General features: G+C 39.5%; 1 protein-coding gene across 2 annotated transcripts; it reads left to right on the top strand.

The window, feature by feature from the left end:
- Positions 1 to 25,103: 25,103 nt before the first annotated feature.
- NDUFAF6 (NADH:ubiquinone oxidoreductase complex assembly factor 6) lies at positions 25,104 to 65,734 on the top strand. 2 transcript variants are annotated; one of them, XM_046642228.1, is made up of 9 exons: positions 25,104 to 25,444; positions 31,226 to 31,325; positions 43,866 to 43,988; positions 47,855 to 47,911; positions 51,573 to 51,675; positions 52,969 to 53,102; positions 53,989 to 54,090; positions 56,417 to 56,473; positions 60,742 to 65,734. In XM_046642228.1, exons 1-9 carry the CDS (start codon positions 25,119 to 25,121, stop codon positions 60,868 to 60,870), a joined length of 1,131 nt encoding a protein of 376 aa, XP_046498184.1. In that variant the 5' UTR covers positions 25,104 to 25,118; the 3' UTR covers positions 60,871 to 65,734. The 2 variants fall into 2 exon arrangements, with proteins under 2 accessions (XP_046498184.1, XP_046498185.1); XM_046642229.1 differs by lacking the exon at positions 47,855 to 47,911.
- Positions 65,735 to 72,089: the final 6,355 nt, after the last annotated feature.

Here is a 72,089-nt window from a genome sequence, read left to right as displayed (position 1 = left end):
CCCAGGATTCGAACCAACGAAACACTGGGCCACCTGCAGCGGAGCACGCGAACTTAACCACTCGGCCACGGGGCCAGACCCTGATATTATTTTTTTAATGTGGTAAAACACATATAACATAAAATTTGTGTTTTTGACCATTTTCAAAGTGTATAATTAAGTGGTATTAATTACCTTCATGATGTTGTACAATCGTCACTACTATCTTTTTCCAAAATGTTTTATCACCCCAAACAGAAACTCTGTAACCACTAAGCAATAACTCCTCATCTTTCCCTCCCACAGCTCCTGGTAACTTCAAATCTACTTTTTGTCTCTATGAACTTACCTATTCTAGACACTTTATATACGTGGAATCATACAATATTTGTTCTTTTGTGTCTGGCTCATTTCATTTATCATAATGTTTTCAAGGTTAATCCATGTTGTAGCATGTAACAGAACAGCATTCCTTTTTATGGCTGAATAACATTCCATTGTATGAATATACTACACTGTTGATGGACACTTGGGTTGTTTCTACCTTTTGGCTATCGTGGATAACGCTGCAATGAATACTGGCATACAATTATCTGTTTGCGTTCTTGTTTTCAATTATTTTGCATATATACCTAGGAGTGGAATTGCTGGGTCATATGGTAATTATATGTTTAGCTTTTTGAACAACCCCCATACTGTATTCCACAGTAGCTGCACCATTTTACAATCCCACCAGCAATGTATGAGGGTTCCAATTTCTCCACATCCTCACCAACACTTATCATTTTCCATTTTTAAATTACATTATATCCATTGTATCAGTTTGCTTGGGCTGCCTGCATAACAGAATGCCACAGACTGGGTGGCTTGAACAACAGAAATTTATTTTCTGACAGTTTTGGAGGCTGGAAGTCCAAGATCAAGGTGCCAGCAGATCTGATTAGGCCTCTCCTCCTGGCCTGCAGAAAGCACCTTCTCTCTGTGTCCTCACATGGCCTTTTCTCTGTGTGTGGGTAGAGAGAGATCTCTGGTGTCTCTTCTCTTCTTATAAGGACATCAGTGCTATTGAATTAGGGCCTTATTACTTCATTTAACTTTAATTATCTCCTTAAATTAGGCCCTATCTCCAAATACAGCACAGTGGGGGTTAGGGCTTCAACATATGAATTTGGGGGGGGGGGGGGAACATAAGTCAGTCCCTAACAGCTATCCTAGCAGGTGTGAGATGATATCTCATTGTAGTTTTCTCTAGCCATTTTTCTATCTCCTTTGATGGTTCAACCTCTTTCCCTAGCCTTTAAATGTTGGAGGTGCCAAGACTTGGCCAGAAGCCCTCTCTTCTCATCCCACACATTTTCTCCAGGCCATTGTGTTCTTTCCTGAGGTTTCAATTATACGCCAGTGACTCCCAATTTTAAAATGCAGAACTCTCTTCTGAATTCCAGACTCCCATAACCAACCCTATTCAATACTTGGATGCTTTATGTATTGCCTATGTTTTTTTAAAGATTTTATTTTTCCTTTTTCTCCCAAAGCCCTCTGGTACATAGTTGTGTATTTTCAGTTGTGGGTCCTTCTAGTTTTGGCATGTGGGATGCCGCCTCAGCATGGCTTGATGAGCGGTGCCATGTCTGCGCCCAGGATTTGAACTAGCGAAACCCTGGGCCGCCGAAGCACAGCTTGCAAACTTAACCATTCAGCCACGGGGCTGGCTCCTGTATTGTCTATGTTTAAATAAACTCTTCTATAGTGCTTACTATGTGCCAGGCACTGTTTTAAGTGCTTTACAATCAGCTCATTTGCTCCTCATAACAACCCTATGAGAACGGTAATATTATTCCTAGTTACAGATGAGGCGACTGAGGCTGAAAGATTTATGTTAACTTACATGTGCTCCCACAGCTGGTAAACAGCAGAGCTGGGTTCACACGCAGGCAGATGGCTCCGTAGTTCATGCTTTTAACCACTTTCCTATGCTGCTTCTCAAATAGACCCTTAACCTCAGTTTGTCCAGGGTCAAATTTCTGATTTTCATCCCTATATGAGTTTGCTACGGCTGCTACAACAAAGTACCATAAACTGAGTGGCTTAAACAACGGAAATTTATTGTCTCACAGTTCTGGATGCTAGAAGTCCAAAATCAAGGTGTTGGCAGGGTTGGATCCTTCTGAGGGTGATGAGGAATAATCTGTTCCATGCCTCTCTTCCAGCTTCTGGTAGTCTCAGGTGTTCCTTGACTTATAGACGGTGTTCTCCCTGTGTCTTCACATGATCTTTCCTCTGTGCATGTCTCTGTGTTCAAATTTCCCCTTTTTATGAGGACATCAGTCATTTTGGATTAGGGCCCACCCTAATGACTTCATTTTAACTTGAAGACCTCTGTAAAGACCCTATTTCCAAATAAGGTCACATTCTGAGGTGCTGGGGGTTAGGACTTCAACATATCTTTTTTGAGGGGACACAGTTCAACACATAACAATCCCCAAACCTGATCTACCATGTTTTCCTAGTCAGTGAATACCTTAATCATTTGTTCAAGCCAGAAACCTAGGAGTCACCCTGGCACTTCACTTTCCCCCCTGCCTGGCAGTGCATGTCCAATGCACTGCTGAGTCCTGTTACAGCTCCTAAATCACTCAATTAATATCTTTACTGCCCTCCATCTCCTTTGCCACCATTGTAGGTCATGTTCTCATTCTCTTTCATCTGGACTTCCACAATACCCTAGAGCTGGTCTCTACTGCCTCCAATTCAGTCTCCATGTTGTATCCAGAGTGATCTTCCAAACCAGTTCTGATATCTGCCTGTGTCCACCCATTCTCATTCCCTTCCTGAATTAAAATTCTTTGTTGGCTTCCCACTTGCTGTAGGGATATAAACCCAAATCCTTCAGCTGGCCCACAGAGCCTCTCCTGATCTGCCCTGGCCCCCTCCTGGCTTCCCTAAGGTCACCTGTCCCTGCGGTACGCCCCCTCCTCTACACTGTGCTTCCCTTTGTTCCTTGGATGAGCCTTGCTCCTTCCCATCACTGCGTGCTTTGCCCTTTGGTCCCCATCTGCTTAAATGCTTTCTCCAGTTATTTCTCTCCTCTCTAACTTCCTCCTTCATCTCTCCGCTCCTGTCCTTTTCTTGGGGAAACCTTCCCTGGCTTTCAAAGTTAGTTCCGTTTCCTTCATTATGCTCTTATTGAACTGGGTTCCTTTTCTTCACAGCTCTTCTTTCCGTTTGAATTAGGCTCATTAGTGTTTTGATTTTTCTCCATCGCCTCCACCAAACTGTAACCTCTGTGAAGGAAATATTCATTCTGCTCACTATTGTAGCCACCGTGCCTGTCATGGACTATGCATTCAGTACCTATCTGTTGAGTGAATGATGAGATAGAAAGTTGGTTATTCTCCATTTGCCCCTACTTGATCCATTCCCCGCTTCTCTTCATGGGGAGGCTGACCTCTGCAGATTGCAGACCTGGTTCCCTGGCTGGCCAGCTGGCTTCTGAGTTTGAGCAGAGGGTGGCTCCAGTAGATCAGACGGCAAGAGAAGAGAGATGTTTCCTAGCTGCCTCCTTCCATAACTATAGCTCCTAAGGGGTGGCAGTTCTGGAACACTTTGGTCCTAGGCATGTTTGCGCCTCGCCTCTATTACTAGTTTTCGGATGTCTCCTCATTACTTTTTAAAATTCTTCACACTGCCCACAACTCTGTGAGTAGTTCTCCTGTGACCTTGGCTAATAACAGATAGAGACTAGTTATAAGACTATTGTCCAAGCATCAGGCAGTGAGAACCTGTACCAGGGAGCCACTCAGAAATGAAAGATGGGGATAGATATGGTAAATTAACCTTACAAGGTTTAGTAACTGATTCCACGTATGAACAGTATGCTCTCTGAGGGCAGGAATTGTATTTCATTCATTCTTTAACCCCAATGCCTAGCTCTTACTCAATAAACAGTAGTGGAATGATTGCCTGGAAGGGTCAAAGATGATTCCCAGGTTCAAGCCTGGGTGATTTCCCTTAAAGAAAGGGAAAGTCAGGTTAATTTGCAAGTAGTAGTTAAAGTAACAGTAAGAATGACACAGAATGATACTGTAGAAATAGCATCATTTTGAGGGTCAGATGGATCGAAGGTCCAACTTTCCCACCCAATCTTGGACAAATGACTTGACATCTCTCTTTGAGGTCAGTTTCCTTATCTGTAAAATGGGAGTAAATATCCCCAGCTCATAGTGCTGCTATGCAGAATACTTGAGATTATATATGCAGAGCATATACCCACCTTGAGAGAGACCCTCTCCAAGCTAGACATATTGAGATGTGACACAGAGACCTCAAAGACATCAGGGGCCATTCATAGGGGTTTCCTTAGAAGTATATTTCTTGTCCCCATGAAACAAGCCATTAGTTGCCGGTGTCTGTTATTCTCCTTCCTGGAATCCCACTGCAGATTTTCAAATCGTCCTTCCACCTGCCTTCTGTAGAGTCCTAGAATGTTACAACTTGTGCCATCATTATTCAATAGATTGCATTTTAGCTTTTAGAACTCCGGGCTCCTCAGAGTGAGACTGATGACAGGAGCCTTCCTCCTTTTATTTTGCCTTTATTTCATGCACTCAAGACGATCAGGAATGCATTAACCCTGTAGTAGAGACGGGATTCAGACTCAAACCCTCCTTTCACCTTTGGTGCCCTTTGCATCTTTTTCTCTCCTATTCTTCTCAAAATGCCCTTAGTCAGACCAATTCCTATTATATTTCAAAGATGTAATTTCCCAACCCCAACTGGACAGCTGGCTTCATATTTCAATCTGCTAAGAGTTACCAAAACAGTTGTCTCTAACATGCTGTATTGGATTTGCTAAAATAACCATGAATGCTTCCGCAGGAGACAACGTACTTGTGGGAACTGGGCAGACAAGAGGAAGAAGTTCCCTTTCAAGATATTTCTAATTCAAATAGTCACCTCTGTTGACCTGCTACCCAGAATTAACCTTCCCTTCTAACTCACGAGAGTCGACTTTCCTATTGTTTAGTTGTCACTCCTTTCTCCTTTAAGAGAGCTCTGTAGGACTAGTCTTTCAAAGAATCTCTATATATCAGGTTTTATTTTAGCACTCCAAGCCTCGGGTGTCCGAGAACACTTGTTCACCATGCAGTTTACTCTGGTTGAACATTCACAACTTCATACATATGATACTTCTCTAAGTTTACCAAGGCAGATTAGTGACTTTGCACTGAGAAAGCATGCTTTAAAGGTACAAATATTATATATTTTAAATATGCATTAACATGTTGGAATAGTAAGACTGAAATACTCCTTGACACCCATAAAATCAAATATAGAGGGGAAAAAAAGTATGCATTGAGTTTTCACTTGAAACATACAATTCATTCTTTCCTATAATTTTTTTATTTCTAGATTTCTTAGTCTATAGTTCCTTAAGCTTGTGTGAAAATGTTCCTGCTAATCCATGGAAATATTTGCATTCTAACCAAATAATTTCAAGGCTTCTCAAAGGCTGAGACAGATCCAGACTGCTTCAATTATTTTTGAGGTTCTCAGTATATTAAAGGTTTTTTTTGTGTGAGGAAGATTTGCCCTGAGCTAACATCCGTTGCCAATCCTCTTCGTCTTCTTTTTTTTGCCTGAGGAAGATTAGCCCTGAGCTAACATCTGTGCCAATCTTCCTCTACTTTGTACCTGGGATGCCTCCACAGCATGGCTGATGAGTGGAGTAGGTCCACACCTGGGATCCGAACCTGCAAACCTGGGCCGCTGAACTGGAGGGCGTGGAACTTTAACCACTCAGCCACGGGGCTGGTCCCCTATTAAACTTCTTATAAATGTTAAAATGAAGTTTAAAAAATTGTGGTGTTTTGGAGCCTGCCCGGTGGTATAGTGGTTAAGTTCATGCTCTCTGCTTTGGTGGCAGGGGTTCATGGGTTTGGATCCCAGGCACAGACCTACAAACTGCTCATCAGGCCAAGCTGTGGTGGTGTCCCACATACAAAATGAAGGAAGATGGGCATAGATGTTAGCTCAGCAACAGTCTTCCTCAAGCAAAAAGAGGAGGATTGGCAACAGATGTTAGCTCAGGGCCAATCTTCCTCACCAAAAATAAATAAGTAAAAATTGTGATGTTTTGAATGTTTACTTTTTAACAATCGATGCTTTAACACAAAAAAATTACCACACAAAATTGTTGTGCTAGTCAAAAGATAAATAAACCATTTAATTAAAAAAAGCTGTAGTACACTAAAAGTGATATAGTTTAATCAGGGATCCCAATTTTAAATTTGGATGGAGACATCTTCTTTTTTTTTTTGAGGAAGATTAGCCCTGAGCTAACATCTGCTGCCAGTCCTCCTCTTTTTGCTGAGGAAGACTGGCCCTGACCTAACATCCATGCCTATCTTCCTCTACTTTATATGTGGGACGCCTGCCACAGCATGGCTTGATGAGCGGTGCCATGTCCACACCTGGGATCTGAACTGGCGAACCCCAGGGTGCTGAAGGGGAACAGGCACACTTAACCACTGCGCCACTGCGCCGGTCCCACGTTACTCATTTTCAAAGTCATTTTTTCTTCTTAAAAAAACACAGAATGGCTCTCCCCCCAAAAATACAGTGTGCTGAATTAATAATGACTGCAAATTCCCCAACACACAGACCAGAAAGGCCAACTGGTCTTACGTGTTGCTTTTCTAAAAAGAAAAACATACCGAGTTGTCCTTTTAAGAAATACAATTGGTAAGTTGAAAACAATGAAAAAAAAATATTGAAAAAAATTAGATCTAGGGGCCGGCTCCGTGGCCAAGTGGTTAAGCTGGCATGCTCCACTGCGGCGGCCCAGGGTTCGGATCCTGGGCGCGGACATGGCACTGCTCGTTAGGCTACATTGAGGCGGCGTCCCACATCCCACAACTAGAAGGACCGGCAGCTAAGATATACAACTGTGTACAGCGGGGGGTTGGGGAGATAAAGAAGAAAAAAAGAAAAAAGATTGGCAACAGTTGTTAGCTCAGGTGCCAACCTTTAAAAAAAAAAAAATTAGATCTTAAAGATTGAACTTTATCTTCTACTCTAACTTAAATGCTAGTTTATCTGGGTGGGTGTTACCACTTGGTATTACACTAATTCTGAATAACGCAAACACAAGTTATAATTATTTAGAACGTTAACTGTTTTCACTAACAGAGTTGCAAAGTTGTTTGTTTGTTTGCTTTTGTAATTGGGATCTAGATGACAATGCTCAAGGGCTCTGTGGACAAAGGCTCCGAAGCAAAGTGAGGGGCTTTAATGAGAACAAACTCCGCGGTCCTTTCTTATTCTAAAATTAGGACTTTATTGCTCATAAAAGCTAGAAAGTTTTGCAGCAATATTTGTAGGGTTTTTTCCCCTCAGAATTTCTTTCATTTCTCTTTAACAACAAAAAAGAAAAGGAGGGGCCGGCCCCGTGGCCGAGTGGTTGAGTCGCTCAGCTTGGGCGACCCGGAGTTTCGCTGGTTCAAATCCTGGGTGTGGACATGGCACCGCTCATCAGGCGATGCTGAGGTGGCGTCCCACATACCACAACAGAAGGACCCACAACTAAAATATACAACTATGTACTGGGGGGATTTGGGGAGAAAAAGGAAAAAATAAAATCTTTAAAAAAGAAAAGGAACATGTTCCTGGGGGAATTTGTGATCGTTCGCTCAGACAAAGCCAATCAGCATCTAAAGGTAAACAGTGACTGGTGGCAGAGAACAAACTGGCAATTATTGAGTTTTAATTTCCAAATGTGCAACTAAAATGAGAAAGAGTTCCTTTTGGAGTCTTTAAAAAAAAATCCCACTAGTGTGAAACTTTGGCAGTTGCAAATGAGGAGTCTTCATCTGTGCCCACTGCGGTCTTGAGGGGAGTGCAGTGCTGAGACAGGTAAGAGGTGGGAAAGGTTTCTGGGGGAGCAGAGGCAGCCTCTGACCCGGGCAGACTTTACAGAGGCTTTGCCAAAGCAAGGGGTGCTCAGAGCACAGCTTTTACGGTAAGGAGTCTTTTATCCAGTGGAAATGTCCAGAAACCACCTGCCTCAGTCATTGCTGGGGGCTGCCCTGGAAAGAGAGAGACCTCCCCTCAAAAGCTGTAGTGGATCCTGAAGGAGCTACAAGCTGGAGGCCGTCAGCCAATCACGCTGCTCCCAGCTGGGCTGCCAGATGGTGAGGAAGCATCAGAGAGCCTCGAGGGCCTCCTGTGCTAGCCTTCTTTTTTCATCAGAATAGTAAATGAGCCTCCCCTTTCACTCTCAGAACGCCTCAAATCTCACCCGCTTCCCTGACCCTCACCTTCTCCTTTTCCCTAGGAAAAGTCTAGGTTCTCAGTTTGTTACACAGAGCACTTCAGCATGTTAAAAATAACCCTTCTTTCCTAGCAGGAGGAGTCATCATTTATACTCAAAGAGGACTACCAGGTATTTTCCCTCGATATATATATATAAAATATTAAGCCAATTTCTTAATATGAGAATGTGATTGTGGCAAATTCTTGCTCTAAGTAGCACTTTCCCCTTCTTATTATAAACAGAAACAACTAGGGATGGTGAAAGCAGAGAGTAAAATTTGGGAGCAAAAGCTGAGAATTTTATGGCCCTAGGTGCATGTCCTTTTTTTTTTTTTTTTTAAAGATTTTATTTTTTTCCTTTTTCTTCCCAAAGCCCCCTGGTACATAGTTGTATATTTTTAGTTGTGGGTCCTTCTAGCTGTGGCATGTGGGACGCCACCTTAGCGTGGCTTGATGAGCAGTGCCATGTCCACGTCCAGGATTCGAACGCCGAAACACTGGGCCACCTGCAGCGGAGCGCGCGAACTTAACCACTCGGCTAACGGGCCGGCCCCCATAGGTGCGTGTCCTTTTGACTTCTCACCTTCTAAGCCCACCTTTGAGGCTGAACCGTTTAGTACGTCAGAGACTGGTTCAGGGTGGGAATGGTAGATGCAGAAGTTATTTTCTTAAATATTTATGAATAAACTCCTAACGCAGAATTTTAGGGAATCAGCCCCTAGCTGACATTTGATAAATGTTGATTGTGCTATTTAATTAACAATTCATTCTGTAGAGAGCAGGAATTTTACTCCATCAACTAAGAAGTACAAGAAATATATTCTTGATTTGTTTAAAACCTGTATTGAAATTCCGGAGCCTTACTGACATGTATCATTTTGAGGGCTACCTTTTTTGTAGGACAGATTCCTGAATGTCAAAAGGTCAGTGTATTTTGAATTTGAACATATAGTTCCACATACAGTCCCACACTACAAAGTATGAAAGTGTCTGATTATCCATACCCTAAGCAGCCTGGAAGTTGGCAATCTTTTCAACTTTTGCCAAGCAGATGGGCAAAAATTCAATTTTTTTACTATTATTTTTTACTTTTTATTAACATTATGATAGTTCACAACCTTGTGAAATTTCAGTTGTACATTATTGTCAGTCATGTTGTGGGTGTACCACTTCACCGTTTGTGCCCACCCCCGACCCCCCCTTTCCCCTGGTAACCACCAATCAGTTCTCTTTGTCTACATGTTTAACTTCCACATATGAGTGGAGTCATACAGAGTTCGTCTTTCTCTATCTGGCTTATTTCACTTAACATAATACCCACAAGGTCCAACCATGTTGTTGTGAATGGGACTATTTTATCCTTTTTTATGGCTGAGTAGTATTCCATTGTGTATATATACCATATCTTCTTTATCCAGTCATCACTTGATGGGCACTTAGGTTGATTCTACATCTTGGCTATTGTAAATAATGCTGCAGTGAACATAGGGGTGCATGGGACTTTTGGAATTGCTGACTTCAAGCTCTGTGGATAGATACCCAGTAGTGGGACAGCTGGGCCGTATGGTAGTTCTATTTTTAATTTTTTGAGAAATCTCCATACAGTTTTCCATAGCGGCTGCACTAGTCTGCATTCCCACCAGCAGTGTATGAGGGTTCCTTTTTCTCCACAACCTCTCCAACATTTGTCATTTTTTGTTTTGTTTATTTTTGCCATTCTAAGGTGTAAGGTGGTATCTTAGCGTAGTTTTGATTTGCATTTCCCTGATGATTAGTGATGATGAGCATCTTTTCATGTGTCTATTGGCCATCCATATATCTTCTTTGGAGAAATGTCTGTTCATGTCCCCTGCCCATTTTTTGATCGGGTTCTTTGATTTTTTGTTGTTGAGTTGTGTGAGTTTTTTATATATTATGAAGATTAACCCTTTGTTGGATATATAACTTGTAAATATTTTTCCCAATTAGTGGGTTGTTTTTTTGTTTCAATCCTGTTTTCCCTTGCCTTGAAGAAGCTCTTTAGTCTGATGAAGTCCCATTTGTTTATTCTTTCTATTGTTTCCCTTGTCTGAGAAGACATGGTGTCCAAAAAGATCCTTCTGATACCGATGTCAAAGAGTGTACTGCCTACATTTTCTTCTAGAAGCCTTATGGTTTCAAGTCTCAGCTTTAGGTCAGGGTGACGTTGGTTCATAGAATGTGTTAGGGAGTGCTCCATCTTCCTCAATTTTCTGGAACAGTTTGAGAAGGATAGGTATTAAATCTCCTTTGAATGTTTGGTAGAATTCTCCAGAGAAGGTGCTCCCAATCTAGCAATGTGGGCACAGATCAGAAAACACCTGGGAAGAAGGCAAGTGGGAGTGGGAAAGAGGGAGTGTACATCTCAGACATTGGGATAAAAACACATGTTCAAAGATCATCATTAAATACAAACTGAACTGATCTTGGAACAGCTGTGGATAGCAACCCAATGCAGATGCCAAAAGAGAAAAGAGGAAGAGAAGGAACAGGAGGAGATGAAGAAAGAGGGCAAGACAGAGAAGAAGAAATGACATCACAAGCCCTTGGGCTCCTAACCATTTCCTCCTGCAACCTACACAGTGAGGGTAGAGGTGATATTCACAAATAAGCCATTCCCCGCTGGGCACTTGATTTAAGGGTTGTGGCTTAAGATACAGTATTTGCAGTTTCTGGTACAGTACCATAATTCTCCCCTTCCTTCCCACACTGGAATGACATTATCACAGGGATAACCTGGAATCATCTCTAATACATATTTAAAAAGCAAACTATTTTCAAACTTTGGTTCTTTAATTCTGATTCAAAACAATTTGTGCAGAGGCAACTCTCCATACGCACATGACAACTATGACAAGTCTTGCCTGTGTCTTGTGTATCTTCTTTCTTTATACATATGATTTTGTGCATCAAATCTATGGAACATTTAGCAGTGATATCCCCAGAATGGCTGATGGTCTGTTTGTGGTAGGTGGGTGGGAATAGATAGAGGAAAAGAATTTAAAAACTACAGAAATGACAGCTTCTGCATTGAAAAATTGGCAATATAAGATCACAGTGGAAACCAAAGAGCAAAACTGATAAAACTGCAATTGCACTAACACAGTAACCACTTGCCTCTATTTGTTTCTGACCGAATTGTATGGTAGATGCCCTTTTAGCAAACGAAAAACCAGACACTAAATAGGTATTTGACATTGGCCAATTTTATTACAGTTTCTAGTGCCTAGTCCACATTAAGCATATAAACAGTATTATATGCTCAAAAACCTTTGTTGAATTAATAAATGACTAACTTTATTTCAGGTCTAAAATTGTACAATTGAATATTTTTAAAAAATATTAATTGAGGATAAGTACACTACATTGAAAAGCATGATGCATCCAAGTTCCTCTTACTCATAACTGACAATAAGATCTCTAAAATCAGATAACTGTAAGGCTTAGACTATTAGATGAGTGGTGGAAACTTTTCACAAGGGGAACTATTCCTTTCAAACCTGAATTTTGTCACATTCTGCCATTCTTAAAGTTGCTGCCTCTGATTTGCTCTTGCAGTTGGGAAGACTGAAAGCCTATACAGTGTCTCAGTGCAAATTAGGAGTGCCCCTCTGGGCTCACGCAGTCCTGCCTGCTTGTGGCTCTGGGCAACAAGAAAGGCTCTCCTTCCTTGGGGCAGAGACAGCCCCAAACTACCCTACACCAGTCCTGCTTGCCCCCTTGGCCAGGCATGTTTGTGTAGTGCACAAACTGCACAACCAGGTACCTTGTTTCCAGTGCCAAAAAACATGGCTTTCAGAACAATACACTGAACACCTCCCAATGCCAGGCACTTGGCCAGGCACTGGAAATAAAAGAATGAATAAGACAGAGTCTACCTTTGGAAATCTGGGAAAAGGGCCATGTAAACAGATTACCACAATAGGACCAAGCAAAGTGATCAAAGAGAAACACACACAAATTGCTATAGGATCACAAATGAAGGAACCAGTCATTTCTCTTAGGTGGGGCTCAATTTTCCTTGAGAAAATTTCTCAAGGAAAATTGAGAAAAGAAGAGGCATTGGAATTGGGGTTCACAGCATAAATAGAAATTCAGGAGGTGGCAAAAGGGTATTAGGACTTTTGGTGACAAGGACAAGCTCGAGAGTCTCTTCCTGTACCCCTCACCTCAGGAAAGCCTCAGGTGCAGTTTCATCGCTTTGATCTAGGTCTTGGGTCCAACCATTTTTGTTGGGTTTGTATTTCTACGTGTCTTTTTGCCTTTAAAGTGATCCAGACAAGCTCAGTGGTAGGACTTGTATAAACAGTGTAATAACCAGTGTTCATTTGCCAGGACTGTCCCCCTGTGTAGCTCTCTTGGGAGTCTGTGGAGGCAGTAAGTGGCTGGTCAAAGGCTGGGGATTTGGGAGCGTGGCCAAATGAGCTCCTTGACGATACAGCACACAAGGACATTCCAGGAAGAGGGAGCAGCATTAATCCCATGGTATTCTGTTTGCCAGATGGAAATATCCTTAATGACAAACATTTAATTTGGCTGTAGGTGTGACCTTTGGTTACGAAACAGAATTGTGGATCAGTTAGAATGTAATTTTTCAAAGACCTACACTGTTCGTTTCTCTAGAAGGATCAGTTTTGTCCAGAAAAGCTGTTCCAAGACCACAGACTACATTTCTAACTCTAGTGAACCTTTTCCCTTATTGACAGGTGGTACTGGTTGCTAGAAGAAACAGGAGGGAGCATGTGCATGGCATAGCTCCACACAAGCCATTGTCACTCTCAGAAAAACAACTCAGTGTGTGTCCTTTCGGCAGGAAGTCAGAGCTGTCTTCTCTGGGTCATTAAGGGAGAGCAGTCAAGCATCAGACTGATTGTATGGGGCTGGCCAGTCCGAGGCAATGACCTTTATTTCTCTTTCTATAGCAGGCATTCTCACGTGGCTGTGATGTTCTGAAATGACAGTGTCCTCTGAACCTGTTTGTGGAGTTAAAGGAGGACTAGAAGCTTCACTGGGCACTGTTCTGCACGATATCAACATCAACAAAAACAACAAACCTGCTGTTTTTACCGATTATTTCCGAACTAGCTATTCCAGGCCACACACTCACAAACCAAGTTCTCCTTTGATGACCCCTATGTTGAAACAAAAGGTGGCGGTGAGTTATGCAGCACCAGCCCTCAGGAACTGCCCAAGGGCCCTCATTGCAACAATCTGATAACCACAGAAAGTACAGAGCAGTACCTCCCGGCTGTGTTTATGATCCTCCAGTGCCTGAAACACTCCTTCTGAAGCTCCCACTGACTGGGGAATGGAAAACTCTGGCCCACATTTGTACCCAGGAAGGAGTCATCAAAGAGAACAGGAGACAAACTCAAGAACACTTTGTAAACACAAAAAAAACATTCCTACAAAGTAGCCAGACACATTAAAACATGGTAGATCAAAGAATAAAGACCAAGGGGAGCCAGAGGCAGTCAAGGGATGTCAGCCTGTATTTTAGGATCCTGCTGAAGGGGATCACATGTTGATGAATGTCATCGGGAAAGTAGCATACACCAAAATATCCTCAATCACCCCATAAAGACTTCACATTCCTCAGCTCCGGAATGTTAAAGAGATACCCCCATTCCACCAGTTGCTTATGTCAAAAATCTAGGAACCATCCTTTATTTCTCCCTTTTCTTCACTACCTCTTCCTACTTCCCATCAATCTGTCAGCAAGTCAACCTCCAAATTATATACTGACCTATCCTCTCTTTTTCTCCAGTGTCACACTCCCAGTCCAAGCCACAATAATCTCTGGCCCAAACAACCTCAATAGCCCACCTACTCGTTTTTCCATATTCTCTCTGGCTCCTCTCCACCTTTGAATTCTGTATGCGGGAGGTCTTTCTAAGCATTAACAATAGGAGAAGTTAATAAAGAAAAAGTTCCATGGATTTGACAATCTAAAGGCTTAAAATTTTGAGTAAAAAAAATCACCACACATATCCCTTAGCAGTAAGAATGAGGGGAGTGAAGGAAAGAGAACTTCTGTACTATTTAATTTACTCAGTAATTTTCTAAAATTAAAAAATGACCAAAAAATAACACATTAAAAACAAGTAAAAATAAACCAGAAAAATATTTGACACAAATACGACAAAGACTTAACAGATTTTATAGCCTTAATATATAAAAGCCCATACAGATAAAAAAGGAAAACATTAAGATCATAAGCATTAAAATGGGTAAGGAAAACAATTTTATACTTTGAAATAAACTACTAGGGTTTTAACAAAAAATAATGGGTAAGGATGTTAATAAATCACTGAAAATTAAATACAAATGTGTAGTAAAAAATTCTCTCTCATAATAATCAAATGAATGCAAATTAAAAGTGAGATATAGGGGCTGGCCTGGTGGCGCAGTGGTTAAGTGCGCAAGTTTAGCTTCGGTGGCCGGGGGTTTGCTGGTTCAGATCCCAGGTGTGGACGTGGCACAGCCTGACAAGCCATGCTGTGGTAGGCATCCCACATATAAAGTAGAGGAAGATGGGCATGGATGTTAGCTCAGGGCCAGCCTTCCTCAGCAAAAAGAAGAGGATTGGCAGCAGATGTTAGCTCAGGGCTAATCTTCCTAAAAAAAAAAAAATGAGGTACAAAGCTAATAATTTAAGCACTGGTTGTTAGAGCAAATGATTACAAAAAGCCAAGGTCTACCAGCAGAAGACTGGTGAAATTAACAATACGTAGCTATAAAAACAAGTGAAACTCATAGTGAACTTATATGGAAATATCTATAAGAGAAATTATCAGGAAGGCAAGGTAAAGTGCAGGATAATGTGAACAATATACTATCTTTTATGTAAAAGGTGGGGGAGAGACTAGAATCTATATTCATATTTGCATGTATACGCATAAATAAAGGAAAGCATATTGTATCAGCTATTTATGGCCACATAACTAGTTACCCCAAATCTTAACAGATTAAAACAGCCAACGTTTCTTTGTCTCATATGGTTTCTGAGGGTTAGGAATCTGGGAGTGGCTTTGCTGGGTGGCTCTGGCTCAGGGTCTTTCACGAAGTTGCAGTCAAGTTGTCAGCTGGGGCTGCAGTCATCTGAAGGGGCTAGAATGCCCACTTCTAAGCTCACTCACATGACTGTTGGCAGAAGGCTTCAGTTCTTTGACATATGGGCCTCTCCCTAGGGCTGCTCGCATGACATGGCAGCTGGCTTCCCAAAGAGCAAGTGATAAGAGAGAGAGATTGAGACAGAGAGACAGAAAGAATCCAAGATGGAAGGTGCCTTTTATAGCCTAATCTCAGAAGTGGAGTATCATTACTTATGCTGGGTTCTCTTTGTTAGAAGTGAATCCAGTTCACACTCATGGGAAGGGGACTTAAGCTTAATTTCTTAAGGAAAGAGTATCAAAGAATTTGTGGACATATTTTTAAAACCATCATATTAACTAACGATAATGGTTACCTAGTGGTTGTGGAGGAGTAAAGGGATAGGCAGATGAGCAAGGGGTAGGAGAAATTTTTTCACTTGTATCTTTAATTGTGGTAAAATACAAATAAAAATTTTTACCATCTTGGGACCAGTCCAGTGGTGGAGAGGTTAAATTGGCGCACTCTGCTTCAGCGGCCCAGGGTTCATGGGTTAAGATCCTGGGCACAGGCCTACATATCACTCATCAAGCCAGGCTGTGATGGCCTAGCTTAACAACAGGGATACACCCTGAGAAATGTGTCATTAGGTGATTTTGTTGTTGTGCAAACATCATAGAGTGTACCTACATAAATCTGGATGGTATAGCCTATTACACACTTAGGCTATATGGTACTAATCTTATGGGACCACTGTCGTATATGCGGTCCATTGTTGACTGAAACATTCTTATGCAGCGCATAACTTAACATTCACATTGTGCAACCATCACCACCATCTACCTCCAGAATTCTTTTCACTTTGCAAAACTGAAACTCTGTACCTATTGAACAATAATTCCCCATTCCTCCCTCCTCCTAGCCCGACAACCACCATTCTACTTCTACTTCCATGAATTTGACTATTTTAGGTACCTCATATAAATGGAATCATTCAGTATGTGTCCTTTTGTGACTGGCTTATTTCACTTAGTATTTTCAAGGTTCATCCATGTTGTAGCAAGTGTCAGAATTTCTTTCCTTTTTAAGGCTGAAAAATATTCCACTGTATGTACATACCACACTTTTTTGTCCATTCACCAGTCAGCGAACATGTGGGTTGTTTCTACCCCTTGCTTACTGTGAATAATGCTGCTGTGAACATGGGTATACAAATATCTTTTCGAGTCCTCACTTGTATATCCTTATATTTAAAATCTTTTGCACCATTTAAATTGTATTAGTAATGAATTGCTGCATAACAAACCACCCCAACACTTGATGACTTATACAACACTGATTTATTATTTCTCCTGGTTCTGTGGGTTGGCTGGGTGGTTCTTCTGTTTGTTTACCTGGCCTCAGTCATGTGGTGGCATTCAGCTGAAAGATGTGGTGGGCCCAAAGGTCCAAGTTGGTCTCATTCACATCTGGCAACTGGTCTGGGCTCTTGCTGAGTTCTTCTCTACATGAACTCCTATCCTCCAGTAGGTTAAACAAATTTCCTTACATGGCTGACTCAGAGAAGTGTTCAAGCTAGGGGAACCAGAAGCTGCACGGTTTCTGAGGCATCGGCTCTGGAAGTGGCACAATGTCACTTCTGTTATCTTCTTGTGGTAAAAGCAAATGTCAAAGACAGCTCAGATTCAAGGGGTGGGAAACAGACTCCACCTCCTGATAAGAGTTGTGCAAAGAATTTGTGGCCATAGCCAATCTACCACAGGAATATATTACCTACTCAAAAATATTAAATAAAAATGTTTATAAATAAATCTTAAGGAAAAATGTTATAATATTTTAAAAAGCAGAGAGCAAAATTGTATATGAATTATTATTTATATCTGTATCAGTATTGTTTTCTGGCTGCCTCCTTGATCACTCTGTTTTCAGTGTTTATTCCTGTCTCCACTGGAAATAATGGCTCAACTCAAAATGGCTTAAACGGTAAGGAATACGGATTATTTTACATAACACAAACATTTTCAGGAAGGATAGCTTCAATGGCTAAAAATGCATCTACTGATTAATGTCAGCAGGGACCTAGAGTCAGTCAGCACTTCAGCTTGATCCTCAGCCTAATCTCCCTCATGGCTGCAAGATGGGTGCAGCTGTTACCAGAGTCACATCCCGAAATGACAACATCCAGAGGAAGAAGAGTATGCATCTTCCTTGTGTCTCTCTGCCCTTCTCATCTTTTTATTTTGAAAAAATTTAAACTTACAGCAAAGTTGAGAGTGGTGACTAACTGTATACGCTACACCTCGATTCAACAATTGATAACATTTTGTCACATGCCACAATTGTTTAATCTCTTTCCATCACTCAGTGTGATGTATATATGAATATATGTATTTCTTCCTGTATCATTTGAAAGTAAGTTGCAGACATCATGACACTTTACCCCTAGACAATTCAGCCTATCTTTCCTAAGAATAAAGATGTCTCTTATAGAACATCATCATCATCACACTTAAGAAAAACTAACAGCAATTCTCTAATATCACTTAATATTTAGTCCAAGTTCAAATTTCCTCAGTTGTCCCTAAAATGTGTTTTATAGCTCATCTTTTGCAAACCAGAATCCAATCAAGTTTCATACATTGCATTTGGTTTTATATTTCTTTGGTCCCTTTTAATTTAGAACATTCCCCCCATTTGTTTTCTCATGAAATTGAGTTTTTCTTTTGAATTATTCTGATTTGTTTCCTTATGATATCATTTATCTTGTTCCTCTTCTTTTGTGTTTCTTATAAACTTCAAAACTAGATTTAGGGGCTGGCCCCGTGATTGAGTGGTTAAGTTCACATGCTCCACTTCAGCGGCCTAGGGTTTTGTTGGTTCGGATCCTGGGTGTGGACATGGCACTGCTCATCAAGCCATGCTGAGGGGCCAGCCTGGTGGCTCAGCGGTTAAGTGCACACGTTCCCCTTCGGTGGCCTGGGGTTCGCCAGTTCAGATCCCGGATGCGGACATGGCACCGCTTGGCAAGCCATGCTGTGGCAGGTGTCCCACATATAAAGAAAAAAGTAGGGGCCGGCCCAGTGGTGCAGCGGTTAAGTTTGCACGTTCCACATTCCACTTTGGGGGCCCAGGGTTCACCGGTTCGGATCTCCGGTGCAGACATGGCACCACTTGGCAAGCCATGCTGTGGTAGGCATCCCACATATAAAGCAGGGGAAGAGGGGCACAGATGTTAGCTCAGGGCCAGTCTTCCTCAGCAAAAAGAGGAAGATTGGTAGCAGTTAGCTCTGGGCTAATCTTCCTCAAAAAAAAAAAAGCCATGCTGAGGCAGCATCCCACACGCCACAACTAGAAGGATCCACAACTAAAAATATACAACTATGTACCAGGGGGCTCTGGGGAGAAAAAGGAAAAATAAAATCTTAAAAAAAACCCCAAAAAACAACTAGATTTAGAAGCTTAGATTTATGGTAAACCTTTTTGGTAAGAATATCTCACAAGTGGTGTATTGTACCTTGTATCTCCTTTTATTAGTGAGGCAACTTTCTCAGCAGCCCCATAGTGTACTTTTCCACAAGCGTTGTTGGCCAGAGCAGGAAAATATGCACAGTCCTGGACAAATCACTGCTGATGGGAGTGGAAATACCACGCTGAGGTTCACTAATCGGAAGTACGTCTGTGGGCTGAGGATGGTGCCCGGCTCCTCTAGAGAAGGAGGGCGGATACCTGAACAAAAAGGGTTCTGCCAGGAAGGAGGAAGCAGGCAGCATCTTCTCCCTGACCCCTTCTGTGCAACAGCAAGTTCTGTTGGTACTACCTTTACCACATGTCTGATGTTCACCACTTTTCTCCATCCCCACTACTACACCTCTACAAGTGACCGATAACTCTGACCTGGTCTCCAGCCATAAGCTCCTAAATGGTCTCTCTGCTTCCAATCTCTTCTCCCAATAAACACAAGAGTTGTCCTTTAAAATCGAAGTTCGATTATATCAAACCCCTGCATTAATTCCTCCAATGGTTTCCCAGTGAACTGAAGATAAAATGCTCAAATCTTAACTTAGCCTACAATACATCACACAATTTGATCCCTGCTTACCTCTCCAGTCTCACGTGCTCCAGCCTCCTGTACACTCAGTTAGTGCCAGCTACACAGGCTTTCCCTCTGTTCTGTGAATGTGCTGAAAACTTGACTGACTCAGGGCTTTTGCACATGCAGTTCCCTCTTGTAGAACACTATGCTCCCCCTCAACTCTTTTCCAGGCAGTAGAATATAGTAGTCGTTATGGGCTGAACTTTGCTCCCCTCCATTCATATACTGAAGTCCTAACCCCTGCACCTCAGAATGTGACTGTATTTAGAGAGAGGGTCTTTACAGAGGTGGTTAAGGTAAAATGAGGCCATCAGGAGGGGCCTTAATCCAGTATGACTGGTGTCCTTATGAAAGATGAGATTAGGACACAGACACAGAGGGAAGACGATGTGAGGACACAGGGAGAGGGCGGCCATCTACAAGCTAAGGAGAGAGGCCTCAGAGGTGACAACCCTGCTTGAACAGCTAGCCTCCAGAATTCTAAGAAAATAAATTTCTGTTGTTTAAGCCACTCAGTCTGTAGTACTTAGTTATGGTTTCTCTAGCAAACTAATACAGTAGTTAAGCAGGTGGATTCCTAGGTGTAAATCCTGCCTCTGCCAATTACTAGCTGTGTAATTTTGGGCAAATTACTTAACCTTTTCATGCCTTGTTTTTCTCTTCTGTACAATGGGGATGATAACAACAGTACCAACAGAGTGACAACCATCCGGTTTGTCCCAGACTGAGAGGCTTCCTGGGATACAGGACTTTGAGTGCTAAAACCTAAACAGTCACCCTAACCCAAAGGTGGTTGTTGTGAGATTGAATGAATACCCATAACATAATAGAAGAATACCTAGCACATAGTAAGCACTCAATAAGCAACAGGTATTATTACTATTATTATTAATTATATTTCAGATCTCAGCTTAACTATCACTTTCTCAACTACTTTTCCTGACTCCATAATCTAAATCAAGCTCTTTCATAACATCTGGTTCTTTTCTGTTAGTTGTTCCCCAACATCCATTCTCCTCATTTTCAATAATAATAGGACCCCCGACTTTTAACTGGGCACACGGATACCTGGAACAAAGACTATTTCCCAGCCTTCCTTGTAGAAGACTAAGTTCTGACCTATGGGATGTGAGCAGATGCAATACGTGCACATTCTGGGTGGTGCCCTTAAAGTAGGAGGTTCTTAACCTGAGAAGCCTGTGGATACAATTCAGGTGATCTGTGAATGTGAATGGGAAAAAAAAATTACACCTGCATTTTTACTAACTGCTAACTGAAATTTAGCACTTGCTTTAATTATGAATATAGACAACAAAGCACAAAACTATTAGCAGTAACTGTGATCTTGTTGCCAAATGAACTCACATTTCACATCACATAATAGTACTGCAGATATCTAATATATTGTTATGTTCATCATCACTATGAAATTTGAAATTAGACTCAGTGCTAGATCTTATTATTTAATGTTTAAAGAAGTACACATATTGCTATATGCCATGGAACAAAAATGGTTAGGACTCCTGTCTTAAAGAAAAGGGCCATGTCTTGCCTCTTACCCTCCACTCTTGCTGCTAGCTGGCAAGTGGAACTAACAGTGGGCCATCGTGGATATGAGTGCTATATTCTTCACATGATGGAACTACCAAACTGAAGGAGTCTGGGTTCCTGGGACCTGGGAGTCTCCAGGAAACTCTAAATTACCCAGGTAGCTTACACCAAACTGCTACTCAAAAGAGGAATAAATGTCTACTTTGTTTACATCACTGTTATTTTGTGTCTTTATTTGAGCAGCTGAACCTATATTCTTATTAATATAATAGCAGTTATCACATTTTTGTAATTATATATTTATTTGTGATGATTTTTGTTTAAGTATCTTTACTACTAAAGAATAAGCTCTTTGAGGACACGGAGTATATCTATTTGATCACTCTGGAATCCTAGCAACTGGTACAGTGTATGCAGAGTAGACTTTCAATAAATCTTTTAAAATGAATGAAATAATAGCATAAGAAAATGTTTATATCATGCTAGGCTAATCACATAATATTGTACAGGCAATATGTAAAAACAATCAAAAAGCCTATGCCTATAAAAAGGATGGAAGAAAACACCAAAATGTGAACAGTATCTATTTGAATTATAGGTTTTAGCATGATTTTTTCCTACATTTGCTTATATTTTCCAGATTTCCTTTAATTAGATTTAAAGTAGATTTTAGTACTCAATAGCATGCATATAATGAAAAACATGTAATGAAACAAAATGGACCAAGGAGAAGTCAGTTGATCCTTGAGGGCCTTGGAGAAGGAGGAAGAGGTATGTGGAGTATCTTGTCCAGGGAGGTTTAATAAGTTGTGGTCTGGTGTAGACCCTCTCAGACCCCTTAGATATTCAAGGTGTCATATAAAGCCAACAGGCCAGCCTGACTCTTAACATAAGGAATGAAAACTCGCTTTTTTTTTTTTTTTTAAAGATTGGCACCTGAGCTAACAACTGTTGCCAATCTTCTTTTTCTTTTTCCTTCTTCTTCTCCCCAAAGCTGCCCCCTCAGTACATAGTTGTATATTCTAGTTGTGAGTGCCCCTGGTTGTGCTAGGAGGGACGGCGCCTCAGCATGGCCTGATAGGTGGTACCATGTCAGCGCCCAGGATCTGAACCGGCAAAACCCTGGGCTGCCGAAGCAGAGTGCGCAAACTTAACCACTCGGCCCTGGGGCTGGCCCCTGAAACTCACTTCTTTTTTCTCCCCAAAGCCCCCCGGTACATAGTTGTATCTTCTTTGTTGTAGGTCCTTCTAGTAGTGGCATGTGGGACGCTGCCTCAGCGTGGTTTGATGAGCAGTGCCATGTCCGCGCCCAGGATTTGAACCAATGAAACACTGGGTCGCCTGCAGCGGAGCGTGCGAACTTAACCACTCGGCCACGGGGCCAGCCCCCTGAAACTCACTTCTTAACAGAGGCGATGAAAAAAATAAGAGGTGGAACAATATTCTGGAACATTTTAAGGCATAACTCCTTAAAACGTAGCAATCAACCAAAGGACAGTTTTTATTCGGCTAAAGCTTGGAAAGGAATCTTATTATATTTCATCCACAATTACACAGATGGATCAGTTATAATCATCATGGAGAGAGTCATATACTCAAAGAAGACAGTAAGCAAATGCCACAGCTAAAGGCCAAGTTAACAAGTCATGCTTCTGTGGTCATTTATTTCTTACTGTTAATTTTTTGGTTAAGTGCTGAGCTTCTGCCTTGTCTATAACCCTGGTTGAATAAAAGTGTATGCATATTTCAAATATATTGGTTTTGATATTCATGTGCTCATAGTTCTAAAAAAAGACAGCAGTAGTATCTATAAAAAAATTAATTTCAAGATTAGCAAATAATAGATGTTTAAATAATGTTAGTCGGTGACGGTGTTATCCATAGCATAATTTTAAAAGTTCTTAATTTTTCCTTTATTGCTATTAATTGGAATTCTGCCTTCAGGTTTATGTATCTATAGGCTCATAACACCTTTATAATGCATTTGTGATAACTAGAAATGGCTGTATTTTTCTTTTTCTTTTTTTAAAGATTTTATTTTTCCTTTTTCTCCCAAAGCCCCCTGGTACAAAGTTGTGTATTTTTAGTTGTGATCCTTCTAGTTGTGCATGTGGGATGCCACCTCAGCATGGCTTGATGAGCGGTGCCATGTCTGTGCCCAGGATTCAAACTGGCAAAACCCTGGGCCGCTGAAGCAGAGCACATGAACTTAACCACTGGGCCACAGGGCCAGCCCCTGTATTTTTCAATACAGATTGAGTGGCCTGGAGACAAGAACAAATGAAATAGGTCCATCAGAAAGATGTCAACCTGGGTACTGGAAATACAATGGAAGAGAAGTTATAACAGCTAATGGTAGCCATTAAAAATAATTTTTAACAAAACCGTATAATCACGACACTCATACAGATATAAAATGAACACATGTCAAAAACTTCACTTAATTCATTAATTGAGAGAACCAGGAAGATGCTACAACCAGTTTGAAGGAGGATTCAAAGTACCAGACATATACAGGCAGTCAGGAATGCTTAAGTAAAACTGCTTAATAGATCCCAAACTGGCAAAACTGGTCGATATCCAAAGAACAATAATCAACTGAATCTCCTATGGACACAATTCACATATTTAGAACAAGAATCATCTGCATTACTGTCAATATTCTGTAACTTACAGAATTGTAAAATAGCTCAAAGACAATGAAAGGCACAGAGACCTCATAGAATCAGATAACCTGGACAATGTCTAGCTTTCCACTGAGACAACAGCAATGTTTTTGGTCCTTTTAAAAAGTCTTCCTTAAAGTTTCCCCTATATAGATGACTTGTGTTGAGCACTTATTATGGGCCAGATACTGCCCCAAGTGCCTTTAACGTATTAATTCATTTAATTCTCACAAGAACCTTCGTAAGTAGGTTCTATTATTATTTCCATTTTATAGGCAAGGAATCTGCAGCACAAAAAAAGGTAAGTCTGTCACCCAAGGTCACAAAGATAGTAGGAGCTGGTGCCAGGATCTGAATCCACGTAGTTTTGCACCAGCTATGCTGCCATGGATTTGAGTATGTGAAGGAAAAAGAATTGATAGGACCAGCCCAGTTAGATATATTAGATATAGAAGAGAAAAGAGGTAAGGATGACTCCTAAGTGTTTCGCCCGGTTGACTGTGAGAAGGAGGACACTGTTCAGATAAATAAAGAGACTAAGAAGAGGAGCTAGTTTGGTTTGGTTTTTAGACATGTGGACTTTGAAGTAGTGGCAAGATGTCTACATGGAAAAGTCCAGCTGTGCAGGAGATCAGAACCGGAGATGTAGATGAGTGATTTCTTTTTCCTTTTTTTTTTTTTTTTTTTAACACATCAGGTTTAAACTGTGGTATCGAAAACACCAGTGTGTGTCTGTCATAGCTGAAGGATAGAAGCCCACAGGAAAGAGAGGATATTATGCAGGTGGGACTGAGGTCCTGCTACTGCATAGGCCAAAGAGAGGCAGTCTCAGGGAGGAAAACCAAAGCAGGGTGAATCGGCTACAGTTCTTTAGTCCAGACAACAGGGCACTCTCCCTTGGGTTAAGGAGAAACATTAAACTGGAGTCACAAATGCAAATGGCCAGAGTTGAGGCTGAAAAGTAAATAGAGGCCATTATCAGGGAGAAGCATTATCCAATACTGCGCAGGAAAAGTTGTCAAAGCAGGAAAGGGTCATGATCAGATGTACATTTTCGAAAGAACCCAGTCTGGCTGCAGCATGAACATTTTGGGCAAATCTGGGCAGGAAGTGTCACTGGGATCCAGATATAGGCAGCTGTTGGCTTAGACCAGGTGGTGGCAACAAGACCCAACTCTAATATTTGACGGGTCTGAGGGTAAGAGTACTAAAAGAGGCTCACATACTGTGAGAACAAATATTTAAAAGTTATAAATCAATCTAGTAAACTGTCAAAATTTACCCTCCTACCTTGATAAATACATCTTCATAAGGATCTGGAAGGGAGGGGGAGAGCCTGGCGGGATCGACTGAATTTAGGCGGGGCTTTCCTGGAACCGAGGGGGAAAAGCACGGCGGCGGCCCAGATGCACAGGGCCACAGCGACACCTGCCTCTTCTCCAAGCGGCGTCCGGAGCCTGCCTCCCGCAGCCGAGAAGCGCGCGGCGGGACCTGCCGGGGGCGTGGCGAGGCGTGCTTGCGCACCGCAGGCGCGGGGTCGGAGGGCATGCGGCGTCCGTGTCATGGCGGTCTCCGCTCCGGGTTCGGCGTGTGGCCCCCTGCGGCTCGGCGTTCCGGGCCTGTGGGCGCGCGGGCGGCGGGTCCCAGGTCTCGCGGGCCCTGGACGGAACGTGGCGGCAGCCAGCGGACTGGGCGCCTCGGGCACTGACGCCTACTGCATGGAGCTGCTGCGGTGAGCGAGCCGGGCCTGCTCCCGACGGGAGGTCGGGGAGCAGCCGGAAGGGGCCCGCGTGGGCGCGGCGGGGCTCGCGGCCGGCCGGGGCTCGCGGACCGGCGCCTTGCTGGCAGCCCTCTGCGTGTGCGCTCAGGTGGGCTCCGGGCGGGGGGCAGTGAGGCAGCAGGAACTTTCACACGGGTCACAAAATAGTGGTAAGACTCCTTGTCTGTCACCTTGCCTGAACCTTAATTTTTACCTAATTAAACGTTTTGCATGCATAGCTTTTTTAAATTTGAAAGACGAGTAGTAATTAGTTTTAATTACAACAGTAGGTCACTTTGAGTCCTTCCTGTTTGTCAGGCATTATACAAAGTAGTTTACAAGTCATTTGCTTAATCTTCCTTGCCAATTGTGATGGGCAAAGGTAGACTTGCGATTTAGAGTCACGTGGATTAAAGCATTTAGAACCATGTGTGGCACAAAGCAAGGGCACAGTGAGTACAGTATAAGCCACAGTATCTCATTTAATAAACGAGGAAATGGAAGTTTAGAGAGATCAGGGAATTTGCCTGAGGTTCAGTGGAATAGCCTCATAAAGTCAGGGGCTTGAGGACGGTTTTGTTCGCCCTGGTGACACTGGAAAGGCCTGGCACATGGGAGTCGCTGTTAATCGTTTGTGGAATCGAGTTGGATGGATCCGGTCCCCCGGCACATCTGGGCAGGGGCCTGCCTTGGAATCCAGGCCTGACTGCGGAGACATGACTCAGCCCTCGCTGCCCTTTTGCTGCCCTTGCTTCATAACTGTGGTAGAAAGGCTCCAAGTACTCGGTCTCCAGGACTTCGGAGAAGTGCTAGAATAAAGTACCTTGGATTTGATTGGGCTAGTAAATCCAATGAATTCCATTGTAGCATAACAATGTAAAATTCCCATGCATTTCAGTGTTTTGTTTTGTTTTTAATCTCTCTTTCATGGTGTTCCTCCCCCACCTTGTTTTTGATTATAGCAGTAGTAGAAATCAGGGCATTAAGAATTGTAAAAGCCCAAACTGCTAAAAGGTTGTAGTCATTTTTATATATTTTAAAGTTTTTTTATGATAAAAAATTGAAGTTACCAAAATGTATACCCCTCATACCCACTTTTCGAGAGCAATTTTTCTCTGACACCAGTAGTATCCTGACTTTCCTATCCAGAGGTGAATAATCAGAATAATCACTCTTATAAATTTCTTATGTATTCCTCCACTACTATTGTATGGATATCACATGACAACTTTTATCAAATATATGTATTCACACATGGCCAGATACTTTTTGTTTGTTTGTTTTTTGAGGAAGATTAGCCCTGAGCTAACTGCTGCTTATCCTCCTCTTTTTGCTGAGGAAGACTGGCCCTGAGCTAACATCCATGCCCATCTTCCTCTACTTTATATGTGGGACGCCTACCACTGCATGGCTTTTGCCAAGTGGTGCCATGTCTGCACCCGGGATCTGAACCGGTGAACCCCCAGCCACCGAAGAGGAACGTGCAAACTTAACCACTGTGCCACTGGCTGGCCTCATGGCCAGATACTTAATCTGTCCATGTTGGTATTTGAGTGGAGTGGAAGCTATTGATTTTAGAGGTTTATTAAAAAGCCTGGATTTTGCAGGCAGACTTGATCTGAGTTTTTCCTCCCAGCTCTGTCACTTGGAAGAGTTACTTACTTTAAGATTTGGCTGTTTCCTCATTTGTGAATTTCTACTGCTTTATAGCCTAGTTGTCAGGATTAAATGTGCGATGGTGTATATGAAAATGCTGGCACATAACAATTGCTCAGTGAGTAGTTTTAAAATAAAAACAAAATGAAATTTGAAAGGAAGATTAAAACTTTTAGCTTCTAACTGTCCATTGATCTTTGCACGCTTTGGCCTCTGAAATCATTTGTGCAGAATTGTTTTGGACATATTACACAAAGCCTCCAAATATCAGCACAGATACCAGGCCATAACTTCAGGTTAGCCAGCCAGAGCTATCCTAGGAATCTAGGTTCCTGGGAAAATCGCACACATAATCTCTCACATAGGCTCGTTGGAGTTTGGTTTTCAGGAACACTGCCTCAGGCTTTGGGATTAGTGCTATAATAAGGAGGTGAGGAGATGCTGGTGGTCATATCTGGAAGTGCAGTTGTTTTCCGTCTTCCTCCAGCTCCACTGGGGAACCACTTGTTTCTTTGCGCCTTGATGCCACAGGTCTGTGGAACTAGCACAGTTCTAACACCAAATATGCTTATTTCTCATGTCTGTCTCTCCCTACTAGACTGAAGTCTATACCTGTCTTCAGTGTCTAGCACAGTGCCTGGCACATAGTAGGCACTGAATAAATGTTAGAATTAATGAATGAAGGTTACTGGCCCCATTGCTATATAAAGTCATAATATGGCATTTCTTACTATCTGGAGCAGTTCTCAGGTAACTGGACCTTGGTTAGCCACTTACATATCCTTGTATACCAATACACAGTGATCCTGAGTGATGAAGAAATGGTTAAATGATCAGTATATCCCATTTAATGTAAAGAAATGGGTAATATTGTTGAGAAAAATTTCCAACCAAAAATTTTTAAAAATTGTTCACAGGACAACTCTTAGCTGTATAGAATATCTTATTTCCCCAGAGTTGTTACAGTTCTATTATGTCTTCATTTCATTTTCATTTCCATGCAAGAAACTCGAACTACTTCACATCTTGGTTATTTTTAGGAGATATGAAACAGGTAGCTTATCAAGCCTAATTTTGCAAATTAGGAAATAGACTTGGCTGGTATCATTTCTGTCAATAACTAGTGGAATGATGGAAATGAAGATTGTAGTTTTGATTCCTATTCAGTGTTTTCTCACTGTTTCATATTAACTTTTTTTTTTTTGAGGAAGATTAGCCCTGAGCTAACATCTGCTGCCAATCCTCCTCTTTTTGCTGAGGAAGACTGGTGCTGAGCTCACATCCGTGCCCGTCTTCCTCTACTTTATACGTGGGACCCCTACCACAGCATGGCTTGCCAAGCGGTGCCATGTCCGCACCGAGGATCTGAACTGGCAAACCTTGCGCAGCCGAAGTGGAATGTGTGCACTTAACCACTGTGCCACCGGGCCAGCCCCCTCATGTTAACTTTTAAATGTTTTAAACACTTTTGAAGTTGAGACTTTTTATAGTAATATAAAATTTAAAAATATTTTTCTCTCTCTATATATTAAAAGTATAAACTCTAGAGCTGTTTGGCCTGCACTGTCCATTTTGTAGCTGAAACCGCTAAAGGTGAGATTTTTTTAGTAGAGCTGTCTTGTGATAGCAGGGTTACTTTTCATGATCTCCTCCTTTTGTTTGTGTGGAAGTTGGGAGAAATTGTGAAGGGAGTAGCTAGAAGGGCTTTAAGTTCTTTGTTAGGCACATGACAAAATGTGAACCACTTGAAAAGTGGGAGTAGTCTGAATTTCAGTACCTAAACTCCATGGAATGAGATTGGACCTCTTTTATAGGAAGTAACGTTATAAGTTCCAGTATATTACAATGAAAGTACTCTTGTCGTTAGGCAGTTTGTTAAGTACCTTATATTTAAGTCATTCTAGAATGTATATAGTAAAGATTGTATATTTTTTTAACTTTGTATTTTGAAGTAATTGCAAATTTACATGAAAATTACAGAAATAGTGCACAGAGCTCGAATACACTCTTCATCCAAATTCCCTCATTGTTAACATTCTGAACCATTTGAGAATAAGATGTAGACATGATGCACTATTACCTCCCTTAATATTTTGGTGTGTATTCCTTAATACACAAGGATTCTCTCTCATGTAACCATAGTACAACCAAGAAAATCAAGATATTAAAATTGATTCAGTATTATATCTCATCCAGAGACTCCATTCAAATTTTGCTGGTTATTCTATTATGTCTTTCATATTATCTGGGATTTTGTGGTGCATTTAATTGTCATAACTTTTTTCTTTTGGAGGAAGATTGGCCCTGAGCTAAAATCTGCTGCCAGTCCTCCTCTTTTTGCTGAGGAAGACTGGCCCCGAGCTAACATCCGTGCCCATCTTCGTTGATTTTATATGTGGGACGCCTACCACTGCATGGCTTGCTAAGAGGTGCCATGTCCGCCCCTGGGATCCGAACTGGCGAACCCCAGGCCACCAAAGCTGAACGTGTGCACTTAACCACTGCACCGGCCCTAATTGTCCTAACTCTTTAGTTCTCTCCAGTCTGAAACAGTTTCTTAGTCTTTCCTTATCTTTCATGAGCTTGATGTTTTTTGAAGAGAAGAGGTCAGTTACTTTGTAGAATCTCTCTCAATTTGGGTTTATTTAATGTTTCCTCATGATTTACACGTTTTTGGCAGGAATATTTACAGAAGTGATGTGCTTTTATCAGTATCATATCAGGAAGCACATGATGTTGATTTATACTATTAGTGTGCTGTGAACTTTTTATTACTTGGTTGAGAAGGTGTCCTTCGAGTTTCTCCCCTCTAAATTTAATTAATAACAATTTTCATTAGTTAGTAATGCATATTTTGTGAGGGGATACTTCAATACTGTGTAAATATCCTGTTCCTATCAAACTTTTACTCATTTAATGTTTTCAGACTTTTATTGATGATTTTTGCCTGAATCAGTTATAGGTATAAAATGATAATTTTTTAAAAACAATTCCATCATATCTTCTAGATTTATCAGTTGGCATTGTACTGGTTCTCAAGTTTTTCCTTTTCTTCCTATTTATTTATTCATTAATTTATATTGGTATGGGCTTATGGAGTCCTGCTATAGGCTGGTACTATCGTTTTTTTGATGCTCAAATTGTCCCAGACTTGGCCACTGAGAACTTTGTCAAGGCAATTTCTTTGTCCTTTTGATAAGTCCCTCCATTCTTTGTTTCTTTACTTGCTGCTCAAGAAGATGTTTCAGACTTATCTTGTATTGTCTCTGCCCCAGTCCTGGAGTCAGTCTTTCCTCCAAGGAGTCCTTCTTTCAGAGGAGAATGGTGTTTAGAAACCGAAATCTAGGTATTAGGTGTGTTCACTGATTCTGGGGTTTTAGGGGAGTATCATTGCTTCTAGGCTCTCTCAGCAGATGCTGTGAGGAAACATCTGTGCAAGTGTGTGCACATTCACACCAGCACACCACCCCACACACCCCCTGTATTGTTTTTTCTCTTTATGTCTTATATATGTATTTATCTGTGTATTAAAAACTGTGAGTTCATACCAGTACTTGCTGGAACTATTTTCTTGATTTCTACTTCTGTAGCTCATTTGAATTCTTTTTTCCTTCCTCTTCTCCCCAAAGCCCCCCAGTGCGTAGTTGTATATTCTAGTTGTAGGTCCTTCTGGCTCTGCTGTGTGGGATGTCCCCTCAGCATGGCTTGACGAGTGTTGCCATGTCCACACCTAGGATTCGAACTGGCGAAACCCTGGGCCACTGAAGCTGAGAGTGCAAACTTAACCACTTGGTCACAGGGCCAGCCCATCATTTGAGTTCTTATTAAAACCAAAGAGATCCTGAAACAATGAAAACTATAAGTACTTTATAAGTCAAAATAAATTAATAGAGATTGATTATTTCTTCTTTTTAACTGATCTGGGATTGGGGGCAGATAATGTTTTTTATAATTGTAGAAAAACAGGTATAAAATATAAGAAATTTCGGGCTATTTTGATTTGAAGCCTTGTTGTTTGTAGTTCATTTTGGTCAGTATTTTTTTGTGTGCGGTTTGGAAAGTAAAAAGTAACTATCTTTTTTTGCCTATTTGTTATAGGAAACGAGATTATGAAAGCTATTTATGCTCCCTGCTGCTCCCTGCAGAATCCAGAAGCTCTGCTTTTGCTCTGAGAGCCTTCAATGTGGAACTGGCTCAGGCTGGTATTAAAATACCTTAAACAATTGTTTGCAGAAATGGTGATATAATGTGTTTAATGCTGAACAATGAAGACATATAGTTGTAATTTGTATGTTAGACGTGTTTAAGGTCTCTGCTGATGATTTCTTTCTACTTTTTAGGCTTAACAATTCAATTCCAAAAATAAAATTAGCTAATGAACTTAATGTTTCTGGAAATATCATTCTGGAATTTTTTATTTCTTCTTCTTTTTTTAAAGAAAAATACGCTTTTATTGAAAATGCATTTGCTTAATGAGAGGAATGAAGCTTTTTCTCCCAATTATGCCCATGTATTTGTGTATAGATATTACTTTTTGCTGTAACGAAGTAGAATACCATCAATTTTACTGCTATTTTTCTTTTTTAAAAAAAAAGCAGATTGAACTCTCGAGAAACCTTGTCTGTATGAAAAAGGAGAGAGGCATTTAAATCTTGTTATAACAATGTCACTCAACTCCTTGAATTGCTTTTGGGTTATGTGCCAAAACTTGTTTAGTAATTTACAATTAAAAATATTTTCAACGATCTATCAGCTAACACCTCCATTAGGGCCTCCTCCAACTTTTACGAGAGAATTGAAAAAAAAACACACTGGGTCTGTCACTCAGATATTACAGCCATTAGCTCTCAATGCCCCCATCTCTTTGAACGATTGTTCCATTGTTCACTGTTCGACTTGGCCAGTGAAGCTTCCACAAGAGTCCAAGGCGGGGTTTTTTTTCACTTCTCCAGCAGACGGGGCACCAGTGTCCATGTTCAGAGAACTAGGCTGGTGTTACCAAGCCTCGAACGCGCGCCACGATTGGTGTCTCCTTGCTTGGTGATGCTGGCCTTGGAGTGTGGTGGGCATGGCACTGGCTTAGCCTCCGGGCTTATTTCTTTTTCTAAGGATATTATAAAACTATGCAATTAACATTGTCCATTTATCTGTTAATTGAATAAGTTAATCAGTTTTATTGCTTATCCTCTCCAACATTCACATAATTTACATGTATATAGCAGTTGTTCAAAGCACTTTTTAAATTGAGTTTTTAGCTTTAATGTGAAATGGGGAATGGAAGCAATTATATAGCAAACCTAGATCTTAGATCATACTGACTTTTGTCTGAAGAATTAAAAGAAGGAGAGACTCTTCTTTTTCTTAGTATGGAAAGAATGTGTGCTGATACAACACAAATTGAAATGGAGGATGGACATGAGAGAGTTGAAGTAGAGTGGCCTTGATTTTCTCAGGAGGGGTCAGTTGTTGACAGTGAGGTGGCAGAGGAGGGTTTGGAGTCTTGAAGAGGGTTGCAAGTTTTGGCATGGCTTCTGTGGTGAATATGATAGGAAGTGAACTAGGGATAAAAAAACAGATCTGAGGATAGCACTGAGGCACAGCTGCAGTTAGACTATGAATAATCTGCAGAGTCTAATAGACTCTGGCTATTTTTCCTTGGTGTGCTTCTGGAAGTCATGGGTCCATACTTTTTTACCTCGTCTTTTTTCAGATATAAACTACACGTCAGCATGTTAGGTTAATCCCAATTTAGCAGTAAAGAGTCCCCATTGTGATCTTCCATTGTAATTTTAAAATGATTAAAATTCCTGGTTTTTTTTTTTTTTTGAGGAAGATTAGCCCTGAGCTAACATCTGCTGCCAATTCTCCTCTTTTTGCTGAGGAAGACAGGCCGTGAGCTAACATCCATGCCCATCTTCCTCTACTTTGTATGCGGGACACCTGCCACAGCATGGCTTGACAAGTGGTATGTAGGTTTGCACCCAGGATCCAAACCTGTGAACCCTGGGCCACTGAAGTGGAATGTGCGAACTTAACTGCTGCACCACTGGGCTGGCCCCTAAAATTCCATTTTTAATAAATAAAGCCTTAGGGTTCTTCCTGAATTCTCTCACTTTGTAGGAGTATCTTGTTGGTTTTTTATGCACACAGTCTTACTTGTTCCTTCACTCAATGACCATTGTCTAAAATGTGCCAAGCATTGTCTTAGGTACTGGGTGTAGCATTGGATAATGCATCCAAGTCCCTGCAATCAAGGAACAAACAAGTACTGTGTAATGTTTCAGGTGGAAACGAGTCCTGTGGAGAAAAGCTGAAGGGATAGGGAAGGCTGGGTGTAGCAGGGGTTCCTATCTTATGTAGGGTGGTCGGGAAAATCCTCACTGAGAAGGTGGTATCTGAACAAAGATTTGAAGAAGGCAAGGGGGTGAGATATGTGGGCAAAGAGTATTCTAGACAGAAGTAACAGCAAATGCAAAGGCTCTGAGGTGCAAGTGTGTCTGATCAAAGAAAAGGCCAGTGGTACAGCAGAACGGGGGAAGTAGGGTGTGTAGGAGGAGATTAGGTGGAGTTACCTGGGCCAGAAAGGTAAGGTCTTGGAGATCATTGCAATCCCTTGGCTTTTACTCTGAGATGGGAGACCATTGCAGGGTTCTGAACAGAGAAAGGCATTATCTCTTGGCCATGTTTTAAAAGGATTACTCTTTTTTTTAGATTTTTATTTTATTTTATTTTTCCTATTTCTCCCCAGAGCTCCCTGGTACATAGTTGTCTGTTTTTAGTTGTGGGTCCTTCTAGTTGTGGCATGTGGGACGCCACCTCAGCATGGCCTGATGAGCGGTACCATGTCTGCGTCCAGGATCTGAACCTTCGAAACCCTGGGCTGCTGAAGCACAGCGTGCGAACTTAACCACTCTGCCATGGGGCCAACCCCAAAAAAGGATTACTCTTGATGCTTTACTAAGAATAGACCATATGGGAGCAAAATGGCAGGGTGAGCTGACCCGGGATTCTCTCCCCTCCAAAATACAACAAAAGATTGGAAGAACTGAATTTCAGAGAATAAACATAATGCTAGCTCGTTAGAGACCTACAATACCAAGAAGGCGGAGATCATAAACCTTGCTTACAGCCTCAGAGGCTCTGGAATGGGTATGAGAGAACATTGCTCCCTCCCCTAGAGTCTGCGATCGCTGTGGCGCTGGTCGGGAAGGAGCGGGGGAGGGGCCGCGCGACCAGGGGATCATCCAGGACTCCTGCCGCTGATTCAATGGAGACCTGCTGACGGGGGGAAGCTTCTGTCCACAGGGACCCCATAAATCAAGGGCCTTGGGAGACCAGAGAACAGAACTGATCTGAACCCTGACCGGCGCGTGTGAGTAACAGCCCCTTCCAGCACACCCACTGGCGCAGCCATCTTGCCCCAAGGTGGAAAGCTCATAACGCGCGGCTCTTGACCCCCATCTAGAGGCAACAGGCTGTAACTGCAACTGAATTCTACCACCATGAGAAAAAACCGCTCCTCTACCATCCAGCAATTTATAAAAGCCCCAGACCAGAAGGAAAACAATAAAAACATAGAATTAAGTCCTGAGGACTTGGAATTAGGTAAACTAAGTGATAAGGAGTTCAGAGCAGCTATAATAAAAAAACTCAATGAGGTAGAGAGAAAGAGAAACAAGCCGAGTTCTGGAGTTACTTCACAAAAAAGATTGAAATCATAAAGAAGAATAAAACAGAATTACTTGAGATGAAAAACACAATGGACCAGATAAAACAGAATACGGATTCCCTGAATGCCCGTGTAGACAACATAGAGGAGAAAATTAGCATAATCGAAGATAGACAGGCTGAATGGCACCAGACAGAGGAAGAAAGAGAACTAAGAATTAAAAAAAATGAGGAAAATCTCCAAGAGATAATGGATTCAATGAGCAGTAAGAACATAAGGATCATAGGAATTCCCGAGAATATGGAAAAGGAAAATGGAGCAGAAAGTGTGCTTAACGAAATTATTGAAGAGAACTTCCCAAATCTAGGGATCAACGGAGAAATGTGTGTAGAGGAGGGTTTTAGATCTCCTAGATTTGTCAATGTAAAAAGACCTACTGCAAGGCACATAGTAGTAAAGTTGGCAAATAGGAATGATAAGGAGAGAATACTCAGGAAAGTAAGGAAAAAAAGAGAATAACCTATAAAGGAGCCCCTATCAGACTGTCAGTGGATTTCTCTACAGTAACCCTACAAGCTAGAAGAGAATGGAGTGATATATTCAAAGCTTTAAAGGATAAAAACCTTCAGCCAAGGATACTCTATTCAGCAAGAATTTCCTTCAGATATGAGGGAGAAATTAAATCTTTTCCAGACAAACAAAAGTTAAGGGAATTTGTAACTAAAAGCCTTCCATTACAAGAAATCCTCAAGAAGGCTCTCATACTTGAAAAAAGAAAAAAGGGAGAAAGGGGACACAATCCACAGACTAGGGACACCGATGGATAGAACCAGAACAGGATAGCAAATATTCAACTATAGCATTAGGGTAAAAATAATGAAACTACCAAAACAAGGATGATCTTAGCACTCTAACTACCAATTAATAAGACGAGTTGGAATAAAAAATGAAAATAATTATTTAGGAGGGGAAGAGCAAAGGGTCTAAATCAGTATTGGTCAAGTAAGTAAGAGACCACCAGAGAATAGACTATATTATACACGAGATTCTAAATACAAACTTCAAGGTAGACACTAAAATAAAGTACAGAACAGAGTCACAAATCATAAATAAGGAAAAATCTAAGAAACCCAGCGTAAGAAATTGCAGTATTAAATGGGTAGTCTAAAGCAAACAGGAAAAGAAATGCAGGAAAACAAGATAATGAGCGACAGATTAACAGCATTAAGTCCACATGCATCAGTAATCACTCTCAATGTGAATGGATTGAACTCACCAATAAAAAGACACAGAGTGGCAAAATGGATTAAAGAACACGATCCAACAATTTGTTGCCTCCAGGAAACACACCTCAGCCCCAAGGACAAACACAGACTCAGGGTGAAGGGGTGGAGGACAATACTTCAAGCAAATAGCAAGGAAAAAAAGGCAGGTGTTGCAATTCTCATTATCAGACCAAGTGGATTTCAAAATAAGACAGGTAAAGAGAGACAGAGGGACAATATATAATGATCAAAGGGACACTTCATCAAGAAGAAATAATGCTTATAAATATCTATGCACCCAACACAGGAGCACCAAGATTCATAAAGCAGCTATTAACAGACCTAAAGGAAGATGTTAAAAACAACACAATAATAGTAGGGGACCTCAACACCCCACTCACATCAATTGACAGATCATCCAGGCAGAAAATCAACAAGGAAATAGTGGAGCTAAATGAAAAACTAAAACAATTGGACTTAATAGACATATATAGATCACTTCAGCCTGAAAGAGCTGAATACACATTCTTCTCAAGTGCATGTGGAACATTCTCAAGAATAGACCATATATTGGGAAGCAAGGCAAGCCTCTACAAATTTAAAAAAATTGAAATAATAACAAGCATCTTCTCAGATCATAGTGCTATAAGGCTAGAAATTAATTCCAAGAAAAAAGCTGAGAAAGGCACAAAGATGTGGAGACTAAACAACACACTACTGAACAAGCAGTGGATCATTGAAGAAATTAAAGAAGAAATAAAAAAATACCTGGAAACAAATGAAAATGATAGCATGCCATACCAACTCATATGGGATACAGCAAAAGCTGTATTAAGAGGAAAATTCATCGCAATACAGGCACATCTTAACAAACAAGAAAAATCCCAAATAAGCAACCTTAAAGCACACCTAACTGAACTAGAGAAAAAAGAACAAATGAAGCCCAAAGTCAGCAGAAGGAGAGAAATAATAAAAATCAGAGCAGAAATAAATACTATTGAAACGAAAAAGGCAGTAGAAAGGATCAATGAGACAAAGAGCTGGTTTTTTGAGAAGATAAATAAAATTGACAAACCACTAGCCAGACTTACAAAGAAAAAAAGGGAGAAAGCTCAAATAAACAAAATCAGAAATGAAAGAGGAGAAATAACAACAGACTCTGCAGAAATACAACAGATTATAAGAGAATGCTACAAAAAACTATATGCCAACAGAATGGATAACCTAGAGGAAATGGATAAATTCTTGGACTCCTACAAGCTCCCAAAGCTCACTCAAGAAGAGGCAGACAGTTTGAACAGACCAATCACAAGGAAAGAGATTGAAACAGCAATCAAAAACATCCCAAAGAATAAAACCCCAGGACCAGATGGCTTTCCTGGGGAATTCTACCAAACTTTCAGAGAGGATTTAATACCTATCCTTTTCAAGCTATTCCAAAAAATTAGGGAAGATGGAACACTTCCTAACACATTCTATGAGGCCAACATCACGCTGATACCAAAACCTGACAAGGACACCATGAAAAAAGAGAACTACAGGCCAATATCACTGATGAACATAGATGCAAAAATTCTAAACAAAATTTTGGCAACCAGAATTCAGCAATTCATCAAAAGAATCATACATCATGATCAGGTGGGATTCATACCAGGGACACAGGGATGGTTCAACATCCGCAAATCAATCAATGTGGTACAGCACATCAACAAACTGAGGAATAAAAACCACATGATCATCTCAATAGATGCAGAGAAAGCATTTGAAAAGATCCAACAGCCATTTATGATAAAAACTCTGAACAAAATGGGCATAGAAGGAAATTACCTCAACATAATAAAGGCCATATACGACAAACCCACAGCCAACATCATACTCAATGGGCAAAAACTGAACACCATCCCCCTGAAAACAGGAATTGAGACAAGGATGCCCTCTATCACCACTCTTATTTAACATAGTACTGGAGGTCCTGGCCAGAGCAATCAGGCAAGAAAAAGGAATAAAAGGAATCCAAATAGGGAGGGAAGAAGTGAAACTCTCGCTCTTTGCAGATGACATGATCTTATATATAGAAAACCCCAAAGAATCCATTGGAAAACTGTTAGAAGTAATCAACAACTACAGCAAAGTTGCAGGATATAAAATCAATTTGCATAAATCAGTAGCATTTCTATACTCCAGTAATGAACCAAGAGAAAAAGAACTCAAGAATACAATGCCATTCACAATTGCAACAAAAAGAATAAAATACCTTGGGGTAAATTTAACTAAGGAAGTGAAGGACCTATCCAATGAAAATTACAAGGCCTTTCTGAGAGAATTGGATGACGACATAAGGAGATGGAGAGACATTCCATGTACGTGGATTGGAAGAATAAACATAGTTAAAATGTCCATTCTACCTAAAGCAATCTACAGATTCAACACCATCCCAATCAAAATCCCAATGACATTCTTTACAGAATTAGAACAAAGAATCCTAAAATTCATATGGGGCAACAAAAGACCCTGAATTTCTAAAGCAATCCTGAGAAAAAAGAACAAAATGGGAGGCATCACAATCCCTGAGTTCAAAACATACTACAAAGCTACAGTAATCAAAACAGCATGGTACTGGTACAAAAACAGGTGCACATATAAATGGAACAGAATTGAAAACCCAGAAATAAAACCACACATCTATGGACAGCTTATCTTTGACAAAGTAGCTGAGGGCATACAATGGAGAAAAGAAAGTCTTTTCAACAAATGGTGCTGGGAAAACTGGAAAGCCACATGTAAAAGAATGAAAATTGACCATTCTTTTTCACCATTCACCAAAATAAACTCAAAATGGATCAAAGACCTAAAGGTGAGATCAGAAACCATAAGGCTTCTGGAAGAAAACGTAGGCAGTACACTCTTTGACATCAGTATTAAAAGGATCTTTTCGGACACCATGCCTTCTCAGAGAAGAGAAACAATAGAAAAAATAAATAAATGGGACTTCATCAGATTAAAGAGCTTCTTCAAGGCAAATGAAAACAGGATTGAAACAGAAAAACAACCCACTAACTGGGAAAAATTTGCAAGTCATATATCTGACAAAGGCTTAATATCCATAATATATAAAGAACTCTCGCAACTCAACAACAAAACATCAAACAACCCAATCAAAAAATGGGCTGGAGACATGAACAGACATTTCTCCAAAGAAGATATACTGATGGCCAATAGGCACATGAAAAGATGCTCATCATCGCTGATCATCAGGGAAATGCAAATCAAAACTACACTAAGATATCACCTTACACTTGTTAGAATGACAAAAATATCTAAAACTAATAGCAACAAATGTTGGAGAGGTTGCGGAGAAAAAGGAACCCTCATACACTGCTGGTGGGAATGCAAACTGGTGCAGCCACTATGGAAAACAGTATGGAGATTCCTCAAAAAATTAAAAATAGAACTACCATATGATCCAGCCATCCCACTACTGGGTATTTATCCAAAGAGCTTGAAGTCAGCAATACCAAAAGTCTTATGCACCCCAATGTTTATTGCAGCACTGTTTACAATAGCCAAGAGGTGGAAGCAACCTAAGTGTCCAACAACAGACGAATGGATAAAGAAGATGTGGTACATATATACAATGGAACACTACTCAGCTGCAAAACAGAACAAAATCATTCCATTTGCAATAACATGGATGGACCTTGAGGGAATTATGTTAAGTGAAATAAGCCAGCTAGAGAAGGATAATCTGTGTATGACTCCACTCAAATGAGGATTTTAAAATTATGGACTAAGAACAGTTTAGTGGATACCAGGGGAGAGGTGGGGTGGTGGGGGTGGGCACAGGGGGTGAAGTGGTGCACCTACAACATGCCTGACAAACATTAATGTACAACTGAAATTTCACAAGATTGTAACCTATCGTTAACTCAATTAAAAAAAAAAAAAAGAATAGACCATATGCCACTGGGATCTGAATACTAAACATTGCTAAGAGACCCACCCAGCACCAAGACCGATAAAGAAAAAACTTTTTATTTGGAAATAATTTCACACACAAAAGAATAGTACAAAGAATACTCATATACCCTTTTGTTAATGTTGTGCCCCATTTGCTTTATCATTTGTCTCTCTATACGTATGTATGTATATATATATATATATATATATATACACACACACATTTTTCTTTTTATGAGTCATTTCAGAATAACTTGATTATACTATGGCCCTTATCCCTATAAACTTGAGTGTGTATTTCCTAAGAAGAATAATATTCTCTTATAACCATAGTACAGTTAGCAATTTGAGTAAATTTGACTTTGTTAGAATGCTTCAATCTGCCATCTGCTTTCTAGTTTTGTCAAATGACCGAATAATGTCTTTTTTTTTTAAGATTTTTTTTTCCTTTTTCTCCCCAAAGCCCCCCAGTACATAGTTGTGTGTATATTTTTTTAGTTGTGCTTCCTTCTAGTTGTGGCATGTGGGATGCCGCCTCAGCATGGCTTGATGAGTGGTGCCATGTCCATACCCAGAATCTGAACCACTGAAACCCTGGGCCACTGAAGCGGAGCACGCGCACTTAACCACTCGCCACGGGGCCGGCCCCCGAATGATGTCTTCTATGGCATTTTCTCCTCTTCTGTATAGGATCCAATGTAGCATTATGTATTGCATTTCGTTTTCATTAGTTTCCTTTAATCTGGAACGTGTCCACAGCCTTTCTTTGTCTTTTTGACAGTCACAATTTTTTAAAACAATACTGTTCCTTTTTAAAAATAGAATGCTTCTCATTTGGAGTTATTTTTTCTCATGATTGTATTATGCATTCCTAGCCTAATGTTTACTGCCTAAGTGGGGTATGTCCTTTTCAGGTGATCGTAAGGAGGCATGAAATGTCCATCTGCCTCTTATTGGTGATACTAATTTTGGTCACCAGTCAAGATGATATTTTTTTCCTTGCTACTAATAAGCAGTCTGAGGAGACATTTTAAGGCCATAGTCTCCATCAAAATTTACCTCCTAGATGTCCAAGAAGTACATGAAAAGGTGTTGAATATCACTACTCATCAGGGAAATGCAAATCAAAACCACAATGACACACCACCTCACACCTGTTAGTATAACTTATCAAAAAGACAAGAAATAGCAGGTGTTGGTGAGGATGTGGAGAAAAGGGAACCCTTGTGCACTGTTGATGGGAATGTAAATTGGTGTAGCCACTATGGAAAATATTATGGAGGTTCCTCAAAAATTAACAATAGAATTTCCATATGATCCAGCAATTCCACTTCTGGATGTTTACCTGAAGGAAATGAAAACACTAACTCAAAAAGATATCTGCACCCCCATGTTCCTTGCAGCATTATTTACAAGAGCCAAGACATGGAAACAACCTAAGTGTCCATCAAGAGGTGAATGGATTAAAAAAAATGTGAGGTATAGATAACAGTGGAATATTATTCAGCCATAAAAAAGGAAATCCTGTCATTTGCAACAACATCAATTGACCTTGAGGGCATTATGCTAAGTGAAATAAGTCAGACAGAAAGACAAATACCTTATGATCTCACTTATATGTGAAATCTCAAACAAACAAACTCCTGAGCTCTTAGATAACAGAGAACAGATTGGTGGTTGCCAGAGGTGGGGATTAGAGGGTAGGTGAAATGGGTGAAGGTGGTTAAAAGGTACACACTTCCAGTTATAAAATAAATGGGTCCTATAGATGTAGTTAGTATAGCATGGTGACTATAGTTAATAATACTGTATTTGAAAGTTGCTCAGAGAGTAGATCTTAAAAGTTTCATCACCAGAAGAATTTTGTAACAATGTGTGGTGATGATGTTAGCTAGACTTATTGTGGTGATCATTTCATTATATATATATTATATCCCAGTTAAAAAAAATTTTACCTCTGAGGGGGCTGGCCTGGTTGCACAGTGGTTAAGTTTGCATGTTCTGCTTCCACAGCCCAGGGTTCGCCAGTTCAGATCCCAGGTGTGGATATGGCACTGCTTGGCAAGCCATGCTGTGGTAGGTGTCCCACATATGAAGTGGAGGAAGATGGGCACAGATGTGCGCTCAGGGCCTGTCTTCCTCAGCAAAAAGAGGAGGATTGGCAGCAATGTTAGTTCAGGGCTAATCTTCCTCAAAAAAAAAAAAAAATTTTACCTCTGAGATTTAGCACACATTGGTGATTCTTGCCTGAACCTGACAACACCATTCATAATCAGTAGTGAGGGAGGGAGACAGTGTAATAATCTTTTTAATAATTACTTAGTGAATGAATGAATAAATTTATTTAAAGGTACATATAGTAAAATTCACTTTTTGTGGAGTACTGTTCTATAGGTTTTGAAAAATGCATGGTTATGTATTCACCAACATAGGCCACAGAACAATTTCATCAACCCAAAAAATTCCGTCATGTACCCCTTTGTAGTCAACTCCTCCCCTCCCCTGTAATCTTTTGCATATTCTTCTGGTTACATTATAAGGGCTGTGAGTATGCAGAGCATGGGATAAACTACTGCCTTTTTGAGCCATAATTTCTATATTTGTAAAATGGGTGTATTGGTGTAATGACCCCGTGAGTTCGTGAGGATTGTGATCAGATAATCTCTGGGGCAGTACCTAGCACAGGGCCTGGCAGACATTTGATAAATTTGATAAATGTTGGTTCCTTACCTGCTTCCTCTCAAATCTTCCGGTTCTATTTCCTAGGTTATCTTCAGACTTGAAAATATTTTTACTATTACTAACCTATTAAGGATTGTTTTTCTTCTCTTCTACTTATTTTTAAAAAGCTTTTTATTACGGAAAATTTCAAACATATATAGAATTAGAGAGAGTAGTATATGAACCGCCATATGAGCCATCACCCAGCTCCAACTGTTCCTGACTCATGGCCAATCTTGTTTTTCCATCTCTATCCCCACCCACCCCATCCCCACTTCCAAGTTATTTTGAAACAAGTCTCATAACTCTTTCCATTTGTGAATATTTCAGTATTTATCTCTAGAAGATAACTCACTTTAAAAAAATAACCACAATACCATTATCATAGATTAAAAATTTAACAGTAGTTCCTTAATATCGTTAAACATCCATTGTTCACATTTTCCAACTTGTATCTCTCTCCAAATCAGGATTCAGAATAAGGTCCACATGTTGCACCTGGTTGATCTCTCTCTTAAATTTCTTTTAATCTGAATATTCTCTCTCCCTCTCTTTGTTTTGTTTTCTTGCAGTTTATTTCTAGAAGAATATCTCCTATTTTTGAATGCAGACCTTGCAAAAATTTTTGAATAAGCACCAAATAATTTGCAGCTTTTACTTAGGAAATTCATAGTGCCAGTGATTTAACTGATGTATACCTTCAAGGAAAAATTAAAATACATGTATAGAATTAAGCTTTGTTTTTGACTGAATTATGTGATTATGAAGTCACAAATACTGATTTTTTGAGACCGTAAACAGCATTTATTGAAGTTTTTTGTTTTAAAGTTTTTTTTTGTTTTTATTTATCTTTTTTTCTTTTTTGAGGAAGATTAGCCCTGAGCTAACATCTGCTGCCGATCTTCCTCTTTTTGCTGAGGAATATTGGCCCTGAGCTAACATCCATGCCCATTGTTCTCTGCTTTATATGTGGGACACCTACCACAGCATGGCTGGCCAAGTGGTGTGTAGGTCCTCACCTGGGATCCAAACCAGCAAACCCTGGGCCACTGAAGCGGAATATGTGAACTTAACTGCTGCACCACTGGGCCAGCCCCTTATGAAAGTTTTTAAACCCTATTTACAGGTTAAGGACTTGGTCTCTGAGAAAACAATTGGACTGATGCGAATGCAGTTTTGGAAGAGAACTGTAGATGATATATACTGTGACAATCCACCACACCAACCTGTGGCCATTGAACTATGGAAGGTAAAAAATAAAAAATGCTACTTTTAATTTGTAAGACTGTTATTTGAGCATAGTTTTGATGCAATTTGGATAGTGGTGATGGGGGAGCTATCCTGAGAATATTCTTAGGCTTGTGTAATGTTCAGATCTATGTTAGTTTTTTAAATTTTATTTATTTTTATTATTTATTTATTTATTTTTTTTTGAGGAAGAGTAGCCCTGAGCTAACATCTGCCACCAATTCTCCTCTCTTTGCTGAGAAAGACTGGCCCTGAGCTCACATCCGTGCTCATCTTCCTCCACTTTATATGTGGGACGCCTACCACAACATTGCTTGCCAAGCAGTGCCATGTCCGCACCCGGGATCCGAACCGGTGAACCCTGGGCCACCAAAGTGGAACATGCAAACTTAACCACTGTGCCACTGGGCTGGCCCCTGTAAATAGTTTTACATTAAAGCAGTTGTATGGATCTCTCATTCATAAACAGCCATGCAGAGTTTAGAAATATGCTAAAACTATGAAAGGAGGAAGGGAATTAGGTGCTGTTAGTCTCTGATCTCTGTCCCCATTGTAATATGTTGAGTGCCAGAAGACAGTTTCTGTAACAGGAGCCACTGACAGTCTTGACAGTGGTACACCTCTTCTCAGGTCTGCATACCAGCAGAGGCAGGCCCTGTTTCTGGGCCCCAGATTGACTTCACAGAGCCCCAGTAAGGATGGAAAGCCAGGCTCCCCCGCGACCCCCACTGGGGACTGAGAAGAAAAAGTGGATGGGAAGCTGTGAGTATTAGATTAGTTGTTTACCTCCATTCATCCTACTTCAAGAACCTTGACCTAGGTGACTCAGTTTAGAGAAAGTTTCTCTGAAATCCAGAAACCTGTTTATTTTTTTATACACAAACTTGGCTGCAGTAGAGGTTTGTGTTAAGACTTGCATTGAAGGTTCTGGCCTTTGTCAGGAAATATCATGGAAGATCTGAGATTCCTTTGACACAGATTTATCTTGCCTTGGCTTCTCTTAAAAAAACAAGATGACATATCTGAATTACAGAATGTTTAGATATATGCCAGTTTTTCCAATTTTAATAGCTACTTAAATTTTGATTTTGATGTTTTCCAGCTTTCTGATATGACTGGTGTTGAAGGTTAATATGAATATTTGAAAGAAGCAGGTGGTGTTCAGAGCAGTTGTCCCTATTGCCTGTTCTCTGTTCTGCTGGAGCATATGCTCTTGTGCCACTGTCCACTAAAACTTTCCACTGGTTCTTTGAAGGCTGTCAGGTTCTTAAGAGGATTAAATAGGGAACCAGTGACAATGTGTTGTCCAGAGGGCACTTTCCTGCCACCTTGTTTCATTGGTGCTTTTTGGTAAAAAATAGTTGAATATCTGTAATTTCTTATACCTATCATATGGGCTTCTCCATTTCTCTGTGTATTAATATTAGATGCAGTTTGAATATATGTTTATAGCCAAGGTTTTTATTCTATTTGACTTCTGTTTTCAGAGTTCTTGATGTTTTATTCAGCAGGTTTGCAGCTGCTTATATATGTTTATTTTTTCCTTGATCTCTGATTTCCTTCAGAATCAGACAGAAGAACTACATTTTGCGACCAAGGAACCGCAGCCATTATAGCCTCAGCCTTGAGTAAATAGGAATCTGACTTTTTAATGATTAAGTATTTTTTAAGTACTTTTATGTTCCAGGAATGGTGCTTGATGTGTGGTTACAAAGATCAAATGTGCTCTTCGCCACTCAGACACGTAAAAAATAAAACATGATCAGACCTGTGTAATGACTGAGGAATCTCAGGCTGGTTCCTGGGACTGGGGAGAGGAGCCTGTGGGGAGTCCTGCTATGTAATAGTCATAGTGCTGGGAGCACCTCAGAACCAATTCCACACTGCCCTTTTAGCTTCTGTTAGATTTCTCTCAGGCAAAGTGGGCTCTGCTCTCCATGCTTCCACCCTTTGTTGCATAAATGTGCGTTGATGAGCATGCTAGACTTTACATTTTATTATCAATCACATCTTAGAGTCTTAAAGTATAGGATATTCCTAAGACTTTGTTTCACTACCATATTTATTTACTGTGAGAATATTCTTAGTGTTGGCAAGAAAACTGTTTTTAAAACTTACTTGGAAATAATTTCAGACTTTCAGAAAGGTTACAAAATTTAAAATAGTACACTTCTTTACCCTTTATCCAGATTCACCTATTGTTAACATTTTATCCTATTAGTTAATCATTTGTGCAGTGTTCACTCACATGTGCATATGTGCTCTGTGTGTGTGTGTGTGTATTTTCACACTCATAATTTTTCTCCTGAATAATTTGAGTATAAGTCACATACATCATGGCCCTTTATTCCTAAATACTTTAGTATTTCCTGATGTTCTCTTATATAACCAGAACAGAAATTGACTTTTGTAAATTTAACTTTGATAGGACACTTTTATCTAGTTTTCCATTTATATTCTAATTTTGTCAGTTGACCCAATAATGTCCACTATAGTATTTTTATGTCTGGTATAGGATCCAATCTCGGGTCAGGTGTTTAATTGTCATGTCTCTTTGGCCTACTTTAACTTGAAACATTTCTGTAGCTTCTCTTTGTCTTCTATAACATTGATAGTTTTGAAGAGTATAGACCCTCACTTTTTCTTTTAGAACAGTCCTCATTTTGGATTTGTCTGATGTTTTCTTATGGTTAGATTCAGTTTATGCAATCTTGGCCAGAATACCACATAGGTGATACGTTCTTCTCAGGGTATCACACCTGGAGGCACACTTTGTCCATCTGTCCTTTCTTGGCATTGTTAATTTTCATCACCCAGTCAAGATGTTGCCTGGTTTTCCCACTGTAGAATTAGAATTCCCCTTGCAACTAATCAACTTTAAGACTATGCACGTATCATGCTCCTCTTCAGTATCTCCCTAAACTTAGCAGTCATTGATGGTTCTTATCTGATTCAGTCTTTACTATTATGACTGTAAAATGATAATTTCCCAACTCTAGCACTCTGTCCACATTACCAGTTGGTTCTTGACATTCTGCCATGAGCAAGAGCTCTTAATCTCCTGTATTTATTTGTTTGTTAATTATTGGTGTGGACTCATGAATTCCTGTTTTTTCTAGTAGTTTGTAGTTTGTTACTATACTTAATTATTTTGGCTTCAGATTGTCCCAGATTTGGACAGTGGGAGCCCCTTCAAACTGGCTCCTGTGTCCTTAAGCCATGCACCCCTGTCATTCTTTTGAGCACTTTCTATTTTCTGGGATAGTGAAATATTCTAGTATCATCTTGACTCTCCCCTGCCCCATCTCTGGAATCACCCATTTTCTCTAGCGCCCTGTTTGCTTTGGGGAGAATGGTGTTAGAGACCAAGATCTGGGCACTAGATGTGCTCTTTCCTACTGGAGCGTCTTACTTGTTAAGAGAACGCTGCACTCTGCAGATTATTTTCTTTGGACTTTTAGTTACTCTTTTCATTTTTGGAGAAGTGGTTATTTTTGCTAAATAGAATCTTTATCCTATGGAAAAAAGTTTGTGTGTCATACGCATAGAAGTCAGAATGCATCACCTAACAGAAGCTCGGTATTTAATTCTTGATTGAAAGTGGAATCATTGAATTACTAATAGTATAAGAAGAAAAGCTTAGTGGAAAAGTTTTGGATATATTATCTTTACTTGGAAATGTTTTGAAATGTTTTGTAGGGACGTTTTCTTTTTCCCTGATATTTCTTTAACACAACTGTCCATCTGGTGATGAGTTATTACAAATGTTCCCTTACTTAGTTTTGCATTGGTTTGTTTATTTTATTCAGTTCTCCAGAAGTCATTTCTAGTACTTGCTAAAAACTTACAACACTCTTGTTTTTTTAGGCTGTCAAAAAACATAATCTGACTAAAAGATGGCTTATGAAAATCGTTGATGAAAGAGTAAGTTGAAATTGCTCAAGTCTTAAATTTTTTCTTCCTTTTTAGTCCTTAAGCTAATTCTCCAGGGAGGAAGTGTTTTAATCTATGAATTATATTTTGGAGGAAGGAAAGTTTTAGAGAACTGTGCCATTTTATCCATTCTCTATCACTGTGTGCTACCCACCTTAGCCACCTGCCCCTGCACCTTGAGACAGATAAGGCAGAGACAGGCACCCAGGCAGAGGCAGGTGTATGCACACCCATACTCTACTGTTTTGGTTTTTTTAAATGGAAGTTTTCAGACTTATTCAGAAGTAGAGAGAAAGTGTAATGTACTTTGATGTACCTGTCACCCAACTTTAACAGTGATAAACATATCTAATCTTGTTTCCTAAATATTCTACCAACTCCCCTCACCGAGCCCCATTGGATTATTTTAAATTAAACCCCACACATAGTATCATTTGATCTGCAAATATATATGTATCTTCAAAACATAAAAACTTTTAAAAACATAACTACAATACAATTATCATACCTTAAAAAATTACAGGTAATTCCTTAATATCATCAGAACTTGAGTAGGTATACACGTACCCTTATGTATACCCAATACTTAGATCTCTGTCCCAATAGTAGAGGGAACAAAGAAAATCTGATGGTTCTAGTGAGGAAACCTAAACCAGGTTCTTGGAACTGAGTTCTAGTTCCAACCAAGCATGCAAATTGCTCTGTGGCCTGGGCTAACTTGTATCATCTTTCTGACACGTTGTTGGCTCAGTGTCCTCATTGGCCTGATATTGATCACCTACTGTGTCATGAAAGTATAAGTTTAGTTAGTTTATTTGGATACAATCTATTAATAACTATAGGCTATAGTTATAATAATACAAGCCAAAATGAGAGAGAATGATTTCAATATTTAAAAAAATTGCTTAGTTGGCCTATAGAGTTAATTAGCATTAAGAAGATCTGTTTTTTCAGGTGTCTTCTGTTTTTATGAGGTAAAGAAAATTAGAGCACTCAAGACAGAGATAACTTTTTTGTTTAAGGGAAAATAACATTTGGCATTTGTAGAGAGAGGTGTTTAACAGTAAAGGACTGGGCTCAGTCTCCCCGCATTGATCTGTAGATTCATTGCACTCCCTATACAACTTCCAGCGGCCTTTTTCTGCAGAAATTGAAAAGCTGATCCTAAAATTCATAATGAAATGCAGGGTACCCAGAATCACCAAAACAGTCCTGAACAAGAACAAACTTGGAAGACTCTCATTTCCTGATTTCAAAGCTTAACTGCAAAGTTACAGTAATCAAATTGTGTGGTATTAGCATAGCATAGACATATAGATCAATGGAATAGAATTGAGAGTCCAGAAATAAAACCATATATTTATATTCAGTTGATTTTTGACAAGGGTGTGAAGATAATTCAATGGGGAAAGAATAGCCTTTTCAATAAATAATACTGGGACAGCTGGATACCCACAAGCAAAAGAACAAATTTGGACTCCTACCTCACACCATATACAAAAACTAACTCAAAATGGATCAAAGACCTAAATGTAAGAGTTAAAACTGTAAAACTCTTAGGAGAAAATGTAGGTATAAATCTTTGTGTCTTTAGGTTAGGCAGTGATTTCTTAAATATGATACCAAAAGCATAAGCAATTAGGAAAAAAAATAGATAGGGACTGGCCCTCTGGTGTAGTGGTTAAAGTGCAATGCGCTCTGCTTCGGCAGTCCAGGTTCGCAGGTTTGGATCCTGGGCGCAGACCTACATCACTTGTCAGCCATACTTTGGCGGCAGCCCACATACAAAATAGAGGCAGATTGGCACAGATGTTAGCTTAGGGTGAATCTCCCTCAGCAAAAAGAAAAAAAGAGGTAGTTGGACTTCTTCAAAATTAAAAACTTCAAGAAAGTGAAAAAACAATCTATAGAATGGGAGAAGATGTTTGCCAGTTATATATTTGCTAAGGGTCTACTAGTATGTGGAATACGTAAAGAAGTCTTGCAGCTCAACAATAAAAAGACAAATAACCCAATTTAAAACTGGGAGAAGGATTTGAGTAAAGATTTCTCCAAGGAAGATCAACAAATGACCATTAACCCCCTAACAAGATGCTCAACATATTTTCATTAGAGAAATGCACATCAAAACCACAATGAGCTACCACTTCATACCCCTTAGGATGGCTATAATAAAAAAGACAGACAATAAAACGTTTGTGAGGATGTGGAGAAATTGGAGAGCTTCATACATTGCTGATAGGAATGTAAAGTGATGCAGCCACTTTGGAAAAATAGTTTGGCAGTTCTTTAGAAGGTTAAACATGGTTATCATAGAGCCAGCAATTTCACTCCTATGTTTATACCCAAGAGAAATGAAAACTTATATGTCCAAACAAAACTTTTACCACAAATGTTCCTAGCAGCATTAGTCATAATAGTCCAAAAGTGGGAACAACTCATGGCCTGTCAATGAGTGAATAAACTAATGTATATCCATATATTGGAATATTAATAATTTCTTCAATTAAAAAGAATAAGGTACTGATAGATGCTCCAACATGGATGAACCTTGAAAACCTGCTAATTGAAAGAAGCCAGGTACCAAAAGCCACATACTGTATCATTGCATTTTTATAAAATGTCCAGAACAGACAACTCCGTGGAGACGGAAAGTAGAGTAGTGATTTGCCAGAGCATGTGGGGAGGGGGAAATGAGAAGTGACTGCTTAATGGATATGAGGTTTCTTTTTGAGGTGATAAAAATGTTCTGTAATTAGATAGTGGTGATAGTTGCACAACTTTGTGAATATATTAAAAGACACCGAATTGTATATTTTAAAAGGGTAAATTTTATAGTATGTGAATTATGTCTCAATTTTTAAAAATGTAAAACATTTGGACGTATTTTTTTTTCTGGGATCATTGCTAGTGCCATTTTCTCCTGATTTAAAAAATGGAGGAAGGAGCAGGTTGCATTGGCAATAGAGTCTTTGTAGATGTATTATTATAAAAATGGCTGGATGTTCTTGCTGTATGATTTACATTTTTCTGTTTCTGGAATATAGTGTGTTCAGGTAATCAACCTTGTTACTTTATTGAGCATGGTTTCTTTTTGGATACGGAGTCTGGATGATCCCATTTCTTTTTCTAAGCACCTTTTCTTTATTTATAGAATGGGCTTAACAGTCAAAATGTATGGATTTGAATCCTATCCCCACCATTTATTAGCTATATGCCCTTGGGCATATTATTTAATGTGTCTAGGACTCAGTTTCTTCATCTGTAAAATAGAAAAAGTATTCATTCCTTATCTTTGGAGGGAGTTGTTAGGATTAAGAAGACAATGTCTGAAGTGCTTGAGTAAGAGCTCAGTTAAGTCACTTTCTCATGATACTTTGAACTTTAGAAGGAATTAAAAATTAAGACAACACAATGTCCATGATGTTTTGTTCATTGAGATTATTCCTGAGGTATTATTTTGAGGAGTGATTTGTAGGTATTGAATGTGTAAGACTTTAATATTTTATCTGTATTTTAATCTTATTTTGTGCTAAATATATACTAATATTTTAATTCTCTATTATTCAGTTCTTTAGGGCAAAAAATAGTGCCTTTTCTTTATAAAATATTGACAGTCAGCAAACTTTATTTGCATTTTGTTTGACTGTAGGAAAAGAATTTGGATGACAAAGCGTATCGTAATATCCAGGAACTGGAAAGTTATGCTGAAAACACACAGAGCTCTCTTCTTTATTTAACACTAGAAATATTGGGTAAGTTTTTTTTTTTTCTATTTTATACTCCTCTTTTTCAAAGAAAACACCTTTCAAACTTCACTCTTTCATAATTTGACAATCTAACCAGTTTAACACTGAAGTTTTTCTTTGCACTGTCTATAGAGGAACAGCAATTTTTATTTTGAGCAAGAAAGGGAATATATATCTTTCTTTGGAGTACAGGCTAATCCGAATACTCAGACTCTCAGAAAAGTACTTGAGCTACCTCATGGGAATACTGTAATTAATGATCTGGGAATTACAGGTGATTCTGCTTTGTTTTTTGAGGAAGATTAGCCCTGAGCTAACATTTGCTGTCAGTCCTCCTCTTTTTGCTGAGAAAGACTGGCCCTGAGCTAACATCTGTGCCCATCTTCCTCTACTTTATATGTGGGATGCCTGCCACAGCATGGCTTGCTGAGCAGTGCCATGTCTGCACCCCTGATCCGACCCAGCAAACCCTGGGCCGCTGAAGTGGAATGTGTGAACTTAACTGCTGTGCCACTGGGCTGGCCCCTTGATTCTGCTTTTTTATAAGAGCATTTTGTACGGTTTGGAAGGGCTGTGGCCTGACTCTTCCTTCCCTGTCAATAGTACTTCCCCATGTAAAAAAAAAGGAAAAAAGTGGAAGAAATAAAACTGCATTTCTAAAAGTTTTTATGAGGTTTTTCTTTTTCTTTCCTTTTTTTTAAAAAATAAGTAATTTAGATGGTATTTTTCCTAATCTGACTTCGTTCTACGTTGGTGAGATCTTATTGTAATGAGGAAATTATTTGGGCCAACAACAATACCATCTCTTTTGAAGAAGGTAATATATCTTTATGTCACCCTAAAGGAATAACACCAGTCCCTATTGAATTTCCCAGTTCTGTTCAGCCTGCACATTTGGTGACATGTTTGCCAGCACAATGAAAGGAGGGCACAAAGAGCAGAATGTTTGTTAAGCACATACTTAGAATGAGGTCATATGGGAATTGCATTGAGGAGAAGAAATGAAAGACTTGTAATATTTTTCCATGATAGCTGATTAAAATTCTAAATGTGTTCTTGATGTGTTGTAGTCCGAGGAAAACTCATTTAAAAGTTGAGGTTCAGAAACCTGTTAGTGGTAAACGGTCAATTTGTCTTTCTGCCCAGTTTTGCTCTCATAAATCCCATTTTTGAGATATAAAACGTAGGATAAACAACTGCTTTTACATGTGTAGGTGATTTCTCTAAACTGCTTTCATTGATTTGTTATGCATTTAAAGAGAAAAGAGCAGTCCTGTTGTTTAATTTCTGAAATCATAGGTATAAAGGATCTTCATGCAGATCATGCTGCAAGTCACATTGGAAAAGCACAAGGCATTGTCACTTGCTTGAGAGCAATGCCCTATCATGGTAGCAGAAGAAGGGTGTTCCTTCCCATGGATATTTGTATGCTGGTAAGGCTGTTACTTGTACCCTCTAATAATTTACCTCGGGAATGTGGGGATGTCATCTCTTGGTTCTTTGCTTAGTCTGTTCAAGTAACTGCTTTGAAACGAATGTTAGTGCTTTTTTTGCTCCAGAGTTATCAAGTCAGAATGGTATCAGTCAGGCATTTGAGGTCTGTGGTAGAGCTATGAGTAAGGAGTTCCAGAGAACCTCACTTGGTGTAGCTTCATGTTGATGCTTTACTCCCTTCCAGGCAATTCCAGTAATCATTCCTAGTGTTCACCTTAACCCGTTCTTTATTTTATTTTAAAGGAGGAAGTAATCCATTAAAAAAGAGTATTGTTTATGAGAACTTTTGTTTTCTGTATGAGATTCATTATTGTCTGTTCTTTTAAACTTATTATGTGTTTTCTTGTATATTTTTGTTCTACCTACAACTGTTGTTAATTAACATCCTGTTGCGTATTCTTCCAGGAGTGTGTGTGTATGTATGTGTATCTCTGTGTTCACACACACATATATTTATACACATATGTATATTTTTAAAATAAAATAGGCATTATACTGTACATACTGTTCTATCATCTGTTTTCTTGAGCTAAGTTAGTTTTTCTTGTTTGTTTTGTTTTTTTAAGATTTTGTTTTTCCTTCTCCCTAGAGCTCCCCAGTACATAGTTGTATACATTTTTTAGTTGTGGGTCCTAGTTGTGGCATGTGGGATGCTGCCTCAGCATGGCCTGATGAGCAGTGCTAGGTCCGCACCCAGGATCTGAACCCTGGGCAGCTGAAGCAGAGTGCGCGAACCCAACCCCTTGGCCATGGGCCTGGCCCCAAGCTAAGTTAGTTTTAACTTTGCTTTTGCATTCCTAATATAATGTATATTTTCCCACACAGCATGGTGTTTCACAAGAGGATTTTCTACGAAAGAACCGAGATAAAAATGTGAGAGATGTGATATATGACATTGCCAGCCAGGCCCACTTACACCTAAAGCATGTAAGTAGCCTCTTTTTGCCAAATTGTTTAGGAAACTATCATTTCTAGGTATGGCTATCCTTAGAGCATTGTTGTAGTATTCTCTACTTGGTGGTCTGTATTCTGTCTCTCACTGAAATCCTGGTAGATTTATCTCAGGGACTACTGTAAACTTTCTCCAGTTTTTAAAAATCACCCTTTCTCCTTTTCAGTGGATGCATATACCCTTTACTGAGTCAGTCAAGCCTGAGCTTCCTCAGCTGGGCTCCCTCTGATCCATCTGCTCACCATTTCTCTGTCTCTCAGGGAACAGCGTGTCTCTCTGCCTTGCCTAGGGCAGTGCCTCTGCTACCTCCTCCAGGACCTTGCATCCTCGGCAGTTCCCAGATGGTGTTTTCAGCTGGCCTCTCTGATAACTTGCCCCTTTTATCTTCTGGTTTGTTGCTACTGCCTTCTGAAGTTACAGGCAGCCTGTGAACCCTTCTTTTTCTTATTTTTCCCTCCCAATTAACCTCTTTTTTTTTTTTTTTTTTTTTTTTTTTAAAGATTTTATTTTTTCCTTTTTCTCCCCAAAGCCCCCTGGTACATAGTTGTGTATTCTTCATTGTGGGTTATTCTAGTTGTGGCATGTGGGACGCTGCCTCAGCGTGGTCTGACGAGCAGTGCCACGTCCGCGCCCAGGATTCGAACCAACGAAACACTGGGCCGCCTGCAGCAGAGCGCGCGAACTTAACCACTTGGCCACGGGGCCAGCCCCCCAATTAACCTCTTTTTGAATAATTGGTTTGCATTCATTGTTACCTCAAGGCCCTCACCACTCTGGCACTTTTCATTGTGCTATTATTTAGCTTCCATCCTGCCTTCACTAGTAATAATCTCCTTATTGCCGCATTTAATGAATGTCTGATTTACAAAGAGTAGATGTTTATATATGTGTATGTGTATGTCTATACGTCCATGTCCACATCCACGCACACACACCCACACACAACAGAGGTAGCATCAACCAAACATGATAACTGTTTGGATTGTAGCAGGATCAGGAAGAAGGAAAGTTGAAGCCTGCACAGAGCTCAAGTATAGATGGTGATGGTGCCATTCAGAGACTACAGTGAAAAAGCGGTGCTATACAAGATGCTGATCAGTAGACTTTGGACTAGCTGCTGGACCTCATTGAATTTAAAGGGATTAGAGGACATTTAGGAAGATAGGCTATTGAAGAATGCAGGATTGTGACTTTGGAAGGTCAGAACTGGAGATAGAGATTTAGGACTCATCCACATAGAAGGCTTATGGTTAAAGCTCTTAAGTTTGGATGGTGTTGCCCAAGGAGAATGTGCATCTAGACAAGAGGATGGATGAAGGGCAGAACCTGTGGGCCCTCCTCCATTTCTCAGGTAGAAGAGGAAAGGGCTATTTATTAAGAAGAAGGAAAGAATGAGCAAAGAAGTGGGAGAACTGAGTCAGTGTCTTGGAAACCAAGGGAGGAGCAAATTCCAAGAAAGGGGAATGTTAAAGTTTTGCATGCTACATAGAGATTGAAGAGAAAAGATGGGTATGGTTATTAGTAAATCGTAGATGGTCTTGAAGAGAGCAGAGCTATTTTAATGGACAGGGGTAAAACTAGAGTGTAGCGGGTTAAGAAGTGAGTCAGTAAGTAGGGGCGGCATCTGACAATATAAATGAAGACCTGGAGACAGGAGTGGGCTTGGTGAGTGTTGGATGATGGGCATCGGCCTGAGGGGAATTAGGGTAGGGCTTCACAGTCCAGAGTGGTCGGGAGTTGGCTTGGATAGATGAGGTTAGAGTCAAGATGTGGGGACCTTTGAATTCCAAGGTGAATAGTTGAGACTTGATCTATCAGGGAGTTAGGTTAAAGTAAAAATAAAACAATGACTGAAGGACATTAATTTGGCTGGCTGTATGGAATGAATTAAAGGTTGGGGAACACAGAAGCAGGAAGATCAGCCAGGAGGATCTTAGGTTCGTGTAAACAGGAGAGAATGATGATTTCAGCTGGGGAAGTGCTGGGACTTAACGCAAGTTATTTCTTCATTTACCGCTTAGCACAGAGCTAGAGGGTCGCAGTTATGTTATAAGGTAGAAAAGGCCAAAGCCAATCTGTAAAAAGAATGGAATTCCTCATGTAGAACTTTTTCCTGAGTCCTTTAGGCTTAGAAAGTTAATCCTAATCGGCAGGAGATGAGAGCTGGTTTTTACTTTTGAGAGAGGCACTAGCCCTGTTGTTAAACTGCTAGTGTTGTTTCATGTTCACTTTCAGAGGGAACAGGTTTGTTTCCAGAAATATTTATGTTTCAAACCAGTTTCCTTTTGTCTTCCTTTTTAGGCGAGGTCCTTTCACAAAAGTGTTCCTGTGAAAGCATTTCCTGCCTTTCTTCAGACGGTAAGTGGATTAACAGAGAAGACTGTTTAATTAATGAAGCAGATGCGTGTGATATCTTTTTCTCTTTTATAAGGTTCCCAATGCAGTTCTTTACTTTCGAGTCTTTGTTTTTGTTTCCCTCCCTTACTGTGGGTTTTGTTAGTTGCCTTCTGCTTTTGGTCATGGTCATGCCTTATTTCCCAGAGGCAGGTGAGTGGAGTCATCATTAGTGCTGACTGCAGCCAGACTGCATCGGTTTGCATCTGTTTTGCCACTTACTAGCCATGGAACCTTAAGTTCCTTAACCACTGTGTTCCTCAATTTCCTCAGATAAAATAGAAATCATAGGAGAAACTACCTTATAGGATTATTAGGCTACTTACAGCTATCTAAGTATTACTTATTCTATTAATTTTTTTCTCATAGTGACCGTATTGTAGCACTGGTTCCTGAATAGTCGTTCACAGACCAATGGAATAACCTGGAAAGCTTTTAAAAAATAGAGATTCTTATTAAATAAGACTCTTGGGATTGAGGAGCGGGGTATTCCTAGGAGAATCTGCGATTTTAAAAACTTCTCCAGCGGCCGGTCCTGTGGCCGAGTGGTTAAGTTTGTGCGCTCCACTGTGGTGGCCCAGGGTTTTGCTGGTTTGGATCCTGGGCACGGACATGGCACCGCTCGTCGGGCCACGTTGAGGTGGCATCCCACGTGCCACAACTAGAAGGACTTGCAACTAAGATATACAACTATGTACCAGGGGGGATTTGGGGAGATAAAGCAGGAAAAAAAGAAAAAAAAAGATTGGCAACAGTTGTTAGCTCAGGTGCCAATCTTTAAGAAAAAGAAAAAAGCTTGCCCACAGTTGTTAGCTCAGGTGCCAATCTTTAAAAAATAAAAAAATATAAAAAATAAAATAAAAATAAAAACTTCCCCAGATGATTCTGATGTGCAGCCAGGTTTGGGCACCATTGTTGTAAGATACATAAAGAAATGAGAATAGCTTCCAATTATTTAGCATCTATTATGGACAGGCTCTGAGCTAGGTCATTTTTTACATTATTCCTAGACATCCTAGGCACGGTTTACTTCATTTATACATAGAAGCCAAGGTTAAAAGATTTGCGATCTTTGAAAATTGAAATTTCATGCACTTTGTACAATACCAAACATATCTTCTACCTTTTTCCCTAAAATATATTTAAAGATTCATTTCTGTCCCTTCACATCTTCTGTCCTGAGTCTCAGATCTGACTATTTGAAATCATTTTGTTTCTTTACTGGGTTTGCTTATTATAGAAGTAATATATTAATGTTTTAGATGTTCACTTAATATAAGAGGAGGCAGAAGAAGAACTCAGAATCCTCTCACAGTTCCATCCTTTCCAGAGATAATGTCTGTTCATCTTTCTGGACCTTTTAAAAAGTTCATGTAATTACATGTATGTTTTTTGTATAAATGGGGTGTCAAGCATCTCTTTATGTGTCAATGAAAATTGTTCTATATCACTGTTTTTGATGGTTATTTGGTCTTCATGGTTATTTGGTGATGTGCCATCACCTGTTTTAACTTTCTCTCAAAGTTAAGCTCCATGAAGGTTAAGGACTTTGGTTTGTTCACTTCTGTGAAAATGGTTGTTCTCAACTCTGGATGCCCATTAAAATCACTTGGGGAGCTTCCAGAAAAAACCTAAAACAATGTTGGGTCCCTCCCCAAACCAGTTAAATCACAGTATCTAAGAGGTTGGATCCAGGCATTGATACTTTTTAAAAACTCCCCCAGTAATTGTGAAGTGCAGCTAGGCTTGAGAACCACTGACTTTGACTAGTGGTTCACATGATGTGGTCCCTGGACCAGCAATAACTGCCTCACCTTGGAACTTGTTAGAAATGCAGGTCTTGGGCCCCACTGCAGCCCTACTGAATCAGAAACGCTTGAGGCTGGAGCCCACCTCTCAGTTTCCATTCTGTGCCACGAGAAACTGAAGGGACTACATGGTGGTTCCGGAGGGACTGCTTCTATCCTACATCTTCATTCCAGCTGGGGCACATCTCTTCTTGTTTTGTGTGGGGGGCATCTGTTAATTATGTTGTTCAAAGAAAAGGTTTTACTGTTTAAAAAACTATTTGAAAATGACTAGTCTAGGGTCTAGTATGTTCTCCATAGATGAGGTTTTAAGCCATATTCAGAAATTGTGATGTCTGAGAATTTCCCAATGAATTTGTTACCTTGAACAGTTTATTTACCAGTAGACAAACTTTCCTTTGAACCAAATTTGTGAATGTCCATTTGAACTCTAATTTTGAGGTCACATTTCATCTGTATTTTAAGGGAATCTTCTCCTGATTATAAAAGGAATACGTTCTCATGATAGAGATTTGGACAATCTAAAAAGAATATTAGAAGAAAATAGCAATCACCTGTAATTCCAGAACCCAGAGATAAATGCTATTTATTCTGTTTTTTTAATGAATTTTTGTGTATAGTTGAAATAACACTTTATATGTCAGTGTTCTATTTATCAAGCATTTAACCACATCATTAAAAATATCTATAAATACAGTATTTAATGGCTGTATAGTATTGTATCATGTCCCTGTACCTTGATTTCATTAGCTTCCTTAAAATTGGGTAGTATAAAACTGTTAAAATGCACATAATAGAATTTGTAAAGATGGAAAGTTGATCACAATATATTAAGTGATAGAAAAGCAGGTTACAGAACATGATGAATAACACAAGCTCTTTTTTTCCACAAAGAAAGAACATGTGAAAGAAAGTACACTAAAATATCTTCAGTTTTTTATTCTTATAAAATGTTTAATATTTGATATCTACAAATGAATATGATATATTTATATATGTATGCATGTATTATAAAGCATAACATAATGAAAACCCATGAACTCCCTCTCAATCCAGGAACTAGAATATCACTATTAAATTGCACTCATGTGTTTTCCCCATCTCATCCCCTTGCCTCTTGCCTTGCTCCTCCAAGAAGCTATCCTGAATTTTGTATTTATTATTCTCTTGCTTTTATTCGAAAAAAGCTTTCCCCCATTTTATGCATTCCTAAACAATACATTGCTTAGTTTTGGTTTTGAGCTTTATAAAAATGGACCAATTTCTGTTTCTGTCTTCTAGGTTACACACAGACACACGTTTCTACGATTTATCCTTATTATTGCTTCTAGCTATAGCACATTCATTTCACTGCAGCATAATATTTCATTGTGTGAACAGTTTATCTTTTTTTTGTCAAAGAAAACTTCTGGGTTGTTTCCAGGTTTTTTGCTAATATAACACAAGGCAGCTGTTCACATTCATGCACATATCTCCTGTTGTACATATTTATAAGTTCAGGGTTTAAAAAGTGGGTATTTTTTTGTATGTACACTCATCTGTTTATAAGCATATAGAAAAAAAAGTCTGGGAGAAAATATAATCCTTTTTGTTTTCTTTTTGCTCATCTGTATACTCTAGAGAATCCACAGGCATGATCTCTGTTGGAGTCACAGGTTGTGCTGCAGAACTCTGGGGGGAGCTGTGCACATGGACTGAGAAGGGAGTGGTGCCTCTTACAACTGTGCGGTGCAAAACCAAGCGGCTTCTCTGTTTAATAAAAAAGTTACTGAAATAAAATAATTTATAAATTAATAAAAATAACTGAAAACCATAAAATAAAGAGCACTGCCCATCGTCAATGTTTCCCATCCTGCCCACATCCCAATGAAAGCTTTATCAAGTTTTGTGTGATGGGGGAAGCATGGGGTGACATTTATAGGGACCTATGATTGTTCTCCATGGTTGTAAAATCTTTTCTAGCAAGAACATGGAGACCCATAAACTTTGTGCACAAAATAATTTTTTAAACAAACAACTTGAGCTTCCCCTCGTGGCACAATGCGTTTCTTCGGGCAGGGAGTGGTGGTGGTGTCTCTTTTCCTGGGTTGAAACATCCCTTTTGTATTCTGCAGAATCTAGTAATAAGACTTGGCAAACTGATTTCTCTAACCTTTTACATTTTGACCAGAACACAATAACTTTTGATGAGAGTTGGCTTGAGAGTTCTAGTACTAGCTCTATGACCCTGTTTTACTGATCTAAGAGAAACTTCGTAGATGTCTTTATTTTCCCTCTTCCTTTTAAAATTCTCATTTAAATTCTTAGCGTGTGGAAGACCATCTCAGGAAAACTAAGATAGCCTTAATACTTGTAACTTTTCTATAGTTTCTTTTAAAGACGTAACCATTCTATGACCCAGTGACCATTATTCTCTTTTTCCAGGTTGCTCTGGAGGACTATTTAAAGAAAATTCAACAAGTGGATTTTGATATATTCCACCCATCTTTACAGCAGAAGAATACATTACTTCCATTATCTTTGTATATTCGGTCATGGAGAAAAAGATATTAAAATAATTTTATAATATTTGTATTAATTTTACTTTTATTCATTTTACAAAAGTATACTAGTTAGTATTCTTGTTTTGCAAACAATAGGAACTGACTCTCTACTTAAGGAGAAACGAATTTATTCAGTGGATGTCTGTAGCTTACAGAATTGATGAGAAGTTGCTGTGGGGATAGGGTGCCAAGATACTGCTGATATTCTGCCTCAGGCACCCTCATTGTCACCACCAGCCCAGACAGTGTCTGCTATACCATCTCTGTGAAGTCCGAGCCCCAGGAGGGAGCATTGGTTTAGCTGTGCTTAGGCTGCAGGCCATGCTTCAGCCACCAGAGGGCAGGGAGAAGGAATGTCTCCTCCATTCCTTGCCCTTGGAAAAGGGGGAAAGGGCTCAAGTAGTGCTGGGTTTGCACGCTGAGCAGCCAGAACTCAGGTGTGCTTTACAGCTGGGTCACAAAGAATGAAGTTAATATTTGAAGAATGTCAGTCACTATGTTGAGGGCTTTATATTCCTAACATTTAATCTTTACAGCTCTATGGAAATGTATCCATGATGATAATTGCTTTAAAGTAAGACAGTTGGCTGGCAAGAGCTGGAATCCTAGTTTGACTTTTAAGTTTGGCTGATACGAAAGCTTTTACTTTTTTGTTAACCCCACTGCTTTCCTGTCTGTCATCCAGTATTATCGTGATCATGAACAAAATGGTATTGAACAAAATTATATTAACAAAGTGTGTATTAATATAAATTATATTAACAAAATTGTATTGAATATTCATTAATGGGATAGTACATTTTTAAAAACTAGTATACTAGTTGAGCTTCCTGGTTATAAGCTCTGTGCTGTATACTTTTACCAATGGTCTCATTTTGTCTTTAAAACTCTATGAAATAAGGAATGTTTTTGGTAATTAAAAAATTTAAATTGTAAAATACATGCTAATTACAAAAAACCCCAAAATTGTTTGCATTGCTGCTAATTGGCAGATGTGGACTCTGAATGGGTCTCTGCCTCCCAAGACCAGGATTATGCTACAGTTTCCTTTTCCTGCCTTTTCAGTAGTCTTGCCTCTGGCCCACTCACACCTCTGGGGACTGTTCCTCTATCCCATTTCTCTTAAGCGTTTGGTTTCAGCTATGAATTAGCACCTAGTTCAATTGTGACTTAGTGATGGCTTAAAATATTTCATTTTTGCAAATAGAACTTAAACTGAGGACAAGAACACGTTGTTTTATTCATCTAGGGATCCCCCAGTACTTAGAATGGTTTCTGATTTAGAGAAAGTAGAGACTAACAAGTGAGAGATTAATAGATGTATAATTGAATGAGTGTGAAATGTGTTTGATGGTGATGCTGAAAGAATATCCTCTTGTTTAATTCTGTGGCTTTAGAAAGCCTTTTAGCTTATCTGGAAAAGGCAAGTACAAGGAAATGGGACACATTTCCTCTTGGGATTCTGAATGATCCAGGGTTGAAGAGTTCATTAGAGATAGTCTTTGTTAGTAGTAAGCATTGTCTGTGGGTCCTCCCAGGTTAAATTTGGCAGCAGTTAGCTGCTAAGCATCTTGGTTGCTATCTAAGGGTCTTTAAAAAAAAGAGTTTAAACACTCAACTGGATTACTGGATTCTTTCCTGGCTCAGAAGCCAATTTACTATTAAGTAAATAATTTCAAAATATTTTCTAAGCTGTTTTAAATTTGATGCTTAGAGATTTGGAAGAACTGAAGTTTCCAGCGTCCCAGATATAAGCTGAAGTTTAGTTCAGAGACAGTTACTATAGTATTTCCTGGCATGAAAGATACTCCCTTATATGGTGCAACATTCTTTTTCATTTTTCAAATCTGTTTTTTTATTAGAGCATTTTAAAGGAGTCAGATATATTTTCAAACCATTTAAGGTGTATTTTAATATGAATTGGTGGAGAGTAACAGATAACAAATGTTAAGTAATATTTTACTTACTATTTACTTATTATTACTATTACTTATTAATTAAGTAATAAATTACAAATTAATCTCAATGTAGGTAAAGTTGCATACCATTATAAAATGTTTTGGATAGTTCCCAATCAACTGACAATATTCTTTCTCTCCTTTTGGTTAAAGCTTTCCTTTTGATGAAGTTAAATTACTCTTGAGAAATACAACAGCAGCTAACACTTACTGAGCGTGAACTGGGACAGGTGGTGTGCTCTGGACAGTAATCTTTACAGAGAAAGTAGGTCTTCATTTTCCAAATGAAAAAACTGCCTCAGAGATGTTAAGTTCAAGGTCACACAGCCATTAGAACTAGAGCTGGATGCCAAACCCGTTAGTTCAATGCCAATGCCCACAACCCATGTATTTTTGCCATTCTTGAGATTGTAAAATAAACTGCCAAGTTTAAAAGCTCAAGGGCACAACTTTTTTCAGAAGTAAGTATTACTGCATAAAGTTTAGGTGCAAATTGGGTAAAAAAGTAGTTACTATATAAATTCCAGCTACAAATTAGGTGAGAGAGAAATAGGCAACTGAAATAGATATTAAGTGCTGGTCACTGGGTATATTCAGAAAGGGCACGTCACCACTTTTGAGGTCAAAGAAGGTTTCCCAGAGGAGGTGGCCTGTGAGGAGTGCCAGGAAGGTTGGATAGGAGCCAGGGTGTGGGATGGGGGTGTAGATGTTGTGGGGAGATCCTGGCTGAGGAAGTAGTGTGAACAAAGGCCAGGAGACAGAATGGATAGCCTATGTCAAAATGCTTAATTTTTTGGTTTTTAACTTAGTAGAAAGAACAGAATGTAATGTCCAGAGTTCTTAGGAAAGTTTGTGAATAAAAAGTGGCCACATCCCCTGGTCTAGTGAAACATTTTGAATTAAGATCAAAGACTTGGGAGTTTATATTTTGCCATTTTAGCAAATCCCTAGATGCCCTTGGGTGGTTTTAGCTCATATAAATAGTACTTCTCTGAAGACTCTGGCCTAATCAGTTGCCTGGTCCAGAAAGATCTACAGAGTTGTAAACATTATGCAGATGGTTATTGAAAACATAAAAAAGTTATCCTTATTTTGGAGAATAAACATTGTAACACTGTTTGTTACCTGTAAGGAGGACTAAGCAAGAAACCACATACACCTAGAATTGAGAAGGACATCAGAGGTGGAGCAGAGGAGTTGGGAGAGTGACTGTGAGAATATATTAAATAACTTGGACCCTTCACTCTACCTGCATTTTTCTATAATGAACATGTATTTCTTGGGTAACTGCAAAGCTACTTCTTAAAAATTAAGACCCTTTGAATGAGAGAGAGTGGTAGACAGGGACTGTGATTAAGTTTGTGGGACAATGAATAGGTGGATGGACGTGAATTTTTCTATCAAATCTATATATATTAGTTGAGTTTGTTCAATGACCAAAAGCAATAATATTTGGCACAAATGATTATGTAACTCATTCTGTAGTATAAGCTGAATAAAGCAATTTTAAAAGTTTATATACAGAGCAGTAGAATATAGTGCTATGAAGCACTTAAGAGTGTGGGCTCTGGGGGATCCTGGCTGCCGGGGTGCAAATTCCAGTTCCACCACCTAATAGCTGGGTTACTTCAGCAAGTTATGTGAACTCTCCCATGCCTCAGTTTCTCCATTTGTAAAATAGGCAAAATCTTAATATCAACCTCACTGGTTGTGAGGGGTAAATGAGTTAATATATGTAAAGTGCCTGGAACAGTGACCTACTTGTAGTAAACGATAAATAGTGTTAATGTTATTATGCAAACTGGCATCCTGACCCAAATTAGGCTTGCAGGCATATTTTGTTTCGCAGGTATAGCATTTGAAAAAGAATGAGAAATTGAATGCCTTTAGACAGAAGTGTACTCTCCACTTGGCCACAGGTCCCAGCATGAGCTACCATCCCACACCCAGCCTGATTCATACGTTCATGTTACCTGCTTAGTCTATAAGCACTTCAGTTTGTGACTAGTGGTTTATTAGAATTTGTGGATGGTGGATTAATAACAAGTGATTGTCAGCTCAAGGCTGGTTCTGCAAAGCGTAGCCCTGCTTTCTCCCCAAAAGCTGACTGCATTTTAACCATTGTTCACTCGTCTGTCCCTCGCTTAGCCAAGTTCTCTGAGTGCAAGACAATGTTTTATTATTCTTTGTATCCTCTGAACCTGCCGTAGATCCTGATGCTGCTCCATAAATCTTTGTGGTCTGAATGAACAAGTTGTAGTATTAGGTGGGATGGTAGCCTCTCAGGGAATGTTACTGGGTTGGGGCTGACATGTGAAGGATGAACTGGAAGTGTGTGTCAAAGATGTGACTTTGGCAGTGCATACGGCATTTAAGAAACTAGTTGTCCACAGGAAAAAAACACTTTCTTTTTTCTTTTTTTGTATCTATATTAGGCGATGGATGTTAACTAAACTTATTGTGGTGATCATTTCACAATATATGTAAGCCAAGACATGCTGTGCACTTTAAACTTATATAGTGCCGTCTGTCAATTATATCAATAAAACCGAAAGGAAAAAAAGAAACTAGGCTGTCAGGTGTGATTGGAAAGCAGGGTGTGAGGAAGAAAAAGTGATGCTGGAAAGATAAATTGTAGACACATTAAGGTGTTTGGATGTTAAGAATGGCATGAAATTTGATAATAAGTATCTCATAAATGTTCCATAACATATTTTGTGTACATGCTTATGGATATTATTGGCATTTTTTCCTAGTGTGATCATGTCTTTAGATAAGCAGTACCTTTGGAATCAGATATGAGATAGAATGTCTTTATCCCTATTTGATAAGTCTGTGGGTTGACTTTTTATTACCCTGTACAAATACTGTTTTCCTTTGAGTCACCCTTTTCTCATTAAACAGTCCTGCCTTGGTGCACTGTGTGTTTTCCCTTTTATTTTTAATCACAATTTTTCCAGCTGCTTAGTTATATAATAATATCCTGTGTGTTTAAACACAGGCCTACAGATTGAATTTCTCCGAGAACAAGTTCAAGAGCTTTTTAAAACGACAAGATCTCGTTTATGGGTGCTACAAAGATTCTTTTTTTTTTTTGGAGGACTATTAGCCCTGAGCTAACTACTGCTGCCAATCCTCCTCTTTTTGCTGAGGAAGACTGGCCCTGAGCTAACATCCATGCCCATCTTCCTTCACTTTACATGTGGGATGCCCACCACAGCATGGCTTGCCAAGCAGTGCCATGTCCGCACCTGGGATCCAAACCGGCAAACCCCAGGCTGCTGAGAAGCGAAACGTGCGCACTTTACCGCTGCGCCACCAGGCCGGCCCCGCTACAAAGATTCTTTAGGAACTCAACATTAATGATTTGAGAAGCTATTTCACTACATCTTCTATTCATTTCTTGTTGCAGTGGTTTTATCCTATGCTAATCTTCTAAGTTGACTAATAAGTTGAGAAAGTTCTCACTTAATCAACATAAAGACACTTCCTCCACCCAGTTCTTGTAAGCTGTTCCATGTAGTTGTTAGAAACAGATTTGTTTGACTCTTGGTTTAGGGGAATGTATACTCTTTCCTGAGAGATCATTTCAAAAAAATTAATGTGTTTATTTTCTTTTTACACAAGCAACTTACATGTGCTCATTGCAGAAATCTTGGGGGGAAAATAAATACAAAACTATAAAGGAAAAATATTTTTTATTGTTTATTTTTTTGAGGAAGATTAGCCCTGAGCTAACGTCTGCTGCCAATCCTCCTCTTTTTTCCAAGGAAGACTGGCCCTGAGCTAACGTACCCATCCTCCTCCACTTTATATGTGGGACACCTACCACAGCATGGCTTGTCAAGTGGTGCCATGTCTGCACCCGGGATCCGAACTGGTGAACCCCAGGCCACAGAAGTGGAACATGCACACTTAACCCCTGTGCCACCAGGTCGGCCCGGAAAAATATTTTTTAAATCAACCATAGTTTTACCAGGTAAGAGATAACCACCGTTAGCATTTTGGTCTGTATCCTTCCAATCTTTTTCCTTGGCATACATATAATATAGAAAATTGATATATTCTGTATATGATTTTTTAGTCCACATTTTAGCTTAGTAATACAAACATCATATTACTAAAATATTAGTAAAAAACATTAGTAAAAAAACAGGTCATAGGAAAATATTCGTAATAATTTTTACTCAACAGAACGTAATTTAGTGGGATGGTATCTCATTTTGTAATTATAATCCAAATGTACCTATGGCCTCCAGCCTTCTGAAGTCAGCCTTTCCTTTAATAACCGAATCAAGTTGTTCAGGCCACCATCCCATGTAATATTCTGTGAAAAGCCTGCATAATAACCTTTGCCAATATTTGTAAGGATTTCCAGGGTGGAATGGAACCTTAGGATTTATGTATTTCTATCACTTCTCAGTATAGTTTCATTTGCCTTTATCTTATGGATGAATTTAAACATCATCTATATATTTAAAAGCCATTTGTTTATCCTTTGATTTAATTTTTTAATATTCTTTGCCCACTTGAAGATTATAAAAAACGTTTCTGCCATGATTTATTTTAGTATTTTGTGTTTTGATTTCTTACATTTGGATCCACATGGAATGAATTTGAAGCAAGATGTGAGGTGGATCTGCAGATGGTTGCCCAGTTGAACCAGTTCCCTCAGCCATCTTGAGTATATACTCAATTTCCATATATATTTGAATCCAAAGTGTATTTTAAATAAATTAGAGGAGGTCACTTTTTAAGGAAATGTTCTCATAACTCCTTTTTATTAAAAAATAAAAGACTCTTCAAGAAGTGGATAATCACTCTCCAGTTGATCATTCTTCATAAATCTTTTTTTTGAAAAATTACTGCTTGGGGCCGGCCCCATGGCTGAGTGGTTAAGTTTGCGTGCTCTGCTTTGGCAGCCCAGAGTTTCACTGGTTTGGATCCTGGGCGCAGACCCAGCACTGCTTGTCAGGCCATGCTGAGGCGGTGTCCCACATAGCACAACCAGAAGGACCTACAACTAGAATATACAGCTATGTAGTAGGAGGGTATGGGGAGAAGAAGAAGGAGAAAAAAAAAAGATTGGCAACAGATGTTAGCTCAGGTGCCAATCTTTAAAAATAAATTTAAAAAATTACTGCTTGTCCAGAGTGGCATATTCTGGAGCATCAATCAAATTTTAGTCAATCTGGTCAGCTTTCTGTTTCACTGTCTCACTAGAAAACTTTTAAGAAAGACATTTTTTCCTTCTTGGTTTCCTCTTTCTTCTCTCTCCCTTTCTCTTTGCTTCCTCAAACAGTGAAAAGGTAACAGAAGAGAGGAAGAGGATAAACCTGAAGCCTGTAAACCACACTGCAAGTTAGCGTGCCTCTGAGCAAAAACTTGACACAGTACACAGTTCTAAATCATCTTGACTATCTGTTTTCTTTTTTTCTCTTGGTTTTGGACAGGAACAAAATAAAATAGGATTTTCATTTTGTTTCCTGAAGGGTTAGCTCAGATGTGAACCATAATAAACAAGAGAAGTGGCATCCTGGGCCCTGAGCTCGACCTAGGAATATGAGGCAGGCTAATAATTGAGCTCCATCCAAACTAATATTCATTTAAGTACATTTTCAAGATTCATGTCATGTGGATGGAGCTGGTACCATCGAGGACTGTTTTCCCCACTCAAGGCACTGTCTTCTGTGGAAGTGGGACCAATTCACATTTAATAGTTATGTGAGGAGTTGCTTGTCGGACCTGAGTTAATGGAAACAGATTTCTGTGATGTTCAGTGTCCTGTACGGACTGACGCCCCACACAGCTGCTCTGCTCACTTCTTAAACTAGCTCTGGGGGAGCTAATTCTTATTCTCTGTGACTTTTTCATGTGTGTGCGTGTGTGCATGAGAGAGACAGAATGGATGATTAGATGAAATTTATGTTGTGTTGCCTGAATGTCAGAATCAAAATTAAGTCAGTGTGTGCTTCAGGGTGTATGGACTCTGAAAGACCCACCCAGCTGGGTCCTGGTGAGAAACCAGAGGTCAAAGATAGGTGCATATTTTTCTCCCACCAGAGGAAGAGTCACGATTTCAACTAATCCCCAGTGCAGGTGCACCGGTCCTGGCTCGTGGACTGTTCCTAGGAAATACACTTAGAAGCAGCAGGAGGGGAGAGGAAAAGGAAACTGGGTCAGGCGTGGCTCTGAGGGATGACTGCTTTGCTGAAAGGCCGCTCTCCTGTCCTATCCACGGAGCCATCCACAGGGCACCAAGAGGCCTGAGCTTGGTTCTGCAGTTACCCAGAGTGCCCAGGATTTGGAGACTTTGTTATCTGAGGCAAAGGGCATTTTCCTGTCATTGGTAAATTTTTCTCCCACTGTATGTGTGCTTTAGTTAAAGTAAGAAATTGCCCTTAGAAGTGGAATGTAAATAGTATTATTCAGTTAGGAAAAAGAATTTAGGCTTACATTGAGGAGCTTCCAGTAGAGCAATATGTTGGCCAGTCTTTTGTGAAAACATCTGTGAATGTGAAAACATCTTTGTAAATCCAGATATTCGTAACTTTGGTTTGCTTAAAAAGTGAATGCCTCCCCTGTCTTGGGTTGCTGCCCCTACCTGAAAAAGAAGAAAGGAATTATCAGTCATGGCAGATAAGATACAGGCAACATCAATCCCAATGAAAGTAAAATAAATTTCATTTGAAATCTTTGCTTTTGATAAACTAACTCCAATAAAATCCATATTTATATCTAACTATTTAAAATGTCCTTGGGTCTGATTAGTGGACTTTTCTTTGTCGTAAAATTTGCTTATAACTCTTGGCATCTGTTCCATGGACAATTGAAAAGAATATGTATTCTGCTGTTGGGTGAAGTGTTCTATAAATGTTGATTAAATCCTGTTGCTTGTTGATGTTCTGTGTCCTTGTGGTTTTATGTCTAGTTGTTCTATCAGTTGTTGAGAGAGGGGTCTTGAATTCTCCATCTCTAATTGTGGATTTGTCTATTTCTTCCTTTAATTCTATCTCAGATTTGCTTCACATATTTTGTAGTTCTACTGTTTGGTGCCTCTATCATATTTAAGATTGCTATGTCTTCTTGGTGGATTAATCCTTTTGTCATCACATAATGTCTCTCTCTGTTGCTGGTGAATTTCTTTGGTTTGAAGTATACTTTATTGATATGATAGCCACTCCTGCTTTCTTTTTATTAAAGTATGTATGACTTGTCTTTTTCTATCTTTTTACTTCCAGCCTACTTACATAGTTATATTTAAGTGAGTTTCTTGTAGACAGCATTCAGCTGGGTCATATTCTAATCCAATCTGCCAATCTCTGTCTTTCAATTGGTGCATTTAGATCATTTACATTTAATGTAATTATTGGTGTTAAGACTTAAATCTGCCATTTTATTTTTTGTTTTCTGTTTGTTCTATTTCTTGTTCTGTTTTATTTTTCTTGCTTTTTGTGGATTACTTGAACATTTTTTTTGGATTCTATTTTTATCTAAAGTGGGTTTTTTTACTTTAACTTTTATTCTATAATTATACTATTCTGTACATTCTCCTATGGCTGTAGTGTTTTTGAGTGTATCTCTTTGTAGCTTTTTTAGTGGTTGCTCCAGGTATTACTTTATATATGCAAAACTTATTACAGTCTAATGGTGTTAATATTTTATCAGTTCAAATCAAGTGTAGAAACCTTACCTCCCTTTACATCCCTTTGCTCTCCTCTGCTTATAATATAATTATTTTAAATATTTTCTCTACATACATTTAAAATCACATCAGGCAGGCTTATAATTTTTGCTTCAACCGTCAAACATAATTTAGAAAACTTAAGAGAAGGGAAATGTATTTACTCATAATTTTTACTCTTTTTCTTGTTCTTTCTTCCTTCTTGATATTCCAAGATTCCTTCCTTTTTCATTTCCTTTCTGTTTAGAGAACTTCTTTAGCCATTCTCTTAAGATAAATCTGCTGATGACAAATTCTTTGTTTTTCATCAGCTGATAGTCTTGGTTTCTCCTTCATTCTTCTTTTTTTTTTAAGATTTTATTTTTTCCTTTTTCTCCCCAAAGCCCCCTGATTCATAGTTGTATATTCTTAGTTGTGGGTCCTTCTAGTTGTGGCATGTGGGACACTGCCTCAGCGTAGCTTGATGAATGGTGCCATGTCCACACCCAGGATTCGAGCCGATGAAACACTGGGCCGCCTGCAGCAGAGCTCACGAACTTAGCCACTTGGCCACGGGGCCAGCCCCGATTTTTCCTTCATTCTTGAAGGATATTTTCGTGGATGTAAAATTCTGGGTTGACAGGTTTTTTTTTTTTTTTAAAGATTGGCACCTGAGCTAACAACTGTTGCCAATCTTTTTTTTTTTTTTCCTGCTTTGTTTTCTCAAACCCCTCGTACATAGTTGTATATCTTAGTTGCAGGTCCTTCTAGTTGTGGGATGTGGGATGCCACCTCAACATGGCCTGATGAGCAGTGCCATGTCCGCGCCCAGGATCCAAACCCTGGGCCGCCGCAGTGGAGCACACGAACTTAACCACTTGGCCACGGAGCCAGACCCTGGGTTGACAGTTTTTATTTCAGCATTTGAAAAATGTTTGTGCCACTTCCTTCTGGCCTCCATGGTTTCTGATGGGAAATCTGCTATCATTCAAGTTGGTTTTCTTGTATATGTAAGATGTTGTTTCTCTCTGTTTTCAAGATTTTTTGTCATTAGTTGTTTTTTTTTACTTTCTATTATAGGTCCAAATTTTATTATATTAAGTAGGCATAAATTTACATTTAAATAAATATAAGAAAAAATACTGTCTTTAGTTTTGAGAAGTTTGACTTGATAGGGATTTCTTAATCCTGTTTGTGATTTACTTACTTCTTGAATCTGTAGGTTTATGTCTTTAGCCAGATTTGGAAGCTTTTAGCCATTATTTCTTCAAGTGTTTTTTCAGTCTCATTGTCTTTTTCCTTTCCTACTGGGATTCAGATGACTTGAACGTTAGATTTTTTTGTTATGGGCCTATAGGTCCCTGAGGCTCTGTTCATTTTTTTTTTCAGTGTGTTTTCTTTCTGTTGCTCAGATTGGGCAATTTCTATTGCTCTATATTCCAATCCACAGATTTCTTTCTTCTAACCCCTCTATTCCGCTGTTGAACCCATCCACTGAGTTTTAAACTTTAGTTAATTTTCATTTTAAATTTCCATTTGGTTCTCCTTTATATCTTCTATTTCTTTGCTGAGACTTTCATTTTTTTCTTTTTTCAAGCATGTTCCTAA

Source organism: Equus quagga, chromosome 16 (assembly GCF_021613505.1).
Source record: "Equus quagga isolate Etosha38 chromosome 16, UCLA_HA_Equagga_1.0, whole genome shotgun sequence".
NCBI classification, from domain to species: domain Eukaryota; kingdom Metazoa; phylum Chordata; class Mammalia; order Perissodactyla; family Equidae; genus Equus; species Equus quagga.
This window is presented reverse-complemented; position numbering and strand designations above follow the sequence as displayed.

Bases quoted from the DNA above. Each gene is read 5' to 3' on its own strand.
- NDUFAF6 (XM_046642228.1), top strand. From the start codon at position 25,119: ATGCACAGGGCCACAGCGACACCTGCCTCTTCTCCAAGCGGCGTCCGG. The intron at 25,445-31,225 runs GTGAGCGAGCCG...TATTTGTTATAG, and splicing joins TACTGCATGGAGCTGCTGCG to GAAACGAGATTATGAAAGCT. The intron at 54,091-56,416 runs GTAAGTAGCCTC...CTTCCTTTTTAG, and splicing joins CCCACTTACACCTAAAGCAT to GCGAGGTCCTTTCACAAAAG.